The sequence below is a fragment of the Oratosquilla oratoria genome, chromosome 3 (genome assembly GCF_046742065.1).
Source record: "Oratosquilla oratoria isolate Oo_2021 chromosome 3, ASM4674206v1, whole genome shotgun sequence".
Taxonomy (NCBI): domain Eukaryota; kingdom Metazoa; phylum Arthropoda; class Malacostraca; order Stomatopoda; family Squillidae; genus Oratosquilla; species Oratosquilla oratoria.
In genome coordinates, this window is record NC_134779.1 from 79,707,194 (window position 1) to 79,770,306 (window position 63,113).

Below are 63,113 nucleotides of genomic sequence, written 5' to 3' on the forward strand. Positions count from 1 at the left end.
CTGGGTCAAAGAGAGTGATGCGCGTGCCTTGGGTCAGGTCGATTCGGGGCGACGGCCCAAAAATCAGGTCAGTACTTTGGATGAGATGTATAGCAATCTGGCAGATCTAATTATTAATGCACAAAACACATTTATCCCCCTAAAGTCAATACGAAAAAATAGTAATACTCCCAAATGGATGACGGACAGATTGAAACATGAGATCGGAATTAAAAGAGGACTTTACGTAAAAATAAAAAACGGGGAATCACACCTTAGATCAAGATATAACGAAATGGCAAAGCTGGTTAAAAGGAATACACGTTCAGCGAAACGTAATTATGAAATCAAGGTTGCCAGTCAAGCAAAATCCAACCCAAAGGGTTTCTTTCACCTCTATAGAACAAAAAATGAAGAAAGAATAGGACCAATTAAAAACGATGAAAATGTCATGATAGAATCGGAAGAAAAAATGAGTGAGGAGTTTAACAATTATTTTCTATCGGTGTTTACTAATGAGAGGTTAGATAAAGTACCTGACTGTGATCCGATTTTCAGAGGGGATGAAGAAAATAGCCTAACTAATATCAGCATTAGTAAAGAAGAAGTTATCAAGCAGATTGACAGACTTAAAGCTACAAAATCTCCGGGTCCGGACGAAATTTTTCCAAGAATGCTTAAGGAGTGTAGATTTGAAATCTGCGACCGGTTAACTGAAATATTCAATAAATCGGTAGACACTGGTTCTGTTCCAACTGCTTGGAGGCAGGCAAACGTTGTTCCTGTTTTTAAGAAGGGAGATAGATCGACCATATGCAACTACAGGCCAATCAGTTTGACGTCGGTTATAGGAAAGATGCTTGAATCAATAATAGTAAATAGACTCAGAGAACACATTGAAGGGCATAATTTAATTCGTGATTCACAGCATGGTTTCTCCAAAGGTAAGTCATGCGTAACTAATCTTCTATCCTTTTACACTAAGGTATATAAGGCATCAGACAACAATGAAAATTACGATGTTATTTACCTTGACTTTAGCAAAGCGTTCGACAAAGTGCCACACCAGAGACTACTAAATAAAATCAAAGCCCATGGCATAGGAGGAAAAGTGTTAGAATGGATTAGAGCTTGGATTAGTAACAGAAAACAGCGGGTCACCATAAATGGAATAAAATCTAGGTGGGGCAATGTTACTAGCGGGGTCCCCCAGGGCTCGGTTTTGGGTCCCTTATTGTTCATTATGTATATAAACGACTTAGACGATGGGTTAAATAGTGATGTTAGTAAGTTTGCGGACGACACTAAAATAGGACGCCTAATTAGGTCAGGAGAAGACGCCCAGATTCTGCAGGATGATCTTGATAAACTGTTAACATGGTCGGTGAAATGGCAAATGAACTTCAATATCTCTAAGTGTAGCGTGTTAAACGTAGGGCTACACAACCCCGAAAATAGATACAACTTAGATGACACGTTTTTAGACAAATCTGAGTGCGAGAGGGACTTGGGAGTTCTGGTGAGTCCGGACCTTAAAACCAGGAAGCAGTGCATTAGCGCCAGAAATAAAGCAAACAGAGCATTAGGCTTCATTGCTAGGACGGTAACAAATAGAAGTGCAGAGGTAATTATTAAACTCTATCTAGCAATAGTTAGACCCATCCTGGACTATGCGGTACAGTTTTGGTCTCCGTCCTACAAAATGGACATAAATTCACTAGAATCAGTACAGAGAAGAATGACCAAAATGATACAAGGACTCGGAAATTTGCCTTACGAAGAGAGGCTTAGGCACCTAAACTTACACTCTCTGGAAAGACGCAGAGTGCGGGGTGATCTAATAGAAGTGTTCAAGTGGATCAAAGGCTATAACAAGGGTGATGCAAACAAGGTCATCATAATAAAACAACAGGGCAGGACTCGCAGTAATGGGTATAAACTGGACAAATTTAGATTTAAGAAGGTAATAGGAAAGAATTGGTTTACAAATAGGGTGGTCGATGAATGGAATAAACTTAGTAACCACGTAGTAAGCGCTGAAACTATCAGTTGTTTTAAAAAACGATTAGACAACTTTATGGATGGGGACGACAGGTGGTGATGGATACGGAGCTGCCTAGTGTAGGCCTTATGGTCTTTTGCAGTCTCCTTTATTTCTTATGTTCTTATGTTCTTATGTAAAGCTTTTTTTAGGTCTAGAAATGCACAATCAGCCCATCCATCTCTTTCTTATATTATATCTATTAGCCTTGAATAGAAACATGTTAAATTGGTGACGCATGATCGTCCTTGTCTGAATCCCAATTGCCTTGGATTTAGCACGCTGGGTTTTTTTTTTTCTAAATATTTTACCCATCTACTTTTGATAATTCACAATTTTTTGCTATTGTACTTGTTAGAGAGCCTGGTCTATAGTTGGTAGGGTCTTCTTTATTTCCTCCTTTATATATAGGTACTATATTTGCTTTTTTCCAATCTTCTGGAACTTTACCTTCTTTCAAGGAACTGTTTATTATGCTATGTATTTTGTCTGCCAGTTCATTCCTGCATTCTTTCAGAATCCAGTTTGCTATTTCATCTGGTCCATGCGATTTTCTGACATCAAGATTACTCAAGTGTTTCATTATTTCATTCTTTGTTACTTCTATTTCTTTCATAGGGGGGACTTTCTCTTTCCATTCGATCTCTTCAGGATGTATGTTCTCCCTTGTAAACACTGATTTAAAATGTTTGTTCATAATTTCCACCATTTCTATTTCCTCTGTGTATTCAACTCCTTGTCTTAATTTCTCTAAATCTTGTTTGTTTTTCAGTTTGTTGTTTACAAATCTGTAGAATAGTTTTGGTTGATCTTTACATTTGTCTATGACATCTTTTTCATATTTTCTCTTTTCCTCTCTGCACGCTTGTACATATTCATTTCTATAACAGGTATATATTTTCCATTTTTCAGGTCTTTTATATTTCTTCCATTTGGTCCAAGCTTTGTCTCTTGTCTTTTAACTCCCTACAATTTTTGTTGTACCAGCACTTTACATATTCTTTTTCTTGTTTTTGTCTTGGGACATACTTTTCCACTCCTTTTTTTATAAATTTTTGTCAAAATTTTCCATTTCTCTTCCACTGTTGTTGTTTCTTTGTATATTCCTTCCCATTTTTCTTTTTGAAATAATTCTCTTATTTTATCAAAGTTTGTTTTTTCATACATCATTCTTCCTTTTCTATATTGTTCATTTCTTTTCATGTATTTTTCCTCATTTAGTTCCAGTTCAATCAATATGTGGTCACTTTTACTTATTGGTGTTTTATATTCAATCTTTTCCACTATTCTAGGTTCAGATGTGATTATTAAGTCTAGTCTCGATGGTTCTTCATTTCTATACCTAGTGTTCTCCTGTGTCCACTGTGTCATTGTATGTTCAATAATCATCTCGAGTAGAACACTTCCCCATGAGCCGTCTCCACCCTTTACTGTCATCTCTTCCCAGCAGACTTCTTTGCAATTAAAGTCGCCCATCATAACTATTCTTCCTCCATCTTCCATTATCTTATTTAATGTTATCTTTTTGTCCTCTAACATACTTTTATATTCACTCTCTTCCCACGAGGCTGTTTTTGGAGGCACATAATTTATCACAAACTTTCTGCTCTTCTTATCTCTGTCTTCCACTTCGATCATAATCATCTCTACTGTATTCTTTCCATATGTGACACACCTCACGTTTATATCCTTCTTAGTCAGGAACATAACTCCACCCCCTTGCTTTGTCTCTCTGTTTCTAATCCAATAATTATATGCATCATGTCCTATACTGTTGGGTGGTAGTGGACCTTTTAATTTCGTTTCTACAATTCCCATTATGTCTGGTTCTTTTTCCTTCAGATAATCATTCAGCTCATTCGATCCTGTTATTAATCCATCTATATTTGTATAAGACACTCTTAGTTTTCTGCCATTTCCATTGTATTCTCTGTTTCCCTTTTGTTTTTCTCTAATATGTTGTATTTCCTTACTTTCATATTTACTACTCTCCAATAGAATTTATCTTTTTCTGACTCTGTTCTCATCTCGTTTTTTTTTTCCTTAGCTTCATGTCTTTTCATTTTTTCTTCCTCTCTTTCCTCTTTATTCATTTCTCTTTTTATCCATACCTTTTTATATTGTTCACTTGCTGCTAGCTTCCCTGTTTTTGTTAAGATATTCTCTGTCGTCGTTTGTGACCTGAATTTAATCTTAATTGGTCTGGTCTTATCTGTACTATACTTTCCAAGTCTATACATCTCTTCAATTTGTTTCATGATTTCAGGTTCATCTTCCTGAACTAATTCTAGTAAACTGCTTACTTTTTCTTTTTCCTCATTGATTCTTGAAGCTCTATCTAGGTTATGTTTCTCTTCCATTCCTAATATAATTATACATTTCTTTTGATCTGCTAAGTCTCTTACTATATTCTCCTTCTGTCTCATCACTTTGATAACTGAGTCTTCAGTTTGTTCTTTCATTTGCTGTTTAATTATATCAGTAAATGCAACTTTACTGTTTTCCTGGATTTTTTTCCAACCCTGTGCTTTCTTTGCTATGGCCTCTTTGTTGTCTTTATTATTCCTCTTTAATTCTTCATTCTCCTCTTTTATTTCTTTTAACTGTCTTTTGGCTACGTAACCGAACCTGTTTTCCCAATGTTCGGTCATCTTATCAAGTTTCTCCTCTAGTCTTGCCAATCGGGGGAGGTTGGTATCCCCCCCACCCTCTTTAAATCCCTGGAAACTACTATCATCACCTTCCACTGTGCTTCTCTTATCTATACTTCTAATCTTTACATTTTTGTTGATCCCGTCGTCACCAAAATCATTATTGTCGGTCCACCTCTTGTTTACTAGACGCCTGGCCTCCTGGACCATGTCCCGCTCTTCCTCATTTCCTTCCTTTTCCCCTCAGTAATCCCTTCCCTTCTCCTTCCCTATCACTCCCCCATTACACCACGAGCACTCCCCTTCCCTATAAATACAATAAGGCACTTCCTGGACGTTGAGATCCACGTAGATTTTCCTTTTTCTTCGGTACACTAAATCTCGCCGTCCATTCGACGAAAGTGTGTGTGTGTGTGTGTGTGTATTTACCTAGTTGTATTTTACGGGAAGGGGAGCTATGCTCGTGGTGTCTCGTCTTCATATCTCATTATATCTCAACTATTTTTAAATTCATGTATTGTTTTTGCACACACCACTTTCTCATCTAACTTGTTCCAACTGTCTATTACTCTGTGAGGAAAGCTGTTCTTTTTCAGATATCTTCTATAGCTGTCTTTCTTGATTTTCTTTCCGTGCCCTCTTGTATTTCTATCATCCCATTTTATCAGATTCTCTCAATAATTTCTATGCCTTTCATGATTCTGTAAATAGCTATCAAATCTCCTCTCTTCTTTGCTCTACTGTCTGTAGCTCAAGTTTTGCTAGTCTCTCTTCATATGATAGTTTTGAGAGTGTTGGTGCCAATTTTGTAATTGCTCTTTGCATTCTTTCAAGTTTTTTTATACATTTTTTTGTACTTGGTGACCACATCGTTGCTGCATATTCCAATCTTGGTCTTATCAGTCATTAAAATTTTCTTCACCATTTCTTCATCCAGGTACGTAAATGCCACTTTCATTGTTCTTATTGAATTATAAGTTTCTCCAAAAACCTTATTTATATGTTTCTCAGGTGACATATTATTCATAACAATGACTTCCAGGTCCCTCTCATTTTCTACTTTTTTTATTCCTTCTCCCAATTTATATGATCCTGTTATTCTGTTTTTGCTTTTTCCAAATTCCATTATACTACACTTTTTAGTGTTGAACTCCATCTCCCACTTCCTACTCCATTCCCATACTTTATTTAGATCACTCTGTAGTGACTCACAATCTTCTTCCGTGTTCACTTTTTTTAATAGTTTTGCATCATCTGCAAAGAAGCTCATATAACTTTCAATCTCTTCATCCATATCATTAATATATATAGTAAACATTATTGGGGCCAGAACTGTTCCTTGTGGAACACCACTTATTTTTTCATCCCATTTTGAGTGTTTGTCTCTTATCACTACTCTCATTTTTCTTCCTTGCAAAAAGTCTTCCATCCATTTAAGCAGTTTGCCCTGTATTCCTCCTTCAGTTTCTAATTTCTTAAACAACTTCTTATGTGGTACTTTGTCAAAACTTATTTTTTAGGTCTAGAAATGCACAATCAGCCCATCCATCTCTTTCTTGTATTATATTTATTAGCCTTGAATAGAAACATATTAAATTGGTGACGCATGATCGTCCTTGTCTGAATCCCAATTGCCTTGGATTTAGCACGCTGTTTTTTGTTTTTTTTTTTTTCTAAATATTTTACCCATCTACTTTTGATAATTCTTTCACAAATGTTTGCTATTGTACTTGTTAGAAAGACTGGTCTATAGTTGGTAGGGTCTTCTTTATTTCCTCCTTTATATATAAGTACTATATTTGCTTTTTTCCAATCTTCTGGAACTTTTCCTTCTTTCAAGGAACTGTTTATTATGTTATGTATTTTGTCTGCCAGTTCATTCCTGCATTCTTTCAGAATCCAGTTTGCTATTCCATCTGGTCCATGCGATTTTCTGACATCAAGATTACTCAAGTGTTTCATTATTTCATTCTTTGTTACTTCTATTTCTTTCATAGGGGGGACTTTCTCTTTCCATTCGATCTCTTCAGGATGTATGTTCTCCCTTGTAAACACTGATTCAAAATGTTTGTTCATAATTTCCACCATTTCTATTTCCTCTGTGTATTCAACTCCTTGTCTTAATTTCTCTAAATCTTGTTTGTTTTTCAGTTTGTTGTTTACAAATCTGTAGAATAGTTTTGGTTGATCTTTACATTTGTCTATGACATCTTTTTCATATTTTCTCTTTTCCTCTCTGCACGCTTGTACATATTCATTTCTATAACAGGTATATATTTTCCATTTTTCAGGTCTTTTATATTTCTTCCATTTGGTCCAAGCTTTGTCTCTTTTGTCTTTTAACACTCTAGAACTTTTGTTGTACCAGCACTTTACATATTCTTTTTCTTGTTTTTGTCTTGGGAAATACTTTTCCACTACTTTTTTATAAATTTTTGTCAAAATATTCCATTTCTCTTCTACTGTTGTATCTTCTTTGTGTATTCTTGCCCAGTTTTCATTTTGAAAGAATTCTCTTATTCTATCAAAGTTTGTTTTTTCATACATCAATCTTCCTTTTCTATATTGTTCATTTATTTTCATGTATTTTTCTCATTTAGTTCTAGTTCTATCAATATGTGGTCACTTTTACTTATTGGTGCCTGGTATTCTATCTTTTCCACTATTTCAGGTTCTGGTGTGATTATTAGGTCTAGTCTCGATGGTTCTTCATTTCTATACCTAGTGTTCTCTTGAATCCATTGTGTCATTGTGTGGTCAATAATCATCTCAAGTAGAACATTTCCCCATGAGTCTTCTCCACCCTTTACGGTCATCTCTTCCCAGCAGACTTCTTTGCAATTAAAGTCGCCCATCATAACTATTCTTCTGGATGGAAAAGTGTTGCAAGTGGAGTTCCTCAGGGTTCCGTTCTTGGGCCACTTCTATTCATAGTATATATATATGATATAGACCATGGACTAAAATCTACTGTTTCCAAATTTGCTGATGATACAAAACTGTGCGGAGTGGCAAATGATCACTCAAACCAATTAGATATTCAAGAAGATTTAGATAAATTACAGCAATGGTCTGAAAAGTGGCTAATGAAATTTAACACAAGTAAATGCAAGGTAATGCACATAGGTAAAAATAACAGTAAGTACGATTACAAGTTATTTGGAAATTCGTTAACAAAAGTGGATAGTGAAAAAGATCTCGGCGTAATTATCAGTAACGACCTCAAATCATCCAAGCAGTGTATTTCAGCCTCTGAGAAAGCAAATAAGATTCTGGGACTGATTGCGCGATCTTTTGATTTCAAAAGTCCATCACTCATTAACAAGCTATATAAATCGTTAGTTCGTCCACATTTGGAATATGCTGTTTCCGTATGGTCACCGAATCTCATTAAAGACATTGACAGATTGGAAAGAGTACAACGGCGAGCCACAAAACTGATTCCAAATATCAAAAATAAATCATACGAAAATCGACTAAAACATATGAATCTGTTTTCCCTAAAAAAGCGTAGACTCAGAGGTGACTTGATACAGGTCTTTAAAATTCTAAAGGGAATTGACAACATCAAAAGTGACCAAATTTTTACATTGAATGAGAATCAGACAAGAAACAATGGTCTCAAACTGTCCGGAAATAGATTCAATTTGGAAGTGGGTAGAAACAACTTTGCCAACCGTGTAGTTAATGAATGGAATAAACTTCCTGCACAGGTAGTGCAATGTAGTTCAGTTCAAAGCTTTAAGAATCATTTAGATAAATACCTAAGTAAGATGCTGTAATGATTATAATTTATCTTATATTATTTGTTTTTGTTTTGTTATCATTTGTCTGTCTGATTTTTATTTATTATTAGTTATATGTCAATTTATTATTATTTACTATTTTACTGTTTGTTTATTATTTAACTATACCTATGCATTTATTTATGTATTTTATTTGTTATTTACATTATCATAGTTTTTATTTTTTATTTTATTATTAATATGATTTTTTTTCCGCATCCGACCTAGATATGGATCAAAAGGTCTCCTGTCGGCATGCTCCGCCTTTGTAATCCTTTGTAATCCTTTATCTTGCTTAATGTTATACTTGTGTCTTATAACATACTTTTATGTTCACTCTCTTCCCACGAGGCTGTTTTTGGGGGCACGTAGTTTATTACAAACTTTCTGCTCTTCTTATCTTTGTCTTCTACTTCTATCATAATCATCTCTACTCTATTCTTTCCATATGTGACACTCTTCACGTTTATATCCTTCTTAGTCATGAACATAACTCCACCCCCTTGTTTTATCTCTCTGTTTCTAATCCAATAATTATATGTATTGTGTCCTATGCTGTTGGGTGGCAGTGGACCTTTTAATTTTGTCTCTACAATTCCCATTATGTCCGGTTCTTTTTCCTTCAGATACTTGTTCATTTCATTCAGTCCTGTTATTAATCCATCTATATTTGTGTAGGACACTCTTAACTTTCTGTTATTTCCTTGTATTCTCTGATTCTTTTTTGTTTCTCTCTGTTATGGTCCATTTCCTCAATTTCATATTCCCTACTCTCCAGTAGAATTCTTCTTTTTCTGACTCCATTCTGGTCTCGTTTTTTTTTTTCTTTAGCTTCTTTCCTTTTCATATTTTCTTCCTCTCTTTCCTCTTTATTCATTTATCTTTTTATCCATACCTTTTTATATTGTTCACTTGCTGCTAGCTTACTTGTTTTTGCTAAGATGTTCTCTGCTGTTGTTTGTGATCTGAATTTAATCTTAATTGGTCTGGTCTTATCTGTACTATATTTTCCAAGCCTAAACATCTTTTCGATTTGTTTCATGATCTCAGGTTCATCTTCCTGAACTAATTCTAGTAAACTGCTTACTTTTTCTTTTTCCTCACTGATTCTTGAAGTTCTATCTAGGTTATGTTTCTCTTCCATTCCTAATATAATTATACATTTCTTTTGATCTGCTAAGTCTCTTACTATATTCTCCTTCTGTCTCATCACTTTGATAACTGAGTCTTCAGTTTGTTCTTTCATTTGCTGTTTGATTATATCAGTAAATGCAACTTTACTGTTCTCCTGTATTTTTCTCCACCCCTGTGCTTCTTTTGCAATGGCCTCTTTATTGTCTTTATTGTTCCTTTTTAATTCTTCATTCTCCTCTTTTACTTCTTTTAACTGTCTTTTTAATTCTTCTATTTCATTAGTTAAGTTTTTGTTCGCCTTCTCTAGTTCTTCCAATCTTTCAACCCTTTGCGCAATTTTTGACATACTACCGAACCAATGTTCGGTCATTTGTTCAAGTTTCTCCTCTAGTCTTGCCAGTCGGGGGAGGTTGGTATCCACCCCCCCCTCATTAAATCCATGTAAATTATTATCCTCACCTTTTATTGTGCTGCTCTTATCTATGTTTCTAATCTTTACATTTTTGTTAGTCCCTTCAACGTCACTAAATTGATCTGGCCCGCGTTTGTATATATGGCGTCTGCCTGCCTGGACCAAGTCCTCTCCTTCCTCATTTCCTTCCATTTCCCTCATTAATCCCTCCCCTTCTCCTTTTTCCTCACTTTCCCACTACACCACGAGCAATCCCCTTCCCTGTAAATACAATAGGTACTTCCTTTGCGTTGAGATCCACGAAAAATTCACTTTCTCTTCAGGACGTCAATCCTCGCCGTCCGTCTGACGAAAGTGTGTGTGTGTGTGTGTGTGTGTGTGTGTGTGTGTGTGTGTGTGTGTGTGTGTGTGTGTTGTCACATATATTCCCATATATGTAAGGTTGGAATAGTTTATTACTTTGGATAACGGCGCCACTCGCGATTACGTGGGTGTCAGATTACAGGACGAGTACTGGAGGACGCGTGGGAAGAAAACCTATTCAATGGAGTATTTGTTCTGGTTTTGCGTAACACTCAGCCTAGAACGAAGCAGAACGTTTTAGTTAATGGACCAATCAGGTTCAATCTCCATAGACGCAATTCCTATGGGCCAATCAGAGGATTTTTGTAGAAGGAACCAGAGCGCCTTGGGCGTGTCAGAGAGTCAGTTTAGAAGTGGGTGCGATGTAAAGTTGTGTTGCCTTGGGGCGGATTATCGGCTGAAGTAAGTCCTCTGTACTCCCCCTGTATTATTCTTAAGTCATTTTAACTCATCTAGTGTTTCATGTAGTGTTATGTAATATCTATGGTAGTGACCCGCGAGAAGCCTAGACAGTGTTTTCGTTGGTAAAGTATTAATTATCTAATTAATTTTCTTTCACCCCCGTTAAAAGTTTTCGAGCGGGAATCTTCTGTTTTGAAACTTATTTACTCATTTGAATGTTCAGTGATTGTAATCCTTCATGTAATCCTATTAACTTTAATGAATAGTGTTAAATGTATCTGTGCGTTTCATTTTTCTTGATTTTTATGATAGTACAAAATCAAGTGGCGGCCTTGAAATTTCTTTAAGTTACCCAAAGACATGGGGTCTTGGGAACTCAGTCACCCATTCACTCTTACTATGTGTTACGAGTCTGACAGCTTTGTAATTTCTATTTGAGTTATCCCAAAGACATGGGGTCTTGGGAACTCATTTATTTCATTTACTGTAAATCTATTGCAAATCAGATATGTGAACGAGATTCGTAACATATAAATTGGCGACCTTGCCAGGATTTTAATGGTAAAGTGAAAGAATTACTAACGAAAATATTTAGTATTAAATAGAATCAATAGTGTGAGAAAATGAAGTTGACAAGCGCAGAGGAGGTATTGGAGTTTGTACACAACCTAGTAAAAAGGAGATACAGAGCCTTACTGCTAACGACTTGAGATTCATAGTACAAAGTCTAGGGGTTGAGCACGCACATGATGCGAATAAAACCGAATTAGTAAGAATTGTAGAAATGGTGCATAATCGAGATGAAGGTGGGGCAATGAGAGAGGAAGGAAGGGCAGATAGAGAGTCTGTCACTTCAGAATGTGAGGAAGTGGAAGGAAATAGAGAAGGGTGAATCTCAAAACACTGAGTCTCGATTAAGCGAATTACGGTTGAAGTTAGAGATAGCTAAGATAGAAGCTGAAGTAAAAAGGGAAGAAACTGAGAGAGCTAAGATAGAAGCTGAAGTAAAGAGGGAAGAAACTGAAAAGGCTAGAATAGACAATGAAAACCTTAGACTTCAATTTAACTTGCAAGAAAGTAGACGAGTGCTATCAGAATCTCAACTCGTGAATAGGAGGCTCAATTTTGATGTAGTACATAACGCTATATTGCTTCCTGAATTTGATGAATCACAGGTGGATACTTACTTTAGGACATTTGAAGGAATAGCGGAAGATTATCAGTGGCCGAAGCAGTATTGGCCTGAATTGTTGCGAACAAGCCTCAGAGGCAAACCGTTGAGAGTTTATGGTGCTTTGGAGGATTCACAAACAAAGGATTACGATGAAATCAAAGCAGCCATCCTACGAGCCTGTGAATTAGTGCCTGAAGTTTATAGGGTAAAATTTAGGAATCTAAGGAAGCAATCTAATATCTCACACGTTGAATTTAGTAGAGAGAAAAGAATGTTATGGGACCAACGGGTAAGATCCCGTAACATAAATGGAGATTATAGGAAACTAGCTGAGTTAATGTTGATGGAAGAGTATTTGAGATCCATCCCTAAAGAGGTGTCATTGTACCTTCAGGAGAAAGAAGTCTCGAAGTTGGAAGAGGCTGCAGTTTTAGCAGATGAATATGAAATACTTAAACCTACTGCAGGGAAATTCTCAGTTACTCCAAGGGGGAGAGAGGAACAGCCGAGGATCCCACAATCAACCTCCCCAAGTGGACCTACAAAATCCCTAGAGGTCAAGAAAGGTGACTATAGTAAGTCATCGCAGATAATTAATTTCATGTAGCTATTATGGAAGGGTAGGCCACCTGATGAGGGATTGTTGGCACAGGAGAATGGAAATAGAGGGGGTTAAACCCATAGTATGATTAAATAGATGGGACACCCAGACCGAAAGTAAAGTCCGAGAGGGGGAGGACGAAGAGGAGACCACCAAAGTAGTGGCCCTTATGAGTAATGTTGCCACAGACGGCATGGAAAAGGATGAGACGAAACCTCACTTGAGAGGTTATGACCCGTTCCTTTTTCAAGGAAGTCACCATAAAGGGAAAGAAGAGAAAGGGGGTGACCATTCTGAGAGACTCATGAGCCCTCCAATCAGTAATGCTGAGTAGCTTAGTTGAAAAACCTGTAGCAAAAGGGAGAGTAGTTATAGGCTTCCTAGGCCTAGTCAAGGTGTCACTGGTAGAGGTAGATATGGAATCGCCTCTATATGAGGGACAGGCAAAGATAGGCCTAGTAGATCAGTTGCCAGTGGAAGGAGTTGAAGTCATTCTAGGAAATGACTTAGTGGGTGGGAAGATGTGCCCCACACCTACATGGGAGAGAAGAGAGAGAGAAGGGTCTAAGGACCAAGTGAGGCCAATAAAGGTCTCGAGAGGGGAAGGCTGTGGAAATCCTAAATGTAAGGACAGTCTGAATCCCGAGGGAAAAATCCTTAGTGAAAATACTCAAGTCGAGACAGAGGTGGACTTGAGGTTCCTGTTCCGTGAGGAACGTGGCAGCGAGTCGGAAGTGTCTGACCTGACTCGTCTGTTTATGGGAGAGAAGAAGGGAGATGGAAAGAGTCTAAGTAACTCACACAGAAAGGGAGAGAAGAAAGGAGAGAAATGGAATCTAAGTGGCTCACACAGAAAGGGAGAGAAGAAAGGAGAGAAATTGAGTCTAAGCGACTCACACAGAAGGGGAATGAAGAAAGGAGAGAAAAGGAGTCTAAGCAACTCACACAGAAAGGGAGAGAAGAAAGGAGAGAAAAGGAGTCTAAGCGACTCACACAGAAAGGGAGAGAAGAAAGGAGGGAAAAGGAGTCTAAGCGACTCATACAAAAAGGAAGAGAAGACAGGAGAGAAAAGGAGTCTAAGTAACTCACACAGAAAGGGAGAGAAGAAAAGAGATGGGAGGAGTCTAAATGGCTCATACAGAATGGGTGAGAAGAAAGGAGAAAAGAGTCCCAATGACTCACAAAGGATTGGAGAGAAGAAGGGAGAAACAAGGGGTCCCAGTGTCTTACAGGGAATGGGAGAGAAGGAGGTGGAAGCAATGAGCCCCCGTGGCTTACAGAGAGTTGGCTCCGATTTGAGAGACCGGAAGGAAGGAGTGGTGAGTGAGAGTGAGTTGTCAGAGGAATACTCTTTAGAGTCGGGAGTACTATTCCGCAAGTGGGTGGATAGTACCTGCCCTACTGATGACGCAGTATGGTCTGATAGGCGACAAATAGTGTTGCCGAAGGTCTACAGGGAAGGAGTTATGCGATTAGGGCATGATAATTCCTTTGCAGGACATAAAGGTGATCCAAGAGTGATGAAGTCGGTGGAGGCAGTGAGAGGTAGGTTGACCTCATGTTGGCAGAGTGTTCAAGAGCGAGTGAAGGCGAAAGTGCGAGAGTTTAAACAAGGAGCGAGGTTCAGCGACCCATACGACGTGACAAAACGAGTGAGGGAACTGAACAAAGTGGTTGTCACTCCTGGTAGGAGACGGAAGCAGTTGTGTCACCTCGGTGTGTTGAAAGCGTACCAGGAGAGGGACAAGAGTGATGTGGGTGTGTCTGGCGGTAGTGTGCATGCCGTCTCCATCGGGCCTGAGGAAGACGAGGACTCGACCTTCCCCACCTTCGAGATGACGTGGAAGGCGAATGCAGAGGTGTTGCCACATGTGGTGAGCCAGCTGGGTCATCTTTCGGCTGAGCAGCAAGAGGACCTACTGGAGTTGCATAGACGATACCAGGAGAGCTTTCGGGATGCCCCTGGGAGGACCCACCTGACGCTGCATGACGTGGACGGGAAGATGCGACGCCCATCAAGCAAGCCCCGTATCGTGTGAACCCGCAATAACTGACTATCATTGAGGAAGGAAGAAAGCTCTAGTGAACTGAGACTTATAACTCCGTTGTGTTTAAACTAAGAGTGTTAAAGAAAAGGATTTGCCATCAATGATCTTAGCAATTAAGTATTTTGCTGTGCATGTCCATGTTGGTGCACAGGTAACGGTTTTCACAGACCACCATCCCTTGAAGTACCTTGACAAGTTTAAAGATAAGAACCTCCGCTTAACCAGGTGGAGTTTGTTTTTGCAGGAGTATCATTTAGACGTTCGTCATGTACGAGGGAAGACAATGTGGCAGCCGATTGCCTGTCGATATTGTAAGTATATTCTTCCTCAACTAAACAAAAAAAAAATCTTTTCATTTTTTTTTTTTTTTTTTAACCTTAAAGAGGGATGTTATGGCGGGATAATTCCCAAACAAACATTGTTTTTCTTAGCTTTAATCTTCACCATGTTTACATGTGCCCGCCATGGCTCAAAATCATAAGTACTGGTATCTCTATGCCAGGCGTCAGTGGGCAGTAACAAAACATAAACAGTTAAGTATTATGAAAGAGAATCAGAACACAATATAACTTAGGATCAAACTCTAAGTAGTAAATGAAACACAAACATGAATCCTTACATCCCTTTTTCCTTAATTTTATATGACATAACCAATTAGGGTGCCACACAATACAGCACTACAAATCAAGGCGATCTGGAGGCTTTATAAGTCTACCAGATTTGGTTCTATTCTCAGGTTCCCTGATAGGAGATTTAACCGGAGAATTGTTAATGTGAACATTGTCTTTAGCCGGGTCATCAGGAAAATTAACATCAGTGTTAGGAATATCACATGAAGGTTTGTTATGAGCATCAGAATGGCAAGACTCATCAACAGAACTATTATCCATTACTACAGGAGTTATAGGCTTCTTAACATTCTGAGCCACAGTGGTTACATATCTTGGCATAATCTGATCAGCATGCCTTCTCCAAAATACATTTCCATGATCTGTTAATTGAATCTTATAATTACGTACACCTAACTCTTCAATTACTTTTCCTGGCAACCATTTCTCTCCCTTTCCATAGTTCCTCACAAACACAGCATCTTCTAACTTATATTTGGATACACCTACAACCTCTTCCTCAATCTTACTTCTCTTCTTTTCCTTTTGAAGGGAGTGCAAAGGTCCCTTAAAAGTTCTACCCATTAACATCTCTGAGGGCGTTTTTCCAGTGGAAGCACTAACAGTTCTTCTATGATTATATAAAAATCTACATATTCTAGGATGAATATCCCCACTTTCAAATTTACGCAATCCACTTTTAAAGGTTCTCACTGCACATTCTGCTAACCCATTTGAGGAAGGATTGTATGGTGCTGGCGTCACATGTTTAACACCATTCTTAGACAAAAATTCCTCCATTTCTGCTGAACAAAAATTTGCAGCATTATCTGACACTATTTGGTCAGGTAAGCCAAAATTTGCAAATGTTCTTCGCAACAACTTAATAGTAGCTTTTGAAGAAATGGTTTCAGTAACATGCACATCCATGAATTTGGAAAAAGAATCAACAATTACTAAAAAATATTGTCCATCTATAGGTCCTGCATAGTCAATGTGTAATCTTGACCATGGTATACCCGAATCTGGCCAAGCAAGAGACTGAGATTGGGGCTGCTGGTGATTAGAAATAGAACAAATAGAACAACTTTTGGTAACTTCCAACAGATCTTGCTCCAGCTTAGGCCACCATACCCATTTTCTTGCTTCAGCTTTCATCGCATTTACTCCATTATGACCTAAATGCAAATGATCCAACACTACTTTCCTTAATTCCGACGGAATTACCACTCTATTTCTGAACAACACAATTTCATCATGAAGGCTAAGATAATTTTTTATCTTGGAGTACTCTGACACATTTGGGTTATTTTGCCAACCAAATTTAAGGTTATTTACAACATGTTTAAGAACTGGGTCCTTTCTGGTATACAGTTTGACTTTGTCCAAAACAATATCACTATATGCCATTACCTTGATTAAATTGACATATTCAACAGGTACACTAGATTCATTGTCCGAATCTACTATGGGTAATCTACTTAAAGCATCCGCAACCTGATTTTCTCTGCCTGCTCTGAACACCAGATCAAAGTTAAACTGTGATAACAACAGAGCCCAACGCTGCAATCTGGCATTGGCATGAATTGGAATTTGTTTCTGTTTACCAAATAAACCTAACAATGGTTTGTGATCCGTTTTTACAACAAATTCTCTTCCTAGTAAGAAATATTTCAACTTAACTACTCCATAAAACACCGCAAGAGCCTCTCGATCCAGCTGAGAGTAATTCTTTTCAGCGGAAGATAACTTCTTACTGGCAAAATACAGTCTGTTCTTCCTTATTCACAACTTGTTTTAAAACACATCCAACTCCAACTGGGGATGCATCAACCTCTAAGATAAGGGGAGAACAGCCATCAAAATTTGACAAAACTCTTGAGTTACACAATTCTTTCTTAATAGTCAAAAAAGAATTTTCTTCTACCTTAGTCCACTTAAAGGTTGCATTTTTCTGTAGAAGATCATACAAAGGAGCAAGAATTGTAGTAAATTGTGGAACAAATCTACAATAATAAGTTACTAAGCCAACAAATGACTTTACTTCTGCCACCGAGGTAGGAGCTGGGGCTTGAGCAATTGCTCTTATTTTACATTCAGAAGGCTTTATACCCTTCCCACTCACATCATATCCTAGATATTCAATTGAATCAGCTTTAAGTACAGATTTACTTTTATTTACCTTGACATTATTTTCTTGAAGTATGCCTAGTACTTTTAAAAGTCTTTCATCATGTTCCTGTTCAGTGGAACCAGTTACAAGAATGTCATCCAAAAATACTGCTACTCCTGGAATTTTACTCATTAACTGAACCATGAAGCGCTGAAAAATAGCAGGAGAGGAAGCAAGCCCAAAAGGTAATCTGTTGTATTTAAATAGACCTTTTGGAGTGTTAATCACTAAGTACTTCTGAGCCTCTTCATCTACTGCCATTTGCAGATAAGCATTTTTTAAGTCCAACTTGGAAAAGAGTTGTCCCTTTCCAACTACAGACAAAAGTTCATCCACTTTTGGTAATGGATACTGATCTACTAGCAAAAACTGATTGAGGTATTTAAAGTCTGCACATATGCGTACAGATTTCTGGTCTTGTTTTAAAACTGGTACTATCGGGGCTGCCCATTCACTGAATTCTACAGGGGAAATGATTCCCTCCTTAACTAGGTTGTCCAACTCGTCTTCCACTAACTTTCGAAAATGGAATGATACTGTACGAGTTTTGTAACACTTAGGTACAGCCTCAGGTAAGATGTATTGCTGCCTTAACACTAGTTATGGGTTTTGTTGAATCAACTGTGTACTCATCTAATAAGGTACTAGCATTCACAATATTATTTACTCTAGACACTCTAGAGGCATCAGGAATACCTGTAAGAGAAATTCCTACTTTCTTCTGTAAATCTTTACCACATAAATTAATATTACCAGAAGCTACAACACAAAAGATATGTTCCAAGACATAATTATTATATGATACTGTAACATCCACTTTTCCTAAAACATCAATGGCTGTGTGACCATAAGCACGCAACACTTTATTAACAGGTGACATGGATAGTTTTAAGGAATGTACCCAATTTTCTGATAATGTGGAAACACAAGCACCTGTATCAATCTCAAATGGTATTAAATTGTCATTAATCTTGAAGCTGACTAACTCAGATTTAACAGAAAAGACATCTGATTTAACACCAAACAAATTATTATCTGCACTGTCTGAATCTGAAGAATCTTCCAGTCTGTTTGCAGCTGCATGTCCTTTTCCCTTACTTTTCTTTCCAAAATTTGAAATCTTTAATCTACAGACTCCTTTCAAATGTCCCTTTTTACCACACATGTTGCAATGTCTATCTTGAAACTTACATTTTTCACTTGCATGGGGAAAACCACAGTGTTTGCATGTAAGCTTAGGCTTACTATTACCTGATTGATAATAACTAGAGGTCTTAGGGTCATGTCTACTTCCTTTTTTTTCTTGTGGAAATTTTGACTCTCTGATACCGCTCTTATACTGTTATTTTCACCCACAAATGCCTGTTCCATATTTAATATTCTATCAAAAGTATCCTGGGAAGTCAAAGTTTGTAATTTGAAATTTTCTGCCACTAGATTGGGGAAATAAGTTTCATTGTCCACCGCCATGAACAACTGATCTCGTACACGGTTGTCAAACTGATCAGCGAAATTACAGTCTTTGGCCAGAGCCTTTAACTCTGCATATAGATTATTCAAACTTTCACCTGGCCGTTTTTTCCTTTGTTGAAATGCTACAAGACTTCTATGGTAGGATGGAGTGACTATATAGTACTGCTTTAACGCTTTCACTAAATCACTAAATGATTTTGTATGAGGGAGATCAGGAGCACAGATCCTTCCCAACTCTGCGTACACAACACTTCCAACAGACACTAATAATAAGTTTTTCTTCTTCACTAAATCTTCATCACTGGTGCCAGTTATTCCTATATATTGGAAGTGAGCTTCCAAAAGACTCAGCCATAGGTCTAGTGAAATCCTATCTGGCTCAAATCTGTCAATCTGTCTATCCTTAGACATCTTTTTGTGCAAACACTAAGAATCACTGCCGATGCAAAAGCCGGTGCTTAATCTGAGGCTAATAATGTATTGTAGACATACTTACAGTCGTGTAATTTCAATGTCCACTTAACCATAGCACTCATTATCCAATTTTTGTCCTCGTCGCCACTTGTTATGGCGGGATAATTCCCAAACAAACATTGTTTTTCTTAGCTTTAATCTTCACCATGTTTACATGTGCCCGCCATGGCTCAAAATCATAAGTACTGGTATCTCTATGCCAGGCGTCAGTGGGCAGTAACAAAACATAAACAGTTAAGTATTATGAAAGAGAATCAGAACACAATATAACTTAGGATCAAACTCTAAGTAGTAAATGAAACACAAACATGAATCCTTACAAGGGAGGTGTCACATATATTCCCATATATGTAAGGTTGGAATAGTTTATTACTTTGGATAACGGCGCCACTCGCGATGACGTGGGTGTCAGATTACAGGACGAGTACTGGAGGACGCGTGGGAAGAAAACCTATTCAATGGAGTATTTGTTCTGGTTTTGCGTAACACTCAGCCTAGAACGAAGCAGAACGTTTTAGTTAATGGACCAATCAGGTTCAATCTCCATAGACGCAATTCCTATGAGCCAATCAGAGGATTTTTGTAGAAGGAACCAGAGCGCCTTGGGCGTGTCAGAGAGTCAGTTTAGAGGTGGGTGCGATGTAAAGTTGTGTTGCCTTGGGGCGGATTATCGGCTGAAGTAAGTCCTCTGTACTCCCCCTGTATTATTCTTAAGTCATTTTAACTCATCTAGTGTTTCATGTAGTGTTATGTAATGTCTATGGTAGTGACCCGCGAGAAGCCTAGACAGTGTTTTCGTTGGTAAAGTATTAATTATCTAATTAATTTTCTTTCACCCCCGTTAAAAGTTTTCAAGCGGGAATCTTCTGTTTTGAAACTTATTTACTCATTTGAATGTTCAGTGATTGTAATCCTTCATGTAATCCTATTAACTTTAATGAATAGTGTTAAATGTATCTGTGCGTTTCATTTTTCTTGATTTTTATGATAGTACAAAATCAAGTGGCGGCCTTGAAATTTCTTTAAGTTACCCAAAGACATGGGGTCTTGGGAACTCAGTCACCCATTCACTCTTACTATGTGTTACGAGTCTGACAGCTTTGTAATTTCTATTTGAGTTATCCCAAAGACATGGGGTCTTGGGAACTCATTTTTCATTTACTGTAAATCTATTGCAAGTCAGATATGTGAACGAGATTCGTAACAGTGTGTGTGTGTGTGTTTGCGTGTGTGTGTGTGTGTGTGTGGACGGGTGCGAATGTAGTGAGTGGTGAGTATGGGTGCGCAGTTGGCACCCCCCAGCACGGGGGCAATTAAAGGTCACCCCGTAGAATGCGAGGAGGGGGCGTCGGTCGAGGGTACGTGGCAGTGTCGAGCGAACGAGGGGAGAGAAAAAGAGTGAGGGAGAGAAGTGCAGTGGGGGGAATATAAATAATAGGCCTAAGTGATAGGATTAGAAAGATATAATTGGTAAGTGAGAGAGTAGTTAAAAGTGACGTCGAAGAGAAGGAAGAGCAGCTCTAAAGTAAGTGATGTGCGCACCCTATCCACAGAAAGCGTAGATACTACAATTTTTTCCACGAAAACATCAATAGACTAAGAGGACATGAACATAACATAAAAAGAAAAGACAAGCAACAAAAATGCTAGGAAGTTTTTCTTTTCTCAGACAGTGGTTGACTCTTGGAATAAATTACCAAATTCAGCAGTAAGCTTGATCACAGTAAATTAGTTCAAAAATTAAAATAAGTGAAATATACTAAAATGACATTTTCAAACTGAGACAAGACTCAAAGGTGAGCATATAAACAATAGGTGTAATCAGTCTCGCAAAATTATACATATAAGTTACACAGTTAAGTAGTGATAAGACTCAAAATTTGAAGAGCATAATCACTTGGGTCAGCTACTAAAACTACCCAAAGATCATGGAAATTGGATAAAAAGGTGTATCTCACTTGGTAGGAAAATGTATGGTAAATATGGAAATATCATGAAGGACGTTACTGCTATGTTTGAAATGCAAATTTTACAGTCAGTGTACACTACCAGCTATGATATACAGATGTGAGACCTGGAAATTGACAAAGACTACACAGAAAATAAAGAAATGAATTATGGGAATAATGATGAGTGACAAGATGGCGTAGGTGAGAGTGTGGTGACGTTTCAACCGCCGATGCTGTTTGGACACACCGGAGGTGTCTGCTTCCCTGGCCGGTCCAACCCAGACTGATGACGTCACCAACACGAGAGAAGGCGTATCCACTCATCAAGATTGCATAATTCTATAAGACCTGTAAATCATAAAAAGTAAGCAAGTATATATAATTTTTCTTTATATTTTATGAAAAATTCAGAGGTATGAAAGATATTATATATACGAGATATTGTCAAATGTCAAGTATGTGAAAGCAAATACTATTTACACAGTAATGGTTACAAATGAAGTAAAAAATATATATTTGGCATTAATTCTGGCTACATATTTACCTTACGAACCCTTCCTGTCTTTCTTTTATAGTCTTTGATCAAGGCTCACAGCTCGCTCACGAGGATCACAGCCAAAGGGAAGGCAGCCAATCAGAAGGCTAGACGTTCCAATAGGACCCGTCCGTGATCCCACAACGGGGTTTAAAAAGACGGTCTCCTGCCCATACCTCCAAAGCCACGACGCCGCGTAATAAATATCCCTAATCGCCCAGTGGCAAAAGCCCTCCTTTATGCACTACTACTATATTTTCATTTTCTTACAGACATTCTTCCCCTCCCACAAAAACCGATCCCGCGCAAGCGTGTGGTCTTACCTAGCAAATCGCAGAACAGCCCACATCGCGTACAAAACTAACATGCACAAACAACTATATAAATTTTTTCTTCTACTGAAATTATTTTCATTTCTAGCTTTCTCTCCTACTACTTCTTCTCATTTCAGTGTACCTACCACTAAAATTATTTCCAATTGCTCTATCTTTCCCTAAGACTAAGCCTCCTACTCGTTTTCTAACTTTGTTGGATTAGTATAAGAAGAATAAATATTCCCACGTAACCTAACGGTTACACATCAATCCTAGTCTCCAACCCCAAGTCTCCTGTCCATACCTAATCGCCCGGTGGCAAAAGCCCTCTTTTATACACTACTATCTTTTCATTTCCTTATAGACATTCTTCCCCTCTCATAAAAACCGATCCCGCGCTGGCGGGTGGTCTTACCCAAGATCTATATACACATTGGTCTTACCTAGTAAGTCGCAAGTCGTAGAACAGCCTTACCAAACACCGTAACAACAACTCGCCTCCAGTTCCAAGACTTTCTCCCTCCCAGCATTGATCGAGGACTTCCAGCTTCAGATTTCAGGCTCGCCTGATTCGATGATTAAAGAGATAAAGATCACTGCGTTGATTTCCTTCCTAGGTTGCCCTTCATACCAGGATACAACAAGAGAACAGACTTGAGTGAGATATTGCCAAGGCAATGATGGAATGGAAGTTAGATTTGGTAGGGGAGATAACTAGAAACAAGGTTGAAAGTTGGGGCAAGTGAATTTTTGACTGGACTACAAAAGACCGAAGGTGTATAAGAGGAAGACCAGATATAGTGGAGTGACGAGAAAAAGAAGTTTGCTGGAGTGATGTGAAAGACGGCACAGTATTGCGAATCGTGATATGCTTAGAAGAGGCCTTTAGTCAGAGTGAGCTAGGAAAGGTTGTTTAACGTTACTGTGGCAAAGGAACTGCGTGTATACTGTATTATTCCTTAGTGCCGAAAGAGGTTATACGAATGGGTGTTTAATTTTGTTTCTTAATGCCGAAAGACATTGTATAACTGGATATTTAATATTCCCTTCGTGATTTAGCAAACTGGACTTCAAGATATTCAAAATGTAATTTCACTGACGAGATGCTCAACCGAGCGGATGATGGGGCTCATAGCTGCCCAACGAAATCGTGGCGTGATGCAATGACAATTGTTTGGTTTTGGTTGTCAGACTGTCATTTGTGAGAACATGGTGTATGTCAAAAACTATATACGAAAATTAATTAAATTGTGACCCACGTATATGACCTAGAATGCTCGTTACAAGTACGACGCTGATAAAAGTTATGCCCACTCGTTTCTATGCACAACATGGACATTTATAACCATAAATTTTACAATATATTAATGACCTCGCAAACTATTGCTAAATCTAATTTTTTATATACGTAAAAACATTGAACGACAATTTACCAACAGACGCCTAATACTTGAGTATACTGTTTACATCCAAGACCGACATGGTGTTACCATAGTAGAGTTTGATAACACAGGACCAAACAAATAGTTATTATGGTGAATATTAATACTTGTGTTTGGTTTAGTATTTGTGAAACCAATTGTCTTATTGATATTCATGAATAGTGAAAGCTGCATACATGTATTCAATTGGTAAGTGGTATATTTTGATATTCGAGTAAGCCAAAATGAACACTGGAAATATATATATATTCATATTTTATTATATTGCATGTCTGGAATGGAGAATATTTACCATTGAATGTGTTGGGACGGGAAATTCTTTTTTGTAACTAGTAGGGGAAGGTGGTAAAGTTTCAGCATCATGCAAACATAGATATTTAACATAAAATGATAAATATTACATTGTGACTGTCCAATACTCAATAGCTCCTAAACTATTATAATTATTATTATAAGACGTTAACCTAACGTAGCATAACATAACCATTCCAGAGAAAAAGGGTAAAATTCTAGTGTCACACAAGCACAGATATGTAACATGAAACTTGCATTGTCCAATAGCTCCCAACCTAATACTGTAACTAAATGTAACCTAACCATTCCATAGATAGAATAGATTTTTCAAATACAAAAAAGTATGTTGCAAGATGATTTAAGGAAATATTCAATCCTTTTAGATGTCTAGTGTGGACACATTAGTTACAGGATGTAAGGTCCAATGTCTCCACGGAACTCCCATGGGACCACCTAATGTGTTTGACCTTACTGCAGTCATTTGGGCCGAGTGCATCTAACCTCACCACAGTGAATCGGGCCAAGCATGGACACCTGCGTCTGACATTGCCAACTGTAAGTCATCATATGACCAATATATTTTCAGTATTGAATATGTGTTCTCATTACTTGTAAGTAAATTACCCATGGATAAATACTGATTGTCCATACTCAGTTCATGTATTGTACATTGTAGAAGTAGTCGTAGATACTAGAGAATAAATTGTATATAGCTTCTTGTTTGGCAACAGCCACCATATGTATATTAATAGCACCATTGGCAGCTGCCAGAGTTTTCCTCAGGGAATGTTTTAAAATGTAGATCAGTGTTGACAGAGATAAAAGCAACAAACCACAACTTTGTCTCAACACCTCCAAACTCGGTGTTGAATAGATACAAATACACAAGAAGTGAAAAATGTGTTTCCATGATACTGGAATAGAACAGAAAAAAAGTAGATATATCAGTTGCAAAATAGTGAAAAATGTGTTTGGGTGATACTGGAATAAGACCATTTTGCATAATGTGAAAGGACAAATGTAATATTATTTCTAGTAATGGATAAAGGCAGCAGGATGACTATTAATAGAAGCACAAAAAACATGTTTTATAAACAAAATCTTATGAATTAACATTTTTTAGTTTTTACCCAGGTTCATATCAACAAGAAAGAAATTATGCTTTTTGCCTTATTTAACCAGACCTAATGTAATGTAATCTAACCAGACTTGACATAACCTACAAAGGGTATCTGAACATATGAACAATCCAGTTCTCAAACAGGAGTTGATACCAAAAATTGCCCTGATGATGAAACACTACTCAGTGGATAAACATCTTAAAGATGAAACCATCATGCATACGAGTCCCACAGGGTGGCAAACAAAGAGAGTGGTCAATTTGGGCAAGCATTCTTCCAAGTAAACTTCTGTGTTCCATTAGGAGGTGCAGGGTGGACATTCAGTCTTTGGATTGGGCCCAAGACTTTTCTCTCTTTTCACATGGAGAGCTGACATTCATTAACTGCTCTCCTCTCCTGGTGACATAGGTCCTCACTGATACAACACAGACAACAGTCCAATGTTTCTTACCAGAGAGATCTGTGGAAGGTTCCAAGGACCATTGCCAGCCATTGTGAGGCTGCAGGTAATCCACTTAATGAAACTTGAGGTAACAATTGATTGATTGATTAGGGAGGATTTTAGAATCTGTAAGCAGATGTCCTGTTTTGGTGGATCCTGATATTACATTTAGTAGGGGTGTGCCAATTCCATTTTTTGCCAAAGCCAATTCCTATTCACCATTAATTACTGATGCTGATACCCATGCTGAGTCCTATTCTCTCTTAGTTGCTGATGCCGGTTCCGCTGTATATAATTACGGTATATCAGTTTTTAATATAAAGTAATTAAACTATAATTATTACTTGCTTTATAATCTATGTAGATTTATACATGACAGTCGTTGAGCTCTTGGATGCTAATGATTGAATGAATTTAATGAAGTGCTTATTGATTGACCACTTTATGATTATCAATGTGTGATTGTATTATTTTCTAACGGGTTGAAAAAGAGGTGAAAAATGACCTATTTCATAGATTTTTATGTAACTAATAACTTCAAGTAACTTGAATCATTTAATGCATGGTTTTAATAAAACTCATGTGCAGAGTGTAAATTTTATTAATCTGTTTTGTAATCCTAACTTAATAGTAAAACCTAAACCTGTCTCTACTATCTAATATTTGACCCCAGGAATGTGGGAAATGGTATCAGCATCGGCAAAATATTGCTGATGCAGATACTGAATCCCATTCTAAAAAAATGTTGAATCTCGCTGATGCCAATTCATCAAAAAAAGTACTGATTCTTGCCGATGCCAGTTAATCAGTACATCCCTAACATTTAGTGCTTTTTTATATGGTTCATAAAATGGTTATGTTTGTTTTGCTTATTGTTGGTAACCATGCTATGGAAATGTACATACATATACCAAGGGCTTTTTCCCCCTTACAAGGGAGGTAACCAAAGTCAACAGGCATAATTCCACTCCCACCCATTTCATCTTTATCCATTCCACCCCCATTCACCACCCCTCCCTCCCTCTCATCTTGGCTCCTCCTGGATGATGGATCATTCCTGCATCTCTCCCATTGCCCTGGGTCAGAAGCAATGCAGCAAGACACAGCACATCCAGAACAAGTCCGCTTCATTTAATCAGCAACTCCCCTCTCCATCCCCTCATGTAGTAACACTGAAGACAGGGAGAAATCCCTTCAGATTGCTTCAAAATATTCACACAAAACCACTCCCTAACCTCACTCCCTTCCATGCATTGCAGTATCATCCATACACAGCCATTCTCCACTAACCCCTATCTTCTGCCTTCTCCCATTTACCCCATCCATCCATCTCATCCTCAGTTGGCCCCTCATGTTCAAACCATCCACCTGTGTCTTCCACTCTACTAATCTTTCTTCACTCATTCTTTCTGCATCCAAACCGTCTCAATACTCTTTCATCAACCCTATCTCCTATCCCCTTTTCCATCCCCACTCTCCTCATTTCTCATTCTATCAAACCTTGTAACGCCTACCATATTTCTCAGATATTTCATCTGAAACACATTTAAGCTCTTGCTCTCTTATGTTCCTTCTCTCTGCCCCATACAATCACCCCTTCATATAATCTCCTCTTAGCATCCATTCCCAAATGTCTATTTCTTATTACATTTTTTATTCCCCAAGGCACTTACTCGCTTCTCTCAATCTACAATCTACCTCCACCTCAACTCCTCTCTTTCCCGCCACATGTGACCTCAAATATCTAAAACTGTCCACTTCCTCCAGCCTCTCTCCTGTAATACTCACTTCCAAATTGCTGCCATCCTCTCTACATGTACATCTCATCACCTTTTACCCATATTTACCTTCAAGTTTCTCCTCATGCACACTTTCCCAAACTTTGTCACAAACTTCTTTAATCCCTCTTCTGATCCTGCTACTAGCACAGTGTTGCTAGCAAACAACAACTGGCTTACCTCTCACTTTTCTCCATTATCTTTAACCATCTCCAGTCCCCAGCCCATTACCCTTGGATTTATCTCCTGCTTACAATGGATTTTAGTAGGTTTATTTTTGTGTTGATTGTCACTATCAGTTCTTTGACTGAAATGTGGACTGAAGGTCATATGAGTACCAAAATATGAGGCCAATTTTAGGGTCTTTCAATGGAAGGGTTTGTCCTTTTAGTTTTACTGTTGCATGCTTTTTTTAATCATGGTTGTCTGGAGTAAGTAATGTTACCAATTATTTCTGGGGTAAGGCTTCCATTCTGTTATTTCTGAGCCATTGTTTCAGTTTGTTCAAGTAAGGTTGGGTGTTTTTCCCTAGACTGTCTGGCCAAGCAGTCCTGTCTCCCTGAAGAATGCCGTGGCTGGAATGGGGTTTTTCCACAAATCCCTTAAAGCGTGTATATTGTGTTATTGGCATGCATTACTGTGTACAATGCAGTCTTCCATAATACAGTATGTTGTATAGTATGGGGTGAAGTGTTACATCGTGGACAGTTATCTGTGATGCAGTCATCCAGCTTCTAGTAACTTAGAAGGGCTGGATGGTGGCTACATGGCAGTGTAGCCAGGTGGACTCTGGCCTATCAGGGGAGAGAGGATTCAGAGGGTGGGATATCAGGAGGTCGGGCTTGGGTGTTCTTGGCTGTAGTTCAGTGCTGGGTTATTATAGTTGTCATTGACATAAGAGAGTATATCAGTGATAAGTTCTGGATCAGGGGTTAGGAGATCACTTGTTAATATATTGAATAACATAAGTGAGAGTATTGCATCCAGTTTTTTTTTCAGTAATTGGGTTGTTTTGTGTTACTCTGTACTGTCTCTGTTAAGTTGATAAACTACATTTTATCATTATATATTATAAAAATAATAATAAAAGATTTATTAAGCAAAGAATCAATATACATGAAGTGCAGATAATGACAAGAACACATAGTTTGAAATAATAATTGCAAATTGCCGAGGATAACACAAAAAAGCATGTACACTTATTTCCATTGTGGTCCTCATTAGATTGTTATTCTACACTAAGTTACACAGACAACATACGTAGGGGGTTAAGGGGACCAGAGTCAATCATGAGTAATACCAGTCAGTACACATATGACACATGAACATTGTTATAGTTTTGCTGATATTACTAAAATGTTCGTAACACATAGGATATTGAGACCAAAAATTGAGCACCATCACAATAAGGAACATTGCATTAAGCAAAGGAACAACAAAATAATGTTAAATGGTAACAAAACAGTATGAGTGAGTACCATATCAGAGTAGTACCATTAATGATATACTACATTATTCTACAGCTGTATCAACATGTTGTTATAGTGAATGCTACATTGCAGCTAGGGTCACCTATTAATTAATTCTAAAATTTTACCTGTATCTCAGGACGGAGTGGGCAATTAGTATGAACACTAGGAAGTAGTATATTATAACCTGAAGCACCAGAAGTAGGGTACGGGAGACCAGTACTCGCATGAGTAAAACAACAAGGAGAACAGAGAAAAGGTCGAATTACCTTGTTGCCTGGTGCCCTGATTCACCAGGCTTGTATTATGGTCAGATCATAACTGTTCTTGGATCCTACCTGAGACATATACCATACTATGACTAGCAAAACAAAGGTGGAAACCAATTTGTAACATCAAACATTGTTATACTAAACTAAACTTCTAAAGGACAAAAAAAAGGGGGGAGGTCAGGACAGTTATAAGTGAACACAGATTTGGATGGTATTACTCATGGAGTCAGGTTTGAAATAATAAGCTAGTAGTACATAAAATCAAGGCTGTTCTCAGTCCATAGCTGAGACATATAGTAACCCTTGACTATTTTCTTGAAGGTAACTTTGCTATTTGAGTTCTTAATGGACACAGGTAGTGAGTTCCATAGTTGAGCACCTCTGATCTTTTTTGATAGTATGTGCCTGGGGACTTTGTCAAATCTCTTGTTTATGTCAGTAGCTACCATAACTGTTCTTTCTGGTGAGCCTTTATGTTAAATCCTTCAAGCACTTGTTGGGAGATGTTTGAGGAAAACCTTGTACAAACATATACCAAAGGCTTTTTCCCCCTTACAAGGGAGGTAGCCAAAAAATAAAGGCTTGCATAAAATCCATTCCCACCCATTTCATCCCCACATGCTCCACTCCCATCCACCCCCCTCCCTCCCTCTTATCTTGGTTCCTCCTGGATGATGGGTCATCCCTGCATCTCACCCACTGCCCTGGGTCAGAAGCAGTGTCACAAGACACAGCACATGCACAACAAGGCTGCTTCATTAAATTGGTGACCCCCCTCTCTGTCCCCACAAGCAGAAATGGAGAAGACAGGAAGGAATCCCTTTGGGCTGCATTAATTCATTTCTCACACATACTCCCTCACCCCCCATCCCCCGCCTCCCTTTCATACATCACAGCATCATCCATACACAACCATTCTCCATTCACCCCTATCTTCTGTCCTCTCCTGTCCTTCCTCAACAGACATTCCACTCTTTCCCAGTGCCCCTTTTACCCCATCCATCTATCTCATCCTTGGTTTCCCCCTCATGTTCACTCTTTGTACCTCTACCTTCCACACCTTTTTTACTAATCTTTCTTCACTCATTCTTTCCATGCGTCCAAATCCCAATACTCTTTCATCAACCCTATCTCCCAACTCCCTTTCTACCCCCGTTCTCCTCCCCTCGTTTCTCACTCTTTCCAGCTTACTAACCCCTATCATACTTCTCAGACACCTCATCTCAAACACATTCAAATGCCTCTCTTCCTCTCTTTATGTTCCATGTTTCTGCCCCATACAGTGCTGTCAGCACAATCACTCCTTCATACAATCTCCTCTTAGCATCCATTCCCAAATATCTATTTCTCATTACACATTTTAATCCCCCAAGGCATTTACTTGCTTACAATCTACATTCTACCTCCACCCCCACTCCTCCCTTTCCCACCACATTCGCACTCTAGTATCGAAAACTATCCACTTCCTCCAGTCTCTCTCCCTTAATACTCACTTCCAGTCTGCTGCCACTTTCTCAACTTGTGCATCTCATCACATTTTACCCACATTTATCTTCAACTTCTTTCACACATCTTCCCAAACTCTGTCACTAACTTCTTCAATTGCTCCTCTGATCCTGCTACAGTGTCGTCAGTAAACAACAGCTGGTTTATCTCCCACTTTTCTCCATATTCTTTAACCATCTCCAATCCCTGACCCATTACCCTTGCATTTACCTCTCGCACCACCCCATCCATGTATAAATTGAACAATCAGGGCAACAACACATCACTGGTGAAGTCCTACCTTTACCTCAAACTATTCACTCTCCATTTCTGATTCTAACACAAGCTCTACTACTCTCATAAAAATTCTTGATTGCTCTTAAAAGCTTTCCTCCTATCCCATATGTTTGCAATACCTCCCACAGTGCCTTCCTGTCTTCCCTGTCTTAAGCATTTTCCAAATCTGTAATGGCCCAAAAAAACATCCTTTCCTTTTCCCAAAGCTTTCTCACATATGTCTTACCTCAAAAATCTGATCTATACAACCCCTACCTCTCCTAAACCCACACTGTTCCTCACCAATTACTCCCTCTGTTCCTCTCCTAATCCTCTCAATCAAGACCCATAAGCCTTCCCAACTACATTTAACAAACTGATTCATCTGAAACTACTACACTCACACTTGTCCCCATTTCCCTTATAAAGAAACTATACAGGCACTCTGGTCTTTTTTTTTTTTCTCCATGTCACCCATCCAACCCAGGTGCTTTACCTGTTCTCATCTTCTTAACAACTGCCTTCTCTTCATCTTTCCTTATTTCTCCTCCATTTTCCTTGTTCATCACTGTCATTTTCTTAGCATTTCCCACTGCAACTACCTTTCCTTCCCCATCCCCCTTTGTACCTAGCAACTCCCTAAAATACTCTGCCCATCTTCCTCTTACTGCCGTCTCTTCCAACCTTGTAGTATTGCCAAAAAATGGAAGAATGAACAAAAAAGAACTACTCTGATTTTATTCATTTTTTTATTATTTACCTGGCAGCTGTAGTACTACAGTATTTACCTAGTTGTAATATACGGGAGGGGAGCTATGCTTTGTATCTCTCCGCATCAAGTTTTATCTTAAAATCTTGTATAGTGTTTGCACATACTGTTTTGTTGTCTAATTTGTCCCATGTATTTATTGCTCAATGTGGGAAACTGTTCCTTTTCAAGTTTTTTCTATAACTATCTTTTTTCAATTTTTTCCGTGTCCTCTCGTTTTACCGTTGTCCCACACTAACAGGTCGTTCCAGTCTAAAACTTCCATTCCTTTCATTATTCTGTAGATAGTCAGCAAATCTCCTCTTTCTCTTCTTTGTTCCAGAGTTGGTAGGTTCAATTTGGACAGTCTTTGCTCATATGTTAGTTTGGTGAGAGATGGTGCTAGTTTGGTTGTCGCTCTTTGTAATCTTTCTAGTTTCTTAATATTCTTTTTGGTACTGGGTGTCCAAAGTGATGCTGCATACTCAAGTTTTGGTCTTATTAGTGTAGTTAGTATTTTCTTTATCATTTCTTCATCCATATAAGCAAATGCCACTTTGATTGACCTCAATAAGTTGTAGGTTTCTCTGAATATTTTATTTATATGCTTATCTGGTTTCATGTCCTTTCCAATCATCACTCCAAGATCTTTTTCAGAGTTTGCTTTTTTATTTTTTCTTCCCCAATTCTGTAATCTTTTGATATTCTGTTTTTACTCTTTCCAAATTCCATTATACTGCATTTCTTTATATTCAATTTTACTTCCCACTTTTGAGTCCAATTCCATATCGTGTCCAGATCTTGTTGCATTGAGTTGCAGTTCTCTTCCGTTTTTACCTTCTTAAGTAATTTTGCATCATCTGGGATTGGAGATGGTTAAAGAAAATGGAGAAAAGTGGGAGGTGAGCCAGCTGTTGTTTGCGGACGACACTGCGCTTGTGGCAGGGTCAGAGGAGGGATTGAGGAAGCTGGTGGCAGAGTTTGGGAGAGTATGTGATAGAAGAAAGCTAAAGATAAATGTGGGTAAAAGTAAGGTGATGAGATGTACAAGGGGTGAAAGTGGCAGTAGACTGGAAGTGAACATTAAGGGAGAGCGACTGGAGGAAGTGGATAGTTTTAGATACTTGGGTGCAAGTGTAGCAGGAAAAGGTGGAGTGAAGGTGGAGGTAGAATGTAGATTGAGAGAAGCGAGTAAATGCCTTGGTGGTTTAAAGAGTGTAATGAGAAATAGACATTTGGGAATGGATGCGAAGAGGAGACTGTATGAAGGAGTGATTGTGCCAACAGCACTGTATGGGGCAGAAACGTGGAATATAAGAGAAGAAGAGAGAAGGAGTTTGAATGTGTTTGAGATGAGGTGTCTGAGAAGTATGGTGGGGGTTACTAGGCTAGATAGAGTGAGAAATGAGGAGGTGAGGAGGAGAACAGGGGTGAAAAAGGATTTGGGAGAGAGGGTTGATGAAAGAATATTAGGATGGTTTGGACACATGGAAAGAATGAGTGAAGAAAGACAAGTAAAAGAGGTATGGAAGGCAGATGTGGAGGGAGTGAACATGAGGGGACGTCCTAGGATGAGGTGGATGGATGGGGTGAAGGGGGCTTTGGGGAAGAGGGGAATGTCTGTTGAGGAAGGAAGGGAGAGGACGGAAGACAGAGGTGAGTGGAGAATGGTTGTATATGGATGATGTTGTGACTGCATGAGGAGGAATGGGCGGGGGGGTGGGGGGTGGGGTAGTATGTGTGAGTAAATTTTGACGCAGCCCGAAGGGATTTCTCCCCGTCCTCTCCTTATATGCAAAGGGGGACGGAGAGGGGGGGTCGCCGATTAAATGAAGCGGCCTTGCTGTGGATGTACTGTGTCTTGCGACACTGCTTCTGACCCAGGGCGGTGGGCAGGGTGCAGGGATGACCCGTCATCCAGGAGGTGCTCAGATGAGAGGAAGGGTGGGAGGGGTGTGGAGTGTATTTAGGGATGAAAAGGGTGGGAGTGTTTTTATGCCTTTCCCTTTTTGGCTACCTCCCTTGGAAGGGGGAAAAAGCCTTGGTATATGTATGTATGTATGCAAAGAAATTCATATAGCACTCCACACCTTCATTCATGTCATTAATGTATATGGCGAACATGATCGGGGCCAGTACTGATCCTTGCAGGACACCGCTTTTACTTCTTCCCAGTTGGAGAATTTTTCTTTAATTACAACACTCATTTTCCTCCCAATCAGGAAGTCTTTCATCCATTCCAATAATTTTCCTCTGATGCCACCTTTTGACTCCATCTTATTTATTAGTTTCCTATGAGGTACCTTATCGAATGCCTTTTGCAGGTCCAGAAAAGCACAGTCTGCCCACCCATCTCTTTTCATGGTATAAGTACTAATTAGTGACTAAATGATTGTTGTGTGGACTTCGTTGAAGACTGACCTGGTAAAGATTCTGATGTTAACCATATTTAGAATTTGTGAGCTGTCATTAACCCATACAGTGTCAGAGCCCAAAATGATTGATTTTTTTTTTTTTTTTTTTTTTTTAATTCAAAATTATGTAAAATGAACAAATCTTGCTTATTTTGATTCACCTTAGCCAAGAAGTGGAGAAACTGGTTCAATTTTATTGAGATATACGTGCAAAAGTTTGGTAGAACATATGAAGACTTTCTTTCACTCCTCACGTGGGTTGAACGAGGTCATATTTCTTGGGGAAGCTTCATTAGAATTTCAGAGTGAAGGAATTTTACATTTATGATGTTTCAAATCAATGTACAGTCACCCATAATAGTCTGACACTTACAGAAAATGTGTTTATAAATAGTTTTTGTGGATTTTTTGGCAAATATTTATCACTTTGTTACGTGGTAAATTGATTTTTCAGTATCTTTTTTTTTTTTTTTTATAATTTCATGGAGGATAGGTAATTGTGATGTTTCTTATTGTTTTGGTAAATGTTTTAGCATCCATCACACCATTATTGCCCAGCCACATTTTGTATTACACATTACAAAAATTGGCAGTGCAAAATTGCCAGTTCTATACATTTGAATATGTACGAAATAGCACCTGCCTAACTGTCGAAGTACAACTTCACCTCCTTGTACTTTGTTTCCTATACCAGAGTCACCTAAATTATGTCCTAAAGGCCGATTTTATACCCCCTATGTTACCCCCAAAAAATTGCTGCCGGGGTTGCCAGTTTTGTCAATAGACATAAAAATTTTGTGTCTTTTATAGCCAATGGATAGGGCTACTAGGTCAGTACCACAGATTTGACCCTCGACGTAATGCCTATTTTTGGTGAATTTGTGAATTTGCTGCATACGATGTATGCCACTGACGCTGTAGGGGTGAACAAGCTGATCCCTCTGAAACTACTACACTCACACTTGTCCCCTTTTCCCTTGTAAAGTGGAACTATACAGGCACTCCTCCAATCCCTCAGCACTCTACCCTCTCTTAAACAACCCTTAGATAACCTCACCAGCCAGTCCACCACCACTGTACCTCCTTTTTTCAGACTTTCTGCATGACATCCATCCAACCCAGGTGCCTTACCTGCTCTCATCATCTTAATAACTGCCTTCACTTCATCTTACCTTATTTCTCCTCCATTTTCCTCACTCATCACTGTCATTTTCTTAGCACTTCCCACTGCAACTACATTTCCCTCCCTATCCTCCTCCACATTTAGCAACTCCCTAAAATACTCTGCCCATCTTCCCCTTACTGCCTTCTCTTCCATTATCATCTCTCCATCTGCACCTTTTACCGTTTTTTCTCTACTTTATTTGCCTCCTCTTCCTGTCTTAATTTCTTTCCAAAACATCTTTTATTACTTCCAAATTTTCTGTCATACTCTTACCCCATTTCACATCTGCTCTCCTCTTTGCCTCCTTTATCTTACACTTTACTTATCTTTTCTTTGTACCTCTCATATGATTCCCTCATCCTATTTTGTAACCAATCTGTGAAAGCTCGCTTCTTCTCTTCTACAACTTTCTTTGCTTCCTCATCCCACCACTCACTACCCTTCCTTCTATTTCCTCCCATCCTCCTTGTTCCACATATCATCTTTGCACACCTTGTGACTCCCTCCTTGAACCATCCCCATTCCTCCATTCCTAGTTCTACTCTAACCTTCACTCCCTCCCACTCCTTCCTCAGTTTCTTCTTATACTCCTCCTTTTCTTTCTCATTTAAGCAGTTTACTCTAAGCACCTCCCTACCTTCTGTCCTTTTCCTCTTTTTCCATGTATCCTTCACTCTCATCTTACCCTCCACAAGAAAATGATCTGATATCCCCCCACTCCCCCCTTAGAACATGTACATCCTTAACTCTCCCTATTATATTCCTGGATACCACTGTATAGTCCATTAACGCTCTATCATCCTTCCATCCACCACCCTCTCCCATGTATACTTATGCTTGACTTTCTTCCGAAACACTGTATTTGCTATCATCAACTCTCTTTCTAGACACATCACCATCAACTTTTCACTATGATTTTTTTCTGGAACTCCATACTTCACAACCTCTCCGTCTATTAGTTCATTTCCTACCCTAACATTAAGGTCTCCCAATACCACTACATTAACATTTCTCCCCAATCCATCTCTGCACATTTAAATCCATCCAAAAAGCCTCCCTTTCCTCTACACGCTTCTCACTACCAGGCCCATATGCACTTACAAAAACCCACATCTCCCTTCCCAGTTTCACCTTCATCCACATTAACCTTGATAGAGTGAGAAATGAGGAGGTGAGGAGGAGAACAGGGGTGAAAAAGGATTTGGGAGAGAGGGTTGATGAAAGAATATTAGGATGGTTTGGACACATGGAAAGAATGAGTGAAGAAAGACTAGTAAAAGAGGTATGGAAGGCAGATGTGGAGGGAGTGAACATGATGGGACGTCCTAGGATGAGGTGGATGGATGGGGTGAAGGGGGCTTTGGGGAAGAGGGGAATGTCTGTTGAGGAAGGAAGGGAGAGGACGGAAGACAGAGGTGAGTGGAGAATGGTTGTATATGGATGATGTTGTGACTGCATGAGGAGGAATGGGCGGGGGGGTGGGGGGTGGGGTAGTATGTGTGAGTAAATTTTGACGCAGCCCGAAGGGATTTCTCCCCGTCCTCTCCTTATATGCAAAGGGGGACGGAGAGGGGGGGTCGCCGATTAAATGAAGCGGCCTTGCTGTGGATGTACTGTGTCTTGCGACACTGCTTCTGACCCAGGGCGGTGGGCGGGGTGCAGGGATGACCCGTCATCCAGGAGGTGCTCAGATGAGAGGAAGGGTGGGAGGGGTGTGGAGTGTATTTGGGGATGAAATGGGTGGGAGTGTTTTTATGCCTTTCCCTTTTTGGCTACCTCCCTTGGAAGGGGGAAAAAGCCTTGGTATATGTATGTATGTATATATATATATATATATATATATATATATATATATACACATACATATAAAGTATATTGCTTGATCCCCTTGGAGCGCAGAGGCACTCAATACTGATTACAACACTTTAGATGTGTAGTCCATTTTATATGTTTGTATGAAAGGTGCTGACAACTAAACTTTTGATGGGTATTATATGTGTTTCAGATATTTTCCAATAAAGGTTTTTGTAAATAAGTTTTAATATTAAAAAAAATGTGAAATATTTATTCATCAAATGTCATGGCTCTCTAAGATGCAAAAGCTTTTATAGCAGAAATGGACCTCTGCAAAAACAGTACAAATAACAGTATAACATTTCTTCCAAGAGAGATACTGTATATATAAGTTCCCAATTACCAATGTGGCTACAGTGGGGTTGGATGTAAAATCTGAGGCAACAGCAACCTATGATTGTGTTTAAATGTGTAAAACCATGCTGTTAGTAGTCCTCACTTCTGGTTCTCACTCCTGTCCTCACCTTTTCTTTGGCCAGCCCATGATCTTACTGACCTGTGGCCCCATGGGATACGCTTGGAACCCCCCCCCCCCCCCTTCATGTAACTTGGCACCAAGCTCCCTTGAGGCACGTGGGTGGGTCAAAGCCTCCTTGAGGAAACACATGTGCAGTGCCAGCATTTCCCACCGATGACTAACCAGCACCTCAGCCAGCCATGTGATGATGAACACTGGATTCATTGAGGAATGCATGCCCTCTGTCTTCGTGAGTCACTGGCATCAGAATGTTTTGCCTTAGACTTCCCACACATCACACTTAACTTCATGCCAATAAGGAGCATAGGTCGACCTGCCCATGTATATAAAGGCTGGACTACACCGAAGATGCAGATTGCCTTGGAGCATTACACATGAGCCTGGTTTGCTGCTCCTGCTTTCTCACCTCATTCCCTCTTCCCCCAAGTTTAGACATGACCTGAAACTCACAGTCATCGCCTCCCTCACCATCTCATCCCCTCCCCCTTTTTCTCGCTCTTGAATGTGAGCACTATCATAACACTGGCGCCCAACTATAGATGTAACTTAAAAATAAAAGTGCTTTTTTATATATATAATGTTTTTTTTTTTATAAAAAAGAAATTGACAAAAAAGCATGGATATATATATATATATACATACATACATATACCAAGGCTTTTTCCCCCTTCCAAGGGAGGTAGCCAAAAAGGGAAAGGCACAAAAACACTCCCACCCATTTCATCCCTAAATACACTCCACACCCCTCCCACCCTTCCTCTCATCTGAGCACCTCCTGGATGACGGGTCATCCCTGCACCCTGCCCACCGCCCTGGGTCAGAAGCAGTGTCGCAAGACACAGTACATCCACAGCGATATATATATATATATATTTTTTTTTTTCCCAGGCCCATAGACCATGATTAATTTGTGCATACCATATTGTATATCCTATTTTATGTGTATGTTTAACCATTCATGACAAGGAAATTTGGAGAGTTTAATATTTGAAGATTATACTAAGAGTAGATTTTGTAAGATAGCCATATTGGCCCATGTACAGTATCTACACTTGTTGCAGCATCTGAGTCCTAACTGAAAAGGTCAATTACTTGATTATTTTATACTGTGTCTGATGTCTCTTTGGATAAGGTAGATATGCATATGTGGAGGGATGAATCAAGTACTTACACCTGTTTTCATATATCTGAACAATTTTGGATGTGTAATTTATTATTTTTTTTTTTTCCATCACTACGCCCAATATTCATTGCTGAATGAAACCAACTCTCTCCATCAGAGTCTTGCCTTTAACCAGCTTAATATTGGCTGCCCAATGTAGGGCAAGACAACCAGCCTAATATTAGCTGCCCAATGTGGGGAAGACAACCAGTCTAATATTGGCTGCCCAACATGGGGCAAGACTACCAGCCTAATACACACTTAACATCATCTGTTGTCAAATGCTATTGAGCTTGGTTGACACAGGAAGATTGGTACAGTTGCAGTTGATCAGTCTCTTCCTTCGACCCAAGGAATTGTGTGTGTTGTTCCTACAGTTGTGGTTAATGAAGTGCTTCCCTCTGTATGGGAAAATAGGCTGGCATCAAAAAGAATGTGTATGTTAATCTTGACTTGCTACATTGCTTCTGACCCAGGGCAGTGGGCAAGATGCAGGGATGACCTGTCATCCAGGAGGAGCCAAGATAAGAGAGAGGGAGGGGGGTAAATGGGAAAGGAGTATGTGGGGATGGAATGGGTGGGAGTGGATTTTATGCCTTTGTTTTTTGGCTACCTCTCTTGTAAGGGGGAAAAGTTATTGGTATATATATGTATGTATTTAAATGGGTGAGTGGAGTTTCCTTTGCACACACATTGAGTGAATACAGTGAATGCTTGGTTGATTTATGTAGATTGGAGCACAATAGTATTTCACATCAGTACCTTTCATTTTTCAGATAACCAAAGCATGAAGTTCTTCAGAGATTGGGGACAGCTGTAGTATTGTTTAACTGAGATTTTAATATCTTTTCCTGTTCCTTCTTCAGAAAAAGGTTAGAGAAGTTTATTAATTTGTCTTTAAATCATAAGAAGTTACTGTACAGTACTTTGTGGCATATTTTAGATAAGTATAGCTCATGATATAGTTTAAAGAATTATTACAATAAAGGGTTTATGTAAAATACATAGTTTAATGCAAAAACTAAAACTTGAGTAAAAATTGTTAGTTTATTCATTTATTTGTATATTTATTTTTAGAAAGAAATGCTGTGAGACAACTTCAGGAGAAGAAAATTATTCAAGAAAATTTTGTGTGAAGATGAACAGGACTTGCCACTAGTTCATAATGCCACTTTAAAAGGAATTACTGAAGATGTAGCATATATAATTCCAGTGTGTCTCAGTAGACAAAATATGTTTTAATATAGTAATACAATTGACAAAGAATTGGTCATTGCATTTTCAAATGCCATCCACATGAGGGATGACAGTATCAACCTTATAGTTTTTACAAACAGGCAGAAATATTAAAGTCATGGCCAAATCAAAGCTTAAGAAGTCAAACTCCTCTGGAGGGGAGAATAGAGCTAATACCAATCCAGAACAAAGCAAACTGGATGAGGTTGGAGAAATGGAAAAGGAAGTGAAGAGAATAGGTGTTGCTGCATTTGATGAAAGGAAGAGTTATGTGTGTGACAAGTGTTTCACTATTTGGAGTGATGAGGTTCTAGATATTCTCTTTCGTGGAACAGATACTGTAACTGTCAACTCTAAAATCACATATGGGGCTGTTGTGCGTTTTTTTGAATGGGCAAAAGAACATCTAGAAAAGTATGCATATGAAGCTGTTGAAACCTTGCTTTTCAGAGCAGACATTGGAGACAATCTAAAATTTTTGCAAATGGAGAACTTTGATCAAGAACTTGAAATGTTGTTAAAGGAAGGAGAAATATCTTGCTGTAGTGTGTTCTTATTGATATACCAACCTCATGAAGTGGTTAGTAAGATTATCCCAGAAAACACTTGCAGCATTAGTCTTAAGCACCACATATCCTTGTTTGGAAGTAAGCAGTCTACAGAGTCTTCACCATCGCCTGATTCCCATGAATCCCCATGCAGAGAAAGTAGTCCAGCTGAAATATCTTCTCCATCAAGGAAAGAGATCATGGGCTCAGATGAATGTGAATCAGAGGGAGTAGATACTGAAGGTGCTTCTGTTCCAAATGTTCCTGAGAGTGCATCTATGACAGGTAATCCTGAAAGTACATCTGTGACAGATGATCCTCAAAGTACACCTGCCACAGATACTCCTCAAAGTACATCTGTGACAAATGATCCTCAAAGTACACTTATCACAGATGCTCCTCAAAGTACACCAGTGACAGATGCTTCACAAAGTACACCCATCACAGATGCTGTTCAGAGTATACCTTTCACAGATGTCCCTCAAAGTACACCTGTTATAGATGCTTCTCAAAGTGCTTCTGTCACAGATGCCCATCAAAGTACTCCTGTCACAGATGCTCCTCAAAGTACACCTGTCACAGGTGCTCCTCAGAGTACAAATGACACAAATGCTGCTCAAAATACTCATGCCACAGATACACCTCAGATTACACATGTCACAGCTGAAAGTATAGCTGTTGCAGATGTTTGTCAAAGTGCACCTGCTGCAAATATTCCTGAAAGTACACCTGTTGTAGATGTTCCTCAAAGTACATCAGTTGCTGTTGTTTCAGAAAGTACATCAATCAAAGATATTCCTGAAGGAGCACCTGCCATAGATGTTTTTGAAGGTCCACCTGTCTCAGATGTTCTTGAAGACACAGCTGGTACAGATGTTCCTCAAGGTGCATCTGTTGCAGATGTTTCTCACAGTGCACCTGTTACAGGTGATCAAGCTTCTCCAGTGCAGCCATCAAGGGTAGAAGACAAACAAGATTCTTCTATATCGTCGCCAAGCTTAAAAAAGAAACAAAGTGAAATCATGCAAAGCAAAGACAAGGTCAGTGACAGTGATGAAGAAGGAAAGTTAAAAAGGGGTAGTTTAAGTATAGAAAGCAAGGAAAATAAGGTTAAGGATAATACTGAGGGACAAGAAATAGAGAAGAGCAGTTTTTCCACTGAAAAGGTATCAAAGGCTCCATCTCCATCACCTTTGGGAAAAGAAAGCCAGAGTGAAGAAGGTAAGAAAGATGAAATTAGAGGAAATGACAGTGCCAAGTCAGAAGTGAAAGTAAAAGGGAGTGTCTTGAGTAGTGCCAAGTTAGAGGTAAAAGAAAAGGAGAGTGTATCAAGTAGCAACATCCCAGAAGAATCTTTATCTCAGTCAACTTATGACAAAGAAAGTATGATGAAAAGTAGTAATGATCAAAATGAAATTTCATCAGTAAATCTGAGTTCAAACAGTATTAGTGAAACTGAAAGTATAGTACACAAAGATGGCAAAGGGATACAGAGTTTGGGAAATATTGAAGGTAGTATAACCCAAAGAGGAAGAAGAAAACTCCAAACAAAAATAACTGAAAAAGTGCAGCAAACAGATGAAGAATTGCTGAATTCAAGAGCTAAAAGAAAAACTAGATCTATGTCTAATGTTGATTCTGATGGGTCTTCTTCACTTGAGGGCAGCCAGAGGGTGAAAAAAAGGAAAATAGAAACTGGTCCTAATAAGGAACTGGGTTCAGACATAGTCCCATTGCAATTATCTGCAAAAAAGGAGGAGGTCAGAGGTGGCAAGAAAGTGAGCAAAGCTGCAGAAAAAAGTGATAAACTAAAAACTAGAAGAAGTACAGCAAAGGTGGCACAGTCACCTAAGGAGGACAATATCCAGAATATTGGGAATCTTGAAAAAGTACATAAATTTAAGGAAAGTGAAATTTTATCACCAGTTCGTGGGACTAATGAAAAGGCAGAGTCTCATAGCACATATGAAAAACCATATGTAACAAGAGCTGGTGATAGAATTCAAAGAAGACAAAGGTCTGAAAACCTGCAAAACTGTATTGACAGAGAAGAAATATATTCTTCATTTATGGAAAGGGTTGAAAATAGAGAAAAGAAAACAGAAAAGATTGAAAACAGTAAAAGGAAAAGGATGTGTGATGATTCAGATGAAGATTTTTTCACCTCTAAAAGAATAAGGTTTAAAAATTTGCATACCTCAGAAAATATTGTACAGACTCAAAGAAAGAGCAAGAAGTCAGTTGTACCCAAGAACATTGCAGATTTGCTCACAGACACTGAGGATTGTGATAGTGATTATGAACTGTCATCAGAAACTGATGATGACTTAGAGCTAGACAAGTCCAGTTATAGGGAACCTACTTATAAAAAAAGAGAGATTAAACAAGAAAATGGCGGGCTAATTTATACAAAAGCACTTCAGTCTATCAAAGAATTTGAGGCAATGTATGTGAAACAGTTGTCATTCAAAGATATGGGAGATCTTGTGGTTAATGTGTCAACTATAGATTTTAGTTGTTTTGATGGGCCTCAGTGTACCAGAAGAGGCATAACAAAAGAATGGCTGAAGAGTCCCACTCCAAAATCTGTTGCAGTGAGTAATGGGATGATTCTTGAACTATTTGAATACCTGTTCAAAAGAATGACTGTGATCAAAGTCCTTAGTGTCATGTTTTGGCTCTTAAGAAAATTAGATTCAAAGTTACAAACCTCAAACTCAAAGCAAGTTAAGGATGCTGTGGCCCTTGTCATTAAGGAATTTGAAGCAATGGATGAAGATATGTTTGCTGTGTATAAACTCATGCCATTTAAGCCAACTAATGTAAGATACATAACTCAAACTAGCATAGACATGAAAAACAGTACTCATATCCCATATCTTACATTTGCCAATGGTGAAATGCTTTTCTTGCACAATCATTTGGTTCTCAATCCAACTAATCCAGATCCACTGAAGTTTTATGACCTCATAAGAAGTTTCATGGATTTGAGAAATACTGTGTTACTTGTTCCAGATTCACAGACACTAGTTCAGATAGGAGAATCTGTCCGTAAAGAATTTTATGCTCAGAGGCTTGCAGGCACAGAACAGGAATTTGTTTGTAAAGAGTGGGATTGCAAGAAGTTGTTCCGGACTGGGAAGCCTCCACCACTTCTGACTAAAGTGCAGGTAAGAGATATCGTTGCACATTTTATGAAGTGGAAAAATGCTACCAAGGATAATGATGGTGTTGTGAACTCTACAAAGGACTTAAATCACAGCATTGAGGGTCTCTTTGACAAAATAATAGAGTTAAGAGGCATAATAATGTCTTCAAGATTTGACAAAGTTGGTTTTTGCTTTCAGCTGTATGCTAAATATTGTGATATAGTTTTTCTCCAGAAGAATCTTAAAAATGGCCTTGAATTCCTAGAAAGTTACACTGGATTAGATGAAATTTTGTTTTTCCAGAGTAGAAGGAAATTGAAATCACAATGCCACACAGAATATTTATGTTCTGGAAGGAGTGATGATATTTGGAATGAAGAGAATATTAATGTGTCTCATTTGAAATCACAAATCAGTACTCTGTCAAATGAACTTAATGTACACAAAGATGCAGCGAAACACTCTGAAGACAAAATGAAAGAATTGGTGAAGAACATCACTCACCTTAAGAAAGGAGTCGGTTCTAAAGAGAGCCAGTTGGTAAATGAGATTGCAGAAACGTCTATCATTCTGCAAGCAAAGAAAGATAGAAGAAAAACATCAGTAACCAAAGACACAAAGAAGAAGGGGAAGAAGTTGGGTGTGACCAGCAGAGTTTGCAGTGCTATTAAGGATCTTGTTGCTAATGATGTACCTGTGGATGAAATCAGGCACATCATTGAAGTCATAATGGAAAATATAGTTGGAGAAGAGCCATGTAATGTACCAGATGATGATTGGATTCATAAGTATGTTAAAGAGCTTGACACAAGTTGTGAAATGGAGTAAACGTTATATTTACTGAATACAGTTATACCATATTTGTACAGAAGGTTGCACAAATTACAAAAAAATATATGTTATAATGTTTTTTGTTTTGTTTTTTTCAAGTGCAGAAGACATCCTCATTATGGAAAGTGTGGATTTCCTTTAAGTTTTGAACCCATCAAGACTCATTTAGTAGAGGCCAACAGGGATATTAGTTGCAACATAAAAGCTACAGATAATTATCAAATAGATATTTGCAGGCACAGAAAATATGCCCCAGTTAAACATAGAGATTAAAAAAAAAAAAAAAAAGAACATTGAATTTTGATGTGAAAATATTACACCATGAAGTTACTGTAAAAACAGATTTGCAGGGTAAAATATATGATGTGTGTATTGTAGTACTAGTGGCAATTGCAACAAGAATGCTGTGTACCAAACAATATTCAGTCTATCAATGAATTGCCCTTAGTCTCTCTTGCATAAGACCTACAACCTTCAGGTAACCAGCAACAGCCTCCAGGCAGGCCTAGAAGTCACTCTAGGAATATGTACAGGTATTGTGTTTTTGTGAAGAGATTGTTAATGTAGGGCATTTTAGTATGAGGTGTTCTGTGTCCTCAATGTGGTGGGGCACTTCTGATCTGTGGCTATGCCCATTCTGTGTTAGTATTATTTCAATGCTGGAAATGGTGTCCTGAGCACAAGTATGACAGTGTAGTTCAAATCAGATGCAAAAGGGTTTTTTCTGTGGGGCTTAAATGAAGGGGTGATTGTGCCAAAAACGCTATATGGGGCAGAGACTTGGAATTTAAGAGAGGCAGAAAGGAGAAGTTTAAATGTGTTTGAAATAAAGTGTCTGAGAAGTATGGTAGGGGTTATAAGGTTAGATAGAGTGAGAAATGAGGAGAGTGGGGGTGGAAAAAGGAGATGCCAGATAGGGCTGATGAAAGAGTATTGGGATGGTTTGGACACATGGAAAGAATGGATGAAAAAAGATTAGCAAAAGAGGTCTAGAAGGCAAAGGTGGATGGAGTGAACTTAGGAAACAACCAAGGATGAGATGGATGGATGGGCTGAAAGGGGCTTTGAGCAAGAGGGAAATTTCTGTTAAGCAAGGAAGGGAGAAGGTAGGGGATAGGGGTGAGAGGATGGTACTTTAATTCTGTCCAAAGGAATTTTCTCCTTGTCTTCTCTTTTCTATATTGAGCAAAAAAGGGAGGGGATAGGGAAGGGGTTGTGTGTGGTTGATATGTTGATGCAGCCCAGAGGGATTTCTCTGTCTTCTCTATTTTCTACACAAGAGGATGGGGTTGAAGGGGTGCCAATTAAGTGAAGTGGCCTTGCTGTGGATGTACTGTGTCTTGCTGTATTGCTTCCGAACAGGGCAGTGGGCAGGGTACACAAGGAGCTAGAATAGAGGAAAATAAGGATAGTGAATGGGTGGGAGTGGCTGCATGTCTTTCACTCTTATAAGGGGGAAGAAGCCTGTGGTATATAGATTATATCTGGGGGTTGGTGAAATAGGGAGCTATGCTCATAGTGACCCGTCTTTGTATCTTTCAATATCAACTTTGTTCTTAAATTCTTGTATAGGTTTTGCATTCACTGTTGCCTCATCCAATTTATTCCAGATATCCACCACTCTGTGTGGGAAACTATTCTTTTTCAGATCTCTTCTATAACTATCCTTTTTAAGTTTCTTTTCATGTCCTCTTTTTTCTGGGGTATTGGCTGCTTGTTATTGTGGTAAAGTAGCATGCAGTTGATACTTTAGGGTCTATATGGGGCACCCCTATGGACCAGAGCCACACATCATTTTGTCTATGATAGAGGAAAACTCTGTTCATAGAGAAATGATGACACTTTTATACTACGACTGTCCCTCTGTTATGCTGTCCCCCAACCCCTTGCTGCTGTCCTGTACCATTTCTCCGAGTATTCATTTTCTGTGGTGGGGGAAAAGAATACTGCCACCAAGTAATTCCACTTGGATCGTAAGAGGCGAGAAGAAAAGGGACGGGGATTGGGACTAGGCATCCTTCTCCTTGTAGCTCCACAGGGGACATTCCTAAACGAAAAAGCACATATGTATTGTAACTATCAGTGGCTACATTTTGAGGTTCCATAGGACTGGAGTAGGAGTAAGGACTTGTGGAGTGGAAACAGAAGCTGGTCCAAAGGACCCCATAGAGGGGGACACGTGTTTGGGACTTCATATGCAAACTCCTGTACAATTTCTTATATACGGCCACTGAATGTCAGTTTCTATGGAACTGAAATGCTCTTAACATGAGGTAACGGGGTCTTGAAAAACATTAGATACTTGTCGTCATCCTTATCATGCTTGCGTTTTGATTTCTCCATAAAATACTGTTTTTTCACAATATCCAAGATGCTCTGGTTGTCTTCTGTTTTCTGATAAGATGGAGCTGAAATAAGTATATGCTTATCCGTTACTTCGTCGTCTTGCACAGGGTGGAGATGCCAACATATTTTCCACACTATAACCATGTCATCCAGGTGCGGATCCAGGAATGTTATTGGGGGGGGGGGAGGCGAACCGATATTTTAACCCCAAGAATAATGCTGTTGTCTTGGAGATTGGTCCAGAAACCTAAGTCTGTTTTGCTTGTAATTGTATGTAAAATCATATATAATTCACAAATATAATTCAAATCATAAATTCGCACTAAAAAGTGTTTATCCAAGGAGAATCAAACTCGAGATGAGTGTACCATAGTCGGGGCGTTGGAGGCGGGGGCCGGGCCCCCCGTATCCGCGCCTGATGTCATCCATTTGGTATCGTTGCTGAGGTGCTCCAGTTAATGCGGTTTCAGCAGCATCACTTACTAGCAGACTTAAGAAATTTCCTGTTGAAGCTCTAGGTTTCAAGACATCTTTCTGGAAGTTCAATAAATAGAAATACTGCCACTTTGATGTCTGAGTAATTTCCTAAGCTCCGCAATAAATTGGTCTCGAAGATATTTCCATTTTTTTTTATTAATGTCTTAAACAATTGAAAGTGATAAAAAGGCATAGGTTTATATCAGAATTATAAATAACGAACATAGGCACGTATTCTGGACCGACAGCGTCCTAGCGTGAATAAATAAAAAAAAAATGTCTGCCGTTGTTGAGCCCTTGTGTGAATATCATTATATTATCCAGTTATTTATTGAAGGAATGCACATAAGCATAATGTAATTATGTAATGATAAAAATGTATGAAGGATGAAAGAAGTTGTGGTTAGTTCCGAGACGACGTTCCTGCCCAACTAGCGCGAGTTGAGCAGGCAAGAATGGTCCGGGAGAATCAGGAAAACTAATTGACGCTGGCTGACAGCGCCGACACGCTGGAACCTGCTTCCTCTGCACGTTTGCACTTGCTATTAATATGGTGTAATTTTTGGCGCGGGTCGACGCTGGTTGCTCGCGCGAGAAAACCAACGTTCTCTGTGCACGTGTTCCGCGCAATTTGCCGATCTGCGTATTCAAGATCGCGCTGCGCGATTTAACGATCCTATAATTGTGCGGCAATCTCGAGATTGCGCAAGCCTTTTCCCCAGTGATGAGACATGCATGACAGATCGCAAGATTGGGCGACTTGGCAATGTTGCGCATTTTTAAGATCTCGGATCTCATTGACATTGACCCATGTACATGCAGTTGTCCTCAACCTACCAGTAGTTATGGGACGCAATGAAAAACTACAAAGACAACGCCGAAAAAATGAAGAGAGGATACAAAAATCGAAAAAGGATTCGAGTGTTAGAGTTTGACATCGGAGATACAGTAACTGTAGAAATTCCTAAGTTAGACAGAGGAAGCAGCAACCCTCGCCGTATGCCAGCCGTCATCACCTCCGTCACTGGTGATACGGATAAACGGTACCATTTGTCAACAGAATATGGAAACATCGGGACATTCCACGGAGGCAAATTAATGTCGTACACAGCTATGATTGTGCCAAAGACAAGCGTTACTATTTCCTTAATTAAGAGAAGCCGCCAAACTAGCATACCCGAAGAAGATGTCTACCAAGCTCAAGTGCAACTGTACAGGGAAATGCGAGACTGGAAGATGTTCATGCCAACGCCAGGGAGAAGACTACTAGTCACTGTCATCCAAGCCATTCGTGCAAAAAACATTCAAGAAGTGTACAGAAAGCCGAAATAGCCATGCTAAAGTGGAATCCCATAACTGGCTAACAGAATGATATAGCTATCGAAATCTACCAAAAATGAAGACCATGTTTTCATGTTATTTCAAGATTACAAGATCGCGCAGATCGCTAAAATGCTCAAAGCAGTCCTTGCGCTATCACGAGATTGCCGCACAATTATAGGATCGTTAAATCACGCAGCGCGATCTTAAGGTTGAGCAGATCGGTAATTAGCGCAGAACACACGTACCCTAAGCTGCCCTCTTCAGTAGTACAGAGTACTTTTTTTTTTTTTTAAAGGTCAAGCCTACGTGGGTCTCTACCCACTCTACAGAGTACTGTAACTTACAGTCGAAATATATAGACACCGTTTCCAACTTTTGCTATGCTCCGACTGTGGTTTTAGTTTTGATTTACAAATATGGTACTACATTTATCATCAGTGATTATTATATATATATATATGTATATATATATATATATATATACATATATATATATATGTGTGTGTGTGTGTGTCTTCTGCTTCAATTGCCAATCTATATTTCCTAAGTACCTTTATAACCACTTTTTTCCGTTTTTTTTTTCTTAGCTGCACTTGTTCCTCGTCTAAGTTTAACCATAATTTTTGCCCTTGTTTTGTTTCTTTGATATTTCTACATTGTGGCATCTTTTTGATTTCGCTTCATATTGTCCTCCATTTATATTTTTCCTCGTTCCACATAATATAATGATTTAGTTCTTATAAATAAATTTTAATTTTCTTTTGATCGTTCACTTTACATTTTAATTTTTCTGTTGCCATCTGATTATCCATATATCTTTTTGTTTATTTCATATCTTCTACTACATTTTTGGCACTCCATTCATAGTCTCCATTCTTGTTTTCCCTTTTCATTATTTTCCCATCCTAATAGTCTTTTTTTTTTTTTTTTCTTTTTTTTCAAATCCATCACCCTGTAGTTCTCCGCTGTCAATAATTAGGGCTGTTCCTGTCTTCATGTTTGTAATAAGTTTCCCACCTTTTGTTATTTGGTTATTTCTACGTTATTTTCTTTTCTCCGCTGAATTATCACCTATTTCTATATCATTATCTTTGTTCTGGTGTAATTTCGCCAAGTAGCACTTTTAACCATCACTGGATACCGAATTGTTTATCACCATGTTTGACTAAACAATAAATTACAATACCGTTTGACGGGAACCATATGTTGCTTGATGTCCGACCGCCATCTGTAGGCTATAGTGTACTCTGTTGAAAGGGGGAAGAAACTTTTGATGTGTCGATAGAAAATGACATACAAGGACGTTGCACTCAGAATTTATTGCACGTTATATATTTATATTAGAATATAAATATAATCCATAAAGAATCTGAAACCGAAAACAAGAAACATAACTAGCTTACTCCAGGTTGTCAATTAAATTTTATGAGCTGTCAAGTTTTAATGTTTTTGTATTTATGTTAACAGTAATACTTTCTCAAAGCATATATAAAATGTTTAGTAACATTAATGACATCATATCATATAGCTTAATAGTATTAAAAAGCCAAAGAACATTCGCGAATGTACCATTGGGGATCAGTTGTATAATCTCCTGGTGGAGTGCTTCGCATATTCTCTCTCTCTCTCTCTCTCTCTCTCTCTCTCTCTCTCTCTCTCTCTCTTATTACTACTACTATTACTACTACTGCTATTAATACTACTATTACTACTACTACTGTTACTACTACTACTATTACCACCACCACGGTGACTGCACGGAGCGCTGCGGACCTTTGTCGATCGGTGTGTGGGGGGGGGGGGGAAGTTTCACAATTGGTCAATATATTGTCATAGATGGATCAAATCACTCGTAACCGTGAAGTCTTAAAAATAGCTCGGCTGTCGCTAGACGATCCGGGGACTATCATAATACTCGTAGTATCCCCGCCGCGCTGCTGATCACACCACGTAATGAATTACTATATTTCTCGCATTCAATGAAGGTAAATGCCCAGCTTTTCTAGAATTTCCCACTAGTGGTGCTGAGTACCACAAGTACCACAAATCTTGATGAAAATTCCCTGAGGTGTCGCAAGCTTGATGGCTTGGAAACCCAATAACTATAGGCCTATAAGTTGACTTCAATCGTAGGAAAAATAATGGAAACTATCATCAGAGATGCTATCGAACATCATTTAGAAAGTAACCGTTTGATAAATGATAGCCAGCATGGTTTCAGATGGAAACGTTCTTGCGTGACTTACTCGAATTCTACAACACAGTTATCTCGGGTTATGACAAAAGAAACAATATAGATTTAATATATCTAGACTTTGCAAAAGCTTTTGATACCGTCCCACACGAAAGACTACTGACTAAATTAGCTTCACACGGAATAAGTGGCAGCCTATTAAGTTGGACTAGTAATTGGTTAAATGATCGAAAACTGAGAGTTGTTTTAAATGGAAAAACTTCTAGATGGAAAAATGTTACAAGTGGAGTTCCTCAGGGTTCCGTTCTTGGGCCACTTCTATTCATAGTATATATAAATTACATAGACCATGGACTAAAATCTACCGTTTCCAAATTTGCTAATGATACAAAACTGTGCGGAATGGCATATGATCACTCAAATCAGTTAGATATTCAAGAAGATTTAGATAAGTTACAGCAATGGTCTGAAAAGTGGCTAATGAAATTTAACACAAGTAAATGCACATAGGTAAAAATAACAGTAAGTACGATTACAAGTTATTTGGAAATTCGTTAACAAAAGTGAATAGTGAAAAAAGATCTCGGCGTAATTATCAGTAACGATCTCAAATCATCCAAGCAGTGTATTTCAGCCTCTGAGAAAGCAAATAAGATTCTAGGACTGATTGCGCGATCTTTTGACTTCAAAAGTCCATCACTTATTAACAAGCTATATAAATCGTTAGTTCGTCCACATTTGGTATATGCTGTTTCCGTATGGTCACCGAATCTCATTAAAGACATTGACAGATTGGAAAAAGTACAACGGCGAGCCACAAAACAGATTCCAAATATCAAAAATAAATCATACGAAAATCAACTAAAACACATGAATCTGTTTTCCCTAAAAAAAAAAAAAAAAAAGCGTAGACTCAGAGGTGACTTGATACAGGTCTTTAGAATTCTAAAGGGAATTGACAACATCAAAAGTGACAAAAATTTTACACTGATTGAGAATCAGACAAGAAACAATGGTCTCAAACTGTCCGGAAATAGATTCAATTTGGAAATTGGTAGAAACAACTTCGCCAACCGTGTAGTTAATGAATGGAATTAACTTCCTGCAGAGGCAGTGCAATGTAGTTCAGTTCGAAGCTTTAAAAATCATTTAGATAAACACCTAAGCAAGATGCTGTAATGATTATTATTTATTTTATATTTGTTTTTGTTTTGTTATCATTTGTCTGTTTGATTCTCATTTATTATTAGTTATATGTCAATTTATTATTATTTACTATTTACCTGTTTGTTGTTTGACTGTGCCTATGCGTTTATTTATGTATTTTATTTGATACATTATTATAGTTTTTATTTATTTATTGTTATTGTTAGGATTTTTTCGCATCCGACCAAGATATGGACCAAAAGGTCTCTTGTCGGCATGCTCCGCCTTTGTAATCCTTTGTAACTGGCAGCAGCAGTATTCCAGATTGGGGCACCATACGGTGGTATTCTCAAAAAATATATTTCCTTATAGAAATACTATGTAAATCCTTGGAAGGGAAAGATTTATATAATGAAATATTTTCTTAAAAATACCACCGCAAGATTCTTAAGGTGGTATTCTTAAAAGATATTTCCTTATATAGATATTTCCCTTCCAAGGATTTATATAAGGAAATATTTTTTTATGAATACCACCGATAGTCTTTCAAGTGCCATCATTTATGCTTCCTCTCTTGTCTAGAACATACGTAGTATCCAGCCACACATTAGACTCGCTGCCTGGACGACGTTGAGAGAAAGTATCGTCGTTACTCGTGTAATTTCCGAGGTCTCTTACAAGAAAACACCCTGCGATCACTGTGTTGCTGCAGTGGTATTCAGTCCTAGTTCGAATGTAGTTTTTCCTAACCCCCCCAAAAGCTCAAACTCATCATGGTTCAGGGCCATATTGTTCCGTTGTGTCTTCTGTGAAATCGACACGTTTAAGTTTTCTTATAGCAGGGTTACATCACTCGTAGAATGTATCTGTCTCGTGATTCTTCAGCGAAGGACGTCGCTGTAGTGGAATGTCTCCGGGGGCAAAGTTCTCAGTGACGCCCCCCCCCCCCGCCTTTCCCCCTCACCACTTCCCATCTCTACAATCCCTTACAGCCTGTTTTAGCTATTGGCTTGCGAAGTAATTAAACAGATGTTAAATCTTGTATTTGATGTCCATATTACAGAAAGGATAAGTGAAAAATGTTTCATATTCTGTTTATTCTAACGCAAAATTCGTATATTACGGTAAGATATTCAGGGCTCCTTTGACATTTCATTATAATTATTTTGTCAGCCTTGTGGGCGACATGTCCTGACTAGAATTGTCGCCCCCCTCCCATGTGCCGTCCCAGGGCATAAACCCCCCTGCCCCCTCCCCCCTGTGAGGGCTCTGATTAGAGTGCATAATAAAAAAAAAACAAGGACTGAGCCTTGATGCAGCCTCGCTAATTACTCTGCTAAGTGATGATATGGCTCCCCCGTAACGGTTTGGTTCCGATTAAAGAGGAAGTTGTAGATCCACCTACCAACTCGACCAGTTATGGCATGATCTCTCATCTTGTGAAGGAGAATACTTTATCTACTTTATAAAAGGCTTTTGCAAAGTCCAAATAGATTACATCCGCACTGTCTTCCCGTTGAATATTGCTGAGTGTGCTTTCATAATGGACGAGGAGCTGTGAAGAACGTTCTTCACTCTAAATATGCTGTCCATTGTTGAATGCCTGTTTGTGGTCATGAAAATTCACCATTTTCCGTTTGATTATACCTTTATTTATTTCGATGAGATGTAACGTTAGGACCACCGGTCTGCATTTGCTTGCAAGTCCCTTGCTTTCATCTTTGTGAATGGATGCTATCATCCAATTTTTGCCTGGTATCTCGCCAGTGAGGAGAGAGTGTAGTAGTATTAGTTCGGAACAACGGCAGGACAAATGAAAATCAACACAAAATATCTAATCTCTTTCTTTTGGTAATTAGCCACAAGGTGCGACACTAGAAGTGTCACATGAGAAATATATGTGAAGCTCGGACTAAGGCCACAGCTTAGTGGAGCTTATGGTTGTAGCTGGACGTGGAGCCTAACGTCAGCGAGGCGGTAGCAGATGATGACGGCGAGGCTCGATGGGACGGCTAGAAGACTGGACGAGGAGTACTGTTCTGCCCATCTCGGCGAAACGCCGACCTTTTAAGGGAGGCTGGCGGGAACGTGAGGAGCTTTCCAAGTTCCTGATTGGCTGACCGCTGGTTGGCAGGGACACCCTTGCGAACTACGCTTGCCAACTACAGGAACTTGAAGATTTCTTAGATCAGTGTGTGACGGGTCGTAGGATACATCATGTCACTACAAGAGTTTGACTATACCAGCTCTAGTGGCATTGCAAATTGCGCTTTTGCAATTTTCAACAGTATAGCGTGAAAACCATTAGGTCCTGATGCTGCATTAAGTGTTATACCATCTAAAACTAATATGATATATTTCTCAAGGATATCTATGGAGTGTAGCTGGCCATCATTAGATGGTTGGTGGACCCTGAAACACACACACACACACACACACACACACACACACACACACACACACACACACACACACACACACACACACACACACACACACATATATATATATATATATATATATATATATATATATATATATATATATACATATATATATATTATATATATATATTTATATATACATTATATATATATATATATATATAATTATATTATACACATATATATATATATATATATATATATATACACATGCACATATATACATATACATATATATATTTGTATATATATACACATACATATTATATATATATACATACATATACCAAGGCTTTTTCCCCCTTCCAAGGGAGGTAGCCAAAAAGGGAAAGGCACAAAAACACTCCCACCCATTTCATCCCTAAATACACTCCACACCCCTCCCACCCTTCCTCTCATCTGAGCACCTCCTGGATGACGGGTCATCCCTGCACCCTGCCCACCGCCCTGGGTCAGAAGCAGTGTCGCAAGACACAGTACATCCACAGCGAGGCCGCTTCATTTAATCGGCGACCCCCCCCTCTCCGTCCCCCTTTGCATATAAGGCGAGGACGGGGAGAAATCCCTTCGGGCTGCGTCAAAATTTACTCACACATACTACCCCACCCCCCACTTCCCCGCCCATTCCTCCTCATGCAGTCACAACATCATCCATATACAACCATTCTCCACTCACCTCTGTCTTCCGTCCTCTCCCTTCCTTCCTCAACAGACATTCCCCTCTTCCCCAAAGCCCCCTTCACCCCATCCATCCACCTCATCCTAGGACGTCCCCTCATGTTCACTCCCTCCACATCTGCCTTCCATACCTCTTTTACTAGTCTTTCTTCACTCATTCTTTCCATGTGTCCAAACCATCCTAATATTCTTTCATCAACCCTATCTCCCAAATCCTTTTTCACCCCTGTTCTCCTCCTCACCTCATTTCTCATTATCTAGCCTAGTAACCCCCACCATACTTCTCAGACACCTCATCTCAAACACATTCAAACTCCTTCTCTCTTCTTCTCTTATGTTCCACGTTTCTGCCCCATACAGTGCTGTTGGCACAATCACTCCTTCATACAGTCTCCTCTTCGCATCCATTCCCAAATGTCTATTCCTCATTACACTCTTTAAACCACCAAGGCATTTACTCGCTTCTCTCAATCTACATTCTACCTCCACCTTCACTCCACCTTTTCCTGCTACACTTGCACCCAAGTATCTAAAACTATCCACTTCCTCCAGTCGCTCTCCCTTAATTTTCACTTCCAGTCTACTGCCACTTTCACCCCTTGTACATCTCATCACCTTACTTTTACCCACATTTATCTTTAGCTTTCTTCTATCACATACTCTCCCAAACTCTGCCACCAGCTTCCTCAATCCCTCCTCTGACCCTGCCACAAGCGCAGTGTCGTCCGCAAACAACAGCTGGCTCACCTCCCACTTTTCTCCATTTTCTTTAACCATCTCCAATCCCTGACTCACTACCCTAGCATTCACCTCTCGCACCACCCCATCCATGTATAAGTTGAACAGCCAGGGCGACATAACGCATCCTTGACGAAGTCCCACCTTTACTTCAAACCACTCACTCTCTCCATTTCTAATCCTAACACATGCTCTACTACTCTCATAAAAACTCTTGACAGCTCCCAAAAGCTTTCCTCCTATCCCATAAATCTGCATAACCTCCCACAGTGCCTTTCTGTCTACCCTATCATAAGCCTTTTCCAGATCCATGAAAGCCCAAAAAACATCCTTCCCCTTTCCTATAGCTTTCTCACATATCTGTCTTACCACAAAGATCTGATCTACACAACCTCTACCCGTCCTAAATCCACACTGTTCCTCACCAATTACTCCCTCTGTTCCTCTCCTAATCCTCTCAATTAAGATCCTCCCATAAGCCTTCCCTACTACACTCAACAGGCTAATCCCTCTGAAATTACTACATTCACACTTGTCCCCTTTTCCCTTGTAAAGAGGAACTATACAGGCAATACTCCAGTCCTCCGGTACTCTACCCTCTCTCCAGCAAACATTAAATAACCTCACCAACCAGTCCACCATCACTGCACCTCCCTTTTTCAGACATTCTGCATGACATCCATCCAGACCAGGTGCCTTACCTGCTTTCATCATCTTTACAACTGCCTTCACCTCATCCTTCCTTATTTCTCCTCCATTCTCCTCACTCATCACTCTCATTTTCTTCGCATTTCCCACTACAGCTATCTTTCCTTCCCTATCCTCCTTCACATTCAGCAACTCCCTAAAATATTCTGCCCATCTTCCCCTCACTGCCATCTCTTCCATTATCAACTCTCCATCTGTACCTTTTACCTTTTCTTCCCTACTTGATTCGCCTCCTCTTTCTCTCTTAATTTCTTTCCAAAACATCTTTTTATTACTTTCAAAATTTTCTGTCATACTCCTACCCCATTTCACATCTGCTCTCCTCTTTGCCTCTATGTGTATATATATATATATTTATATATACACATATATATTTATACATATATATATATATATATATGTACATATATGTATATATATGTATATATATATATATATATGTACATATATGTATATATATGTGTATATATATATATATATATATATATATATACTGTATATATATGTACATATATGTATATATATGTACATATATGTATATATATGTATATATCAAGGACTACTATTACACAGGACGTGCGCACCTAGATTCCTGGCTCCGCTAGCGGAGGCCATTGCTTTCTTTGTAGCCTAACATTTTATATTGGACAAATATATCAAAACTCGAAACTTAACATTGTATATAGGACAAATACATCAACTATTGACTTATTCAATGCAGTATAAGTTAATATAAACTTTTATAGTGAAATAAGAAACTATTTTTAAGGCACTGTTATGCTTTGAAATGCCAATTTTGGCCGGACTTAACATGTATTATTGTATGAGGTTAGTGGACAGTTATTTTCATTAATCATTATTTACATTTGAGTTTATTGTCTTAAAAAGGAAGACCAATTTGGCTGCCTTCTCATTACCGAGGCGGTTCCTTAATTTTGTGTGTACAAGTCCATAGAAGGAGAAAACTCTTTCAATTCCTGGTGATGAGGCTACTGCAGTCAGGAGTTGACGCACTGATAATAGAATATCACTGTCTAACATGGCTGTATGTGAATCCCACCACTCAATAGCTGTCAGGGTCTTGGTCACAGACTCAGTAATCTTGAACGCCTGGAAAGGAGGTGATTTTGCCTGAAACTTCATAATGACAGGAACAAGTGTTGTATATTTCTCATTGGCATACTCCATAGTAATATTCACCTCTTCTGCACTGAGCATTTTTCCTTGAAGTGCTGGATGAAGCATGTTGGCAAGTATGTGAGCTTTGGTGATAAACTGTTCATACCTTTTTTCACCAGCTTTTCAGCTTGTTTATTGTTTGTGAAATGGCCAAGTAATTTCTTCCAAACATCTACTGCTTGAACAATAGTGCACTTGTCACTCTGTACCTCATCTAGAACCTTTGCTATTGGCTGCAGTCTGTCCAGTAATTCCTCAGCCGAATGTTTTAGGCCTAAATTTGATACTTTGTTTCTTACTTCAGTATCAATAGCTTCCCTGTTGACTTCACAGATCTTCATTAGAATTGGCCAGTTATTTATATAGGCCTTGAGACAGTGTGGCATTGTGTTCCACCTTGTGTCCTGGGGCATGACTAGGCACTGACCACCTTCCTGCCGATACTTTGAAGCAGCATAATGATTATTTCTAAAATATTTAACTACATGGACCACATGTTGTTTTACATTATCAATCTCATGTTCATGAGCCAGTAGATTTAGTAGGTGTGCTGCACATCCATATGTGAGAACGGTATGCTCAGGTTCACTCGATTCCTCCAAGAGTTTTCTCATCTTGGTGACATTTGCTGCATTGTCTGTCACAATACTTCCAATGTGACAACCAAAATCTTGTTCAGCCTTCTTGGTCGAATTTTGTACAAGTTGTAGAAGATATTCAGCAGTGTGAGGTTTCCTTGATGTGTCTATTGTGTCAACTAAATATATCTGACCAGTGGATGTTGTTAGAGTGACACATATTATGGGCTCATTATGGATGTTAGACCACCCATCAATTGAAAGACATACAGTTTCATTATTTGGGTCATCTGTACACTTTTTATATTCCTTTTCATACACAAGATCCAAGTACTTATCAGCAATATCAATAGGTGGGCTTGGAATTCAGCCCACACAGGATTCAGTCCACTTTTAAATTAATTAGAAATAATGGGTTAGTTGGGTTAGGTTAGGCTAAATCCCTTTGGGCTGAATCCCATGTGGGCTGAATTCCAATGGAACCTATCCTATGAAATATATTACACAATGTTGAATGAAATGAATAACAATCATCTAGGCCCCAAAGTTGAGTGGATACAGTATATTATAGTGATATAGTCATTACCCAAATTTAAAAGTAATGAAGTTGAAGTATCATCTCTTTAGGCTTTCACATTTTTATTGCACATGCTCTCCATTGTTCACCAAATTTATATAGTTGTGTATGAAAAGGGAGAAATACACACAATATATGTAAAACTATTTACCTGGGTCATCAATTTCTTCTGTATGCTGTGGCTAACCTTGGCATTTTTCTCTGTGAGATTTTAATCTTGACACAATGCCCTGTAGTTCCTGGCTGCACTCTTTGCATTTAGCTCGGTACCCTTTGCCAGAAGTTGTTGGTAGTTTTTCAAAATAATTCCAGACAGGATTTTTTTTTTTTTTTTTTTTTTTTTTAATGAAAGAACCACTCTGCCAGGTCCAGAACACATCCTTCCTGGTTGATTCCAAAGCAGCAACTGACTCAGTGAGAAGCTGCTTACCTAAAACAAATTTCAACAAGAATCTTGTTGAAACTTGTTGTGGGCTGCACAGTGATATACATTACATGTAGGCTTATACCGTTCCTTGTATACTTGTGGCTAGTCTATATAACACTGCTCCTTATATTGATATGCTTAAAATGTCCTTTAGCAATCAGATCGCATATCAGATAGCAATCCCACAATACTTAAAATCTATAAAAAAAAAAAAAATTCTATTGAAATCAAATAAATCTAATTTGAATAATAAAAATCTATTTTTTTTTTTTAAAGATGAAAAAAAAAAAACAAAATCGCCAACCCTGGTGTCCACTAACCTCATACAATAATACCTGATAAGTCCGGCTAAAATTGGCATTTCAAAGCATAACAGTGCCTTAAAAATAGTTTCTTATTTCACTATAAATGTTTATATTAACTTATACTGCATTGAATAAGTCAATAGTTGATATATTTGCCCTATATACAATGTTAGGCTTCTAGTTTTGATATATTTGTCCAATATAAAATGTTAGGTTACAAAGAAAGCAATGGCCTCCGCTAGCGGAGCCAGGAATCTAGGTGCGCACGTCCTGTGTAATAGTAGTCCTTGGTATATATGTATATGTATATATATATATGTATATATATATATATATATATATATATATATGTGTGTGTGTGTATTTACCTAGTTGTATTTACCTAGTTGTATTTTACGGGAAGGGGAGCTATGCTCGTGGGGTCACGTCTTCATATCTCATTTTATCTAAACTATTTTTAAATTCATGTATTGTTTTTGCACACACCACTTTCTCATCTAACTTGTTCCAACTGTCTATTGCTCTGTGAGGAAAGCTGTTCTTTTTCAAATCTCTTCTATAGTTGTCTTTTTTTATTTTCTTTCCGTGTCCTCTTGTATTTCTGTCATCCCATTTTATCAGATTCTCTCTATCAGTAATTTCTATGCCTTTCATGATTCTGTAAATAGCTATCAAATCTCCTCTCTCTCTTCTTTTCTCTAGTGTCTGTAGTTTAAGTTTTTGTAGTCTCTCTTCATATGATAGTTTTGAGAGTGTGTGTGTGTGTGTGTGTGTGTGTGTGTGTGTGTGTGTGTGTGTGTGTATTTACCTAGTTGTATTTACCTAGTTGTATTTTACGGGAAGGGGAGCTATGCTCGTGGGGTCCCGTCTTCATATCTCATTTTATCTAAACTATTTTTAAATTCATGTATTGTTTTTGCACACACCACTTTCTCATCTAACTTGTTCCAACTGTCTATTACTCTGTGATATAGCAAACATTATTGGGGCCAGTACTGTTCCCTGCGGAACACCGCTTATTACTTCATCCCATTTTGAGTGCTGGTTTCTTATCACTACTCTCATTTTTCTTTCTTGCAAAAAGTCCTCCATCCAATTTAGTAGTTTGCCCTGTATTCCTCCTTCAGTTTCTAATTTCTTAAGCAACTTCTTATGTGGTACTTTGTCAAAAGCTTTCTTTAGATCTAAAAATGCACAGTCCGCCCATCCATCTCTTTCTTGTATTATATCTATTAGCCTTGAATAGAAACATATTAAATTGGTGACGCATGATCGTCCTTGTCTGAATCCAAATTGCCTTGGATTTAACACTTTGTTTTTTTTCTAAATATTTTACCCATCTACTTTTGATAATTCTTTCACAAATTTTTGCTATTGTACTTGTTAGAGAGACTGGTCTATAGTTGGTAGGTGTGTGTGTGTGTGTGTGTGTGTGTGTATTTACCTAGTTGTATTTACCTAGTTGTATTTTACGGGAAGGGGAGCTATGCTCGTGGGGTCCCGTCTTCATATCTCATTTTATCTAAACTATTTTTAAATTCATGTATTGTTTTTGCACACACCACTTTCTCATCTAACTTGTTCCAACTGTCTATTACTCTGTGAGGAAAGCTGTTCTTTTTCAAATCTCTTCTATAGCTGTCTTTTTTTATTTTCTTTCCGTGTCCTCTTGTATTTCTGTCATCCCATTTTATCAGATTCTCTCTGTCAGTAATTTCTATGCCTTTCATGATTCTGTAAATAGCTATCAAATCTCCTCTCTCTCTTCTTTGCTCTAGTGTCTGTAGTTCAAGTTTTTGTAGTCTCTCTTCATATGATAGTTTTGAGAGTGTTGGTGCCAATTTTGTAATTGCTCTTTGTATTCTTTCAAGTTTTTTTATACATTTTTTTGTACATGGTGACCATATCGTTGCTGCATATTCCAATCTTGGTCTTATCAGGGTGATTAGGATTTTCCTCACCATTTCTTCATCCAGGTATGTAAATGCCACTTTGATTGTTCTTATTAAATTATAAGTTTCTCCAAAAATCTTATTTATATGTTTCTCAGGTGACATATTATTCATAACAATGACTCCCAGGTCCTTCTCATTTTCTACTTTTTTTATTCCTTCTTCTCCCAAATTATATGATCCTGTTATTCTGTTTTTGCTTTTTCCAAATTCCATTATACTACACTTTTTTGTATTGAACTCCATCTCCCACTTCCTACTCCATTCTTGTACTTTATTTAGATCTCTCTGTAGTGATTCACAATCTTCTTCAGTTTTCACTCTTTTCAGTAGTTTTGCATCATCTGCAAAGAAGCTCATATAGCTTTCTATTCCTTCATCCATATCATTAATATATATAGCAAACATTATTGGGGCCAGAACTGTTCCCTGCGGGACACCGCTTATTACTTCATTCCATTTTGAGTGCTGGTCTCTTATCACTACTCTCATTTTTCTTTCTTGCAAAAAGTCTTCCATCCAATTTAGCAATTTACCTTGTATTCCTCCTTCATATTCTAATTTCTTAAGCAACTTCTTATGTGGTACTTTGTCAAAAAAAATTTTTTGTCTAGAAATGCACAATCAGCCCATCCATCTCTTTCTTGTATTATATCTATTAGCCTTGAATAGAAACATATTAAATTGGTGACGCATGATCGTCCTTGTCTGAATCCAAATTGCCTTGGATTTAGTACGTTGTTTTTTTTTTCCAAGTATTTTACCCATCTACTTTTGATAATTCTTTCATAAATTTTTGCTATTGTACTTGTTAGAGAGACTGATCTATAGTTGGTAGGTTCTTCTTTATTTCCTCCTTTATATATAGGTACTATATTTGCTTTTTTCCAATCTTCTGGAACTTTTCCTTCTTTTAAGGAACTGCTTATTATGCTATGTATTTTGTCTGCCAGTTCATTCCTGCATTCTTTCAGAATCCAGTTTGCTATTTCATCTGGCCCATGCGATTTTCTGACATCAAAATTACCCAAGTGTGTCAATATTTCATTCTTTGTTACTTCTATTTCTTCCATAGGGGGGACTTTTTCTTTCCACTCAATCTCTTCAGGTTGTATATTTTCCCTTGTAAACACTGATTTAAAATGTTTGTTCATAATTTCTGCCATTTCCATTTCCTCAGTGTATTCAACTCCTCCTTGTCTTAATTTCTCCAAGTCTTGTTTGTTTTTCAGTTTATTGTTTACAAATCTGTAGAATAGTTTTGGTTGATCTTTACACTTTTCTATAACATCTTTTTCATATTTTCTTTTTTCCTCTCTGCACTTTTGTACATATTCATTTCTATAACCAGTATATATTTTCCATTTTTCAGGTCTTCTGTCTTTTTTCCATCTGGTCCAGTCTTTGTCTCTTTTGTCTTTTAACTCCCTACAACTTTTGTTGTACCCGCATTTTACATATTCTTTTTCTTGTTTTTGTCTTGGGACATACTTTTCCACTCCTTTTTTGTAAATTTTTGTCAAAATATTCCATTTCTCTTCCACTGATGTTTCTTCTTTGTATATTTCTTCCCAGTTTTCTTGTTGGAAGAATTCTCTTATTTTATCAAAGTTTGTTTTTTCATACATCATTCTTCCTTTTCTATATTGTTCATTTCTTTTCATATATTTTTCTTCATTAAGTTCCAGTTCAATCAATATGTGGTCACTTTTACCTATTGGTGTTTTATATTCAATCTTGTCTACTATTCTAGGTTCAGAT

The 63,113-nt window shown here is 38.5% G+C and overlaps 1 protein-coding gene across 14 annotated transcripts; it reads left to right on the forward strand.

Annotated features, from left to right (window-relative positions):
* The first annotated feature begins 23,006 nt into the window (after positions 1-23,006).
* On the forward strand, positions 23,007-44,359 carry LOC143024014 (uncharacterized). Of its 14 annotated transcripts, none has more exons than XM_076182750.1 (5): positions 23,197-23,747; positions 24,236-24,407; positions 25,382-25,479; positions 39,293-39,388; positions 39,594-44,359. In XM_076182750.1, exon 5 carries the CDS (start codon positions 39,871-39,873, stop codon positions 44,275-44,277), a length of 4,407 nt encoding a protein of 1,468 aa, XP_076038865.1. In that variant the 5' UTR covers positions 23,197-23,747; positions 24,236-24,407; positions 25,382-25,479; positions 39,293-39,388; positions 39,594-39,870; the 3' UTR covers positions 44,278-44,359. The 14 variants fall into 14 exon arrangements, with proteins under 14 accessions (XP_076038843.1, XP_076038865.1, XP_076038869.1 ...); XM_076182754.1 differs by lacking the exon at positions 25,382-25,479 and adding an exon at positions 37,356-37,583; XM_076182771.1 differs by having other exon boundaries at positions 23,197-23,651; positions 24,330-24,407.
* Positions 44,360-63,113: the final 18,754 nt, after the last annotated feature.

Bases quoted from the DNA above. Each gene is read 5' to 3' on its own strand.
- LOC143024014 (XM_076182728.1), top strand. From the start codon at position 39,871: ATGGCCAAATCAAAGCTTAAGAAGTCAAACTCCTCTGGAGGGGAGAAT.